Source organism: Helianthus annuus, chromosome 11 (assembly GCF_002127325.2).
Source record: "Helianthus annuus cultivar XRQ/B chromosome 11, HanXRQr2.0-SUNRISE, whole genome shotgun sequence".
In the NCBI taxonomy this organism is placed as follows: domain Eukaryota; kingdom Viridiplantae; phylum Streptophyta; class Magnoliopsida; order Asterales; family Asteraceae; genus Helianthus; species Helianthus annuus.
The window spans coordinates 74,276,245-74,348,333 of record NC_035443.2 but is presented as its reverse complement, the minus strand read 5'-3'; the positions used below and the strand labels follow the sequence as shown (position 1 = coordinate 74,348,333).

The following is a 72,089-nucleotide window of genomic DNA, read 5'->3' as shown; positions in this document are numbered from 1 at the left end:
TACTAGTAAACCAAGTACACTCTCAAACCCTAGAGTTGCTAAGCTAAAATTTGCAGCAGTATCCAGTAGCGCAAATGCATAGCGTTGAGTAATATGGGACGTACCGATATCCATGCTTGGATTCCTGGCGTGCTTCCCTAGCTCCGGTGTTAGACATTTTTTCCATGATTTTGTTTAATCTCCCTTGGGCAATCTTTCCTAAAGTGCCTCATATCCCCGCAGTTATAACATCCCTTATCTTTCCCCTTTCCTTTCTTTCCATGCTTCGTCTCACGCCAACACGTTTCCCTGTTGTGTCCCACTTTGCCACAGTTGTCACACTTCCCATTTTTACAATGCCCGGTATGATGACATCGGCACCTGTCACATTTAGGTAGTTTACCCATGTACTCTTTTCTCTTTTTGGCCTTATTGTTGCTACTCGTCTGGGTACCCTGTTTGAAATTTGCTAACTTTCTCTTGTTGTCCCCAGATGACTCTACATGAGTCTCCTTCTCCTCCTCAGAGGTTGAAAATTTGTTCATCCTGATTGCCTCTTCAGTCAAGGCCACGCTTAGATTGATGGCTTTAGTGATCGTTGCAGGCTTTGATGTCGTCACCATGCTCATGATTTGGGGTGCCAATCCCCAAATGAAACGCTCAATCTTCTTAAACTCTGGATCTACCATGTATGGAACAATACGCGACAGAACTTGGAACTTCTCCACGTACTCAGCTATTTTTGGACCTTCCATCTTCAAGTTCCAGAACTCAGTTTCTACCTTCTGGCTTTCTGTTCTCGAACAGTACTTTTTATGCATTAGCTCTTTCAGCTCGTCCCATGACAAAGCATACGCAGCAGCCTCGCCCATCGTCTGAACCTGGAGTTTCCACCATGACAGAGCCCCATCTCGGAACAGTCCAGAAATGTACGTGACCTGATGCTCTGGGGCGCAGTTGCTCGCACGCAAAATAGTGTCCGTCTTCTCAACCCAACGCACGAAGGCTACGGTACCCCCTGTGCCGTCGAAATGTAGGGGCTGGCAGCCCAAGAACTGCTTGTAGGTGCAGCCTGCGATATAGGCAACATTACTCGCGTAAGGTATTAGCAAAGCACTCGTGGAAATGTTCAAACGTTTTGTAATGTGTCTTAATGGACTAAACATTACCGTTGGGTGGGTTATTTCCTGAGGTACCTCCGATGCGCTCGGAGCGAAGGGCCTCGTACTGTGCGATGACCTGTAAGAGGCGTTCTTGAAATTCCGCCTCTGTCGTTGGCAGAGGGTTGTTGGTATCGGTGTTCCCTTGAGTCGACATCTTCCTAGAAGAAAGTTGGTTAGGTCAGGTCTTGTTAAGGACACGAGCACACAAGTCTCTATCTAACGAATAAGTCCTTAGAGGTATATTACATATATGTATATACGCAGTCGTTATAACATTTAATCACGTATCATCACAATTATTGGACAACTTGTAAATAGGAACGTAGCAAGTAAGCATGTAGCATTATAGTTATAGCACAAATATGCAGATCAACAACGTGCTTAGTGGGAACATAGCGACTGAGTTTTTCATTAGTTATCAGTCATAAGTATTGTCGCACTTTTAAAGATGATTGGGCTTTCGTTATCCTCCAGCCACAATCACTGTGTCTTACAAAATGTATCACATCAGAAGGGACACAGGGTCACCCTACCCTTACCCAACAAGTATATTAGTGCATCAAAATTACGTAGTCAGAAGTGGTCTTCAAAAGTCTCTGCAATCCCGGCTTATCATTAGTGTCTTTACCCAAGTGTAATACGATCCGCATAAATCCATAAACCAACTACACTGGTGACTGAGGTGGAGGAGGAAAGAAAAGTAACTGCTAGCACGCGTAAACTCCTCCTTGAGCTTGTATATACATCGAAGTAGTTAACTGATCTGCCACTTGGTAGTAAAAGAAACAAGCATCAAAAACCAGGGAAAGGCATTATAGCAGCAGATGAGAACGCAAAAGAAGTCTTTGATAATTGTGGAGGATCAAAGTATACTGGCAATAAACAGTGTGGAGAACGTAGTGTCAGCTCAAGCTTCAACATTCTGCAACTTATATCCTCAAACTGTAGCTGATGTTACAGGAGCACTCATTCCGTGTGTAGCCTCCATAAGATGACAAGGGTCTAAAATCAGCATAGTGTAGCATAGGAACCATCGTAATGGCTTGGCCAGCGTTGTAGAGGTGATTATAGCAAACGGTGCGACCTGTAAAGTCGGGGAAAATGCTGCTGTAGCAAAAAGATCGTTATGCGGGTGCTGACCTGGAGTTCATTCCCGGGGTGCGGGTATGTCTTGAAAGAAAGCAATAGGCAAACTGATGTGATGGACATCGGACTCCACAGGAGGAAAGGAGTAACATCAGCGGGTGCGGGTGTAGTGGCAATTGTCCCGAAAGGAAGTTCAACAGGTGCAGGTACGGGTTCAGGTACAAAGGGCGCAATGTCTGTTAAACCAGAAGGAATAGGGTCATGATTGAGCAAAGGCGTAAGATCAGTGAGTGCAACATCAAGCTGGCCCACAAGGAACTGGAGCTGCCTCAGGGGCAGGTCCTGGGTCGTGTGAGGGTATGTGATCTTGAGCAGGTGTTAGTGCAGTAGTCAAAGCGGCGTCGTCGTCCGTGTTTGTAGCAAAAAGCGGTAACCTGCCTGTTTGTAAAGTCGTAGATGTCGCAGATTCAAAGGAGTCCGGAATCGAATGTATACTAGAATCAGAGGATAGTTTGATAATAGGGATCTCAAAACGTAAAATCAGTAACAACATCCTCATCTAACTTTCCATCATCCTGGGTGTCAACGGGAGGATCATCAATAAGCAAATTAACGTCGTCATCAAACAGTTCGTCAAAGAGGCAGATCCTCGGGGAAAATAACCACGAGAGTTACGGCGTCAAGAGTCGGAGCCACGTGGTGCTCATCATCGAAGCGTCCAAATGATAAGGTGGTCATGGACCGAAACAAGAATGACAGGAAGTTTCTTGTCAAGCAAGCCGTCAGCAAGGGTAATTCATCACCAAAGTCTGGCAGCGTGGACGGTTGGAAGTCGTCATCGTTCGTGGTCAACAAGGCAGGGTCACTCTCAGTGTCTGACGTAAATATCTCCGGCGCAGGTACAGTCTCATCGTCTGTGGCGGTGGCCATAGGGTCGTCATCATCTGACAATTCGTTCCCTGAGGAAAGTGACGTGTGTGCCGGTACATAATAGTCATAGCATGCATTTTCACAGTGATCTTTACCACTTTGTGTATTGCAAATAGAGACAATTCATAATGTAATCATGTATCCACATATTCGTCCTAGTCTTCCCAGACTATCCCACCCAGTCTCTCAGACTAAAACTCCCTAGTCTCTCAGACTAATTCCCTGGTCTCGCAGACTAACTCCCTGGTCTTTAAGACCAAATCCCTGGTCTCTAAGACCAACTCCCTAGTCTTTAAGACCAAATCCCTGGTCTCTAAGACTAACTCCCTGGTCTTTAAGACTAACTTCCCAGTCTCTAAGACTAAATTTCCCCCCAGTCTATATGACTAATCCTCCCTCAGCCTCTAAGACTGATCCTCCCTCAGCCTCTAAGACTGAACTATAAATATAAGTTTGAAATGTGTATTTGTGCCTTTTTTGTTTGTAAAAATTTTTGTTCCCTGGATCCGGACGTTTTGTGTATGCAATGAAAACATGTCGTAAAACATTTACGTGAGAGCCCTAATGATGGTAGTCTAGACTCGAGAAAGAATCCTAGTTCGCTACGATCGAAGCTCTAATACCAAGCTGTCACACCCTGACTTTTGCGGAAGCGTGATTATGGTGTGACTTACTTGTTATCATTGCATTCAACCATATCAAACAACTATATGATAAAATAGAGATTTGCCATCCATAAAATGAGTTTAAAACATAACAACATTGTCTAAAACGTTGACTTCAAATTTAAGTTTTACAAACCATATGAATTGTGTAAAAGTTCGCTAAGGACTCGTCAAAAGATATTAGTTGTAACCAAAGTTTGGAAGACGTGTCTCGTCTAGGATTAAGACACGCTGGCCAAACCCAAAGACCATGGATGACATCTTTATACTTAACATGACATTAAACTCCAACGCCCGCCAGATCCATACTTAATTTCCTGAAATACATGTAGTTTAAAAAAAACATCAACAAAAGTTAAGCGAGTTCATGTGTATGTGAGTCTGTATAAATCGTTAAAATGTGTCTGTATAAATGTATTTTCTTGGTATGTAGAAATAAGGAAAAAGAGATCAATTAATGTGTAGCTAATACATTAATAAGTGATATGGCCTAGGAAGCACTCAAACCTGTAACGCGTATTTCATACCGGTCCTTCCGGCGGAACGACATAGTCACCACATGCAGCCACACGCTGGCCCATGTGTGGGGCTCGCAACACCCAATAGATCTATCACTCATGCCTCTTGGTCCTTAAACAAGGATTAATGGTCTTACGATAATAGCCTATACATTCACGTGATCTAGCAGTAAATTCCTTAGCTAATCATACCATGTATAAAAGTGTCTGTAATAATTGTAACATGTATTTCACCCCCGAAGTTATAAAACTGAAAACAATTAAGAGAAAAGGGGGACATGAACTCACTATTTTGCGTCTTCGTATCCAATGTAACTTGAAGCTTCCACTAGAACGCACGACTACCTACAGTGGACTAACGTCTATTAGACGAACGGGCCGTGCCTTTGCTTAGTATGAAGGTTCTTGAGTTATCTTTTAAAGTGTTTTCAATATGTTTGTAATAATACTTCTCGAGTGTTGTTATTTGCATTTCCCTCCCAAGGATGGGAGTCTTACATACTTGTGTATTCGTGTTCTTGTGTTCGTATATGTTGGACCCAGTATGGCCTTAACAACTTCTTTTTACGTAATATGGCAAGTGATTTCAGTATATGTGAAAAAGATGTGCGGAAATGGAAATCAGACTTTTAAGAAACAAGACCTACAGAATTATCAAGTTTATATCACTTTCAAACAAATTAGTTTAACAAGGTGATTGTAAGATTATTATCTAATACAAATGAATCTTGATTTCCGTGGGTGAGAAGAGCAGTTGGAGTTTGGGTGTTTGTATGTGAATGCTAAGCTTCAAACTCAATTATCTTCTGCCTCTCGAGCCTTCTATTTATAGACGGCTATGGACATGAATAAACAATTGTTTATTCATGCAATAAGTCCTGCATAAAGTAGCAATTTGACATATTCATTGAATCCATCGTTCAAGTTGCATTTGTAATCATGAAAACCAATAATGTCATGCTTCGGTCATGGGTGGCGGGATAGAGTTGTGATTTTAGACAAGTGGGTCTGTCATCAGAATTTCTGATAAGCCACTTCATCAGAAATTCTGGTGAACAAATCATCAGAAAGTTTGATGATCAGAATTTGTCAGAAACTGATGATATTTCATCAGATCCATCAGAAACGACCTTCTCTGATAATCCAAATCAACTCTTTATCAACTTGAGATTCTTTGTAGTAGATACTTTGCTTTTCAGTTGTCCCAACTCTTTTTCTTCATCTTGATGTGTTCTTCAGGACTGTTATCTTCTTCAGAGATCAAGTTGATTGAGATTTTCTTCAATACTTACAAATAAAGTTTCCTAACAGTTTCCCCCTAAGTATTGTAAGAAAATGAACTATCTCTATGTCCAAAAACAACTTTTAACTAATTCTTGAAAAAGAAAGATCAAGTGACTAAGTCCCTCAGACATAAAGCATAAAACATAAAAGTTAAAGCATAGACCATCCAACCATTGTAAAAGAAACAGAAAAACAAATTCTAAATATTGTTCAAAAAAAAAATTACTATCACATCAATTCATTCAATTGATCTTCACTCCACCTCTGTGTTTGTCTCCTGGTTTCAGCTTCTTCTTGTGATCAATTATCTTTTGAGTTGCCTTGTACATTGATTTGTACCATTCTCTTGCTTCCATCCAATCTTCAATGCAATCTTCAATTCTCTTTCTCAGCTGTTCATTGTTCTTTCCTTTCATCTTGAGTTGCTCTTGTTTCTCATTTATGCAGTTTCTTATATACTTTAAAGTTTGGTTTGAATACCTGCAAATTTCACTGATTCTGAATAGCGCTTTCTCATTATGAGCATCTTTGAAGACTGCACAGATTTCTGGTGTGTCAAAGATTGCACCAGTTCTTGCTAATTTTGAAGGGATTTCAGCTGGAATAATTGTGTTGGGTGGAGGTATTAACACTTTAGTGTTATACTCGAAATTGATACACAGATCAAAGTCTGCTAATGCTGCTCTTTTGTATAATTTCGCTCCTGCATTTTTAACACTGTCAAGGGCTCTCCTGATCACTACTGAACCACCTTTCCATTCATCAATGATGTTCTTCATCTTGACTATGTCCATTGGATGAATTTTATCAGCCAGGTCTGCATCAGTAACTTTTTGAACATCTTTGTCTTTTCTGACTAGGGTGTACTTGTTTTGACTTTCATTCCCTAGTAAGCCTCCTCCAGTAGTCAAAGTATCAACTCTTTCAATTGATACTATTGGATTGGTCAATTTGTTGTGCAATATCACCCAGCTGCCATTTTTTCTTTCTTCATAAATACCTTTACTCATTGGTGAGAGTGGCCTTGTTGGGTTGTCTTCTGGACCTTTTCAATAGTAGTGCTTCAGATGTTCTTCTGGATACATGATTGTGTGTAGATCACCTTTTAGCACTTCTGGTTCTTTGATGTTGCCTTCTGAGTCTTCTCTCATTATTTTTCTTGGCCTTTTTGAAGAGGTCACTTCATGTTCCATTCTTCGCTTCTCTTTTGTTTCCATCCTTAGGCTAAATTCTGTTTCTCCAGTGATGGTTGTAGTTGATGGTTGAGGTGAAGTGTATTCTTTATGTTGGAAACTTGAAGTGTCTGGCTTTGATATGCTTGGTGGAGGACCCATGGGTAACTTTTGTGTATCTGGTGGTGGACCCATGGTCTGCTTTTCATTTTGAACTGTTACAACTTATGTTTGCTTCATTTGTTCTTGTTGGATGGTTTCTGGTTAATGTTGGGGACTTTCTGACTCTTTAGCTTGTCTTTCTTGTAGAATTGGAGTCCTTAGTTTATGAAGATCAATTTTTGCCAGTGTGGCAACATTGTATTGCAATCTTTTTACTAGCAAGTGAATGTTAGTAAGAGCTTGACTGTTTGTTTCTTCTTGCTTCTTTATCTTCTGAAACTCCTAATTTTCTTTATTTCTTTGTTCTCTTAATTCCAGTACCAACTTTTCAAAAGCCTCAGTTAGACAGCAGCTGTTGGCTCTGAGAAGTTGTATTTCTTCAAGAAGCCTTCCTGAACTTGAAATTTCTCCTGCAGTTGCAATCTCTGTCATCTTTTTCTTGATATCATGCAGTTCTTTAAGAGCCTTCTCTATTTCTGAAGAACTTCCTTTGTTTTCTGATGACTTTTGTATTTCTTTGAGAGCTGCATTATTTTCTTCAGTTTGTTTCTGCACAGCTTTGACAGTCTCTGATAGAGCTTTGACTTCTGACTTTTGATTTCTGATTTCTTCCAGTATCAGATCAAGTTTTTCATTCATGACTGTTTTCTCAGTAGCAACTTCATCTTCAAGTTCTTTATGAAGTTGTTTTGGAGACATAGATGGTTGTTCATGGAAAATAGGAGAAACAACAGATGTTTCCCTTCTAACACCACAAGAAAACACATTTTCTGATGTTCTGAGGTTAAGAGGATTGGAAGTATCCAAATTCTCTGTTTCCTCACCAGAAATTTGAAACAAATTCAAGTCCTGGTTTTCCTCACATCCTTGAACCTTTTCAGGTTCTACATGAGTTGTTGAGAAACTTTTATTTTTCTCATCCAGGTTTCCTTGTTCAATGAACTGATCTCCACCTGTTGTTACCACATTTTCCTCCTCAGATTCTGACTCAAAAAATGGGTCTTTTGTTTCACTCACATTTTGTTTTGTAAAAACAGTGCTTCTTTGTAATATTTCATATCTTGGTTGAATTGATTCATCAGAATCACTTTCAGAAGTATAAAATATATTGAGTTTAGATTTTGTTGCACCTGTTTCTCCAACATGTGAGCCTTCAGCATGATGTTCTTCTGTTGCATGAGTCATATGCACATCTTTATCAGCTGGATGTGGATCAGATTCATCCTGCTGCTCTATTCTTGGTGTGCTTGATTCTTCTGCATCATGCTCCATGGGCGACACCTTTTCAAATCCTTCTTTTGTTTCTGCTTGCCTACTTAACATTCTCATATATTCTGCTCTGTATGATGAATTTTCTGGAAAAAGATCCATCATATTTTCTGGTAGAACAGGTACATCAAAGTCTGACTTCCATGACCCTGCAACACTCCAAGGTCTCATAATTTCTATAATTTCTGATCTCCACATATATTTTGATTTTGGAGTTTGCAGATTTCTTTCAGAAAAAGCATCAGAAATTATGATGGATAAAAATCTGGGAAATGGTAGATGTGAATCTATCTTTCCAGTTTTGGTCAGAATTGATCTTTTGATCAGATTAAATATTTCTGTTCCAAAATCAATATTCAACCCAGTTATAAGGCTGAACATGATTGTTAGAATATTCATATTTATCTGATCCGTACCTCCGATCTTGGATGATAAACATTTATTCAATATTTCCATCAATACATGCCAGAAGGCAGGTAGCTTGTTCCTCTTGAACTCGTTGATTTTTGAAATCTTCGCCTTGCATCCCATTACAGCATCAAGTTGTTCAAACATGTCTTCTTTTGGTGGTGCTTCTTCATACTCTTGAATTAAGGGTAGTTCCAAACATTCCCTTATTTTCTCTGGTGTGATTACGATGAAGATATCTTCCCATACATGTGTTGTTAGCTCCATATTTGTACTATGAGTTTCGAGAGTTTTTACAACTTGTTGTAGCAGTCTTTCTGGTACCTCCCTGGTCTTTGTAAGAGCATGAGCTATTGGGCTTCTGATCAGAAACTCAATGAGAATTTGACACTTCACATCATATTGTTTGATATTGGTGTTTATAGCTTCATTGTTGTTCTTCAAAGGAAGATATTCAGCTTCAGTGATTAAGGGAACAGAGTGTTCAGCTGGAGGTGGACTGTTGTTGGAGGCAGCCATTTAGGATTTGGGTTTTTGCTTTTCAAAAAGGGTTTTAGGGTTTTGAGAATGGAGATTGAAGATGGACGTCTCTGTTGTTGGAGGGGATATTTATAGTGAGCTGAGACAGAGATTTTTGAGTGTTTTTCGTGGGTTGTTTGTATTCAAGGTGTTCTATGACACCTTAATGATGTTTTAATCTTTTAAAGACGCAACCGTTTATGAAAAACCCTTGGTTTATCTCTAATTTAATGTATATCTCATTCAAGACAATTAGAGATTCCAACGATTTTTAAAAGATAAACACTAGTATCCAACTTGCACCTTTTTATGTGGGACCCTTTTTGATTTCAGAATTGGTCCAATCAAAAGCCTTTTCTTCAATTGAGTGCTTTCCCATGTTGTCCTTTTAATGATATATATATATTGAAAGATCTCTAAATGTTTCATAAAGAGTTGAATTTTCCCATATATATATCATCAGAAGATATTTAATTCATTTATAGGAGTCTGAATCAAAAATTTTTTTTTTAAGATGAGAGGGAATGTGTGGAATTTGATAAAATTTCTTACCTTGATCTTGTGAACACCACACTTTTGTTCTGATGTATCAGGAAGTCTCTTTCATATAGCTTGTTCCAGTCCTCAGAAAAAAAATTGAAAGAAACATATCTAAAAATAATCTAGATTTTTTTGTTTCTTTGTATCTGATTTCTGATGTTTTAATGAAATTTCTAATAAATTTTATCAGATTCTGATGATTTATCACATCCTATCAGATTTTATTTGATTCTTACCAGATTTTCCTTGTTATCATCAGACACGATTTCTTAGTTCCCCCTGGACCTATTGACATATATAACTAACATTTAATTAAGAAAAACTGAATATATTACTGAACAAAAGTGGGTTAGAACACACAAAAAAAAATTAACAAGCTAAAACAAACACAGATAGACCTAACTACTCATCATCTTCATCCAACACGTTATACATGCACTTCACATATAACCAGAGACTGGTTATTCTTCCTGTATGAAAGGTTGATGGAACCAGGGAAGCAACTCTTAAGTTTTCTTTAAGTGCCAGTTCAGCTCTTGTATAACAACTTCTCACACCACCAAAGTCAAGCTGACTTGTGATTACTTTGGTTACGAAACGAGGGTAGATCAGAAAAGGATTACGGTCATGGACGTTTCCTTCTAAGTCTCTCATGAGAAACTTAGCATAATTGTAAGGTTTTTCCTGTACAATAGCATGCGCCACTTCCATCATCCTGTAAGACAGCTCATTAAAGTGTCCAGTCTTTTTCGAAAAGTAGACACTCAGCTGTGTTACCAAATATTGAAAAGGTGGTATGAACCCAGATTTGCAAATTTGCCTTGACACATTGCTTGAATTGTAGCCCATTTCAGTCAAGGTCCTTTGCACTTCTGCCTTTTCCAATATGCTGATCCTTCGATAATCACCCAATTTGAGGACACCTCTGAGTGTTTCCTCTTTTAGGGTGATCTCTACCCCCATAACCTCACTTCTTATCCACATAGAAGTGCCACTCATAACAACTTGAGCATTCCACCAGAACTCCTGAAGAAGTTCTGGATATATGGTGACATGTGTAGACATGGCAAAGCCCAAGGGACTTCTCATAATCATATTGTATACAAACCTGCAGTCCTCCCATGCAGGTCCTTCTAAGTTGGATCTTAATCTGAGATTATGATGTTCGTAAAGTTTGAGAGGGAATTGGTTGGATTCCATTGATTTTGGGTGGTTCATTTTGAAATAAGAAGTTTTTCTGATGGTAGGCTTTTGAAGAGAAGATTTTGTTGTGAAGAATGTCTTTTTTCAGATTGTTAATATTTATAGGTGAAAGTGATAGTTTCATATTAACAAAAAAGATTTCTTCTCTTCATTTAAGACAATATTTATTGAAGTGAATATGACAGTCTTCTGAGCCTTTTATGTGAGTAAGCATTCAATAGGTGGGCGGCTACTTTCATAGCTCCTAATGATATTGGTGCTTACGTGTTTCTGTTAAACTCCTTATAACCGAATGACGTTGCATGTTTAAAAAAATCCCTTTTTTTTTTTGAAAAATCATTTGTGACGATTAAATTCTTTGGATTTAATTTTATCTTCATGCATGTCATCAATGTTTCCCCCTTTTTTTGTTTTTTTTTTAAATTAAAAAAAATTACACAAATGGAGTATGTATAAAGATATGGACTTTTGATGATTACTGATTATTATGTACAATTAAACAAAAGTTCCTGATGTAAATCAGAATTTCTGGTAAATCATCATATTTTATTGATGATTTATTAAATCTTCTGATTTTTCATCAGATAGATGAATTTCTGTATCAAAATTTTGTTTAATTGTCCTTTCATTTTCAGTATCTTGGTGATTATCAATTTGGTTTTCATTTTGTTTTGCTTTTATTTCTGAAACATTTTCATCTCTTATGTTGACCATGCCAAGTTTGTTGATCAAAAAATTATGTCTCTTTTCATCAAGAGGTTTTGTAAATATATCAGCAATTTGGTTTTCAGTTGGAACAAAATACATTTCAATGTTACCTTTCTCCACATGATCTTTTATGAAGTGATATCTGACATCTATGTGTTTGGTTCTTGAGTGATGAACTGGATTTTCTGTTATTGCAATTGCACTCTTTGAATCACAAAAAATTGGTATTTTTGTCAGATTTACTCCATAGTCCTTCAGTTGAGTTTGCATCCACAGCACTTATGAACAACAGCTTGATGCTGCAACATATTCTGACTCTGCTGTTGATGTGGCAACACAGTTTTGCTTCTTGCTTGCCCAACATACCAATTTTCCCCCAAGATTTGACAAGCACCAGATGTGCTTTTTCTGTCAATCTTACACCCTGCATAATCTGTATCTGTGTATGCAATTAATTCAATGCTTGTATCCTTTGGATACCAGAGACCAAGTTCTGAAATACCTTTTAGATATTTGAAAACCCTTTTTACAGCTTTTAAATGGGATTCCCTAGGGTCACATTGATATCTGGCGAGAAAGCATGTAGCAAACATGATGTCTGGTCTACTTGTAGTTAAGTATAACAATGACCCTATCATCTCCCTATAGGTTTTAATATCTACACTTATTCCATCTTTATCAGAATCCAATTTGTTCCCTGTTGCCATGGGAGTTTTTGAAACAGAGCAGTTTTCAAGTGAATATTTTTGTAGAATTGTTTTGACATATTTTGATTGACTCAAAAATATTCCATCAATTCTTTGTTTGAATTGTAACCCTAAGAAAAAGGTTAATTCACCCATCATGCTCATTTCAAAATGGCTGGTCATTAATTTTTGAAACTTTTTGCAAAATTTTTCATTTGTTGATCCAAATATAATGTCATCAACATATATCTGAACCAACAAAGTATGATTTTTGTGTGTTTTGAGAAAAAGTGTGGTGTCAATAGTACCTTTGGTAAAACCAGAATTGAGTAAGAAGTTTGATAATGTTTCATACCAGGCTCTAGGAGCTTGCTTCAATCCGTACAAGGCTTTGTTTAATCTATAAACATAATTTTGAAATTTTGGATCAACAAAGCCTTCAGGTTGTTGCACATAAACTTCTTTTTCAATTTTACCATTTAGGAAAGCTGATTTCACATCCATTTGAGAAACTTTGAAATCCTTGGATGCAGCATAAGCAAGAAAAATTCTTACAGCTTCTAATCCAGCTACTGGTGCAAAGGTTTCATCATAATCAATACCTTCTTGTTGACAGTAACCTTTGACTACTAACCTTGCTTTGTTCCTTGTGATTATGCCATTTTCATCAGATTTATTCCTGTATACCCATTTTGAGCCTATGACAGATTTGTCTTTGGGCTTGGGTACCAGATCCCATACCTTGCTCTTTTCGAATTGATCCAACTCTTCTTGCATAGGTTGTATCCAATCTGGATCATTCAGAGCTTCTGTGGCAGATTTGGGTTCTATTGTGCTTAAGAACCCAGCATATGCACATTCATGTGCAGTTGCAGATCTTGTTCTCACACCATCAGCTGGATTGCCAATGATATCAGAACGAACATGCCCTTTGATCCATCTTAACCTGTTTTGAACAATTGTTGGTTCTGATGGATTTGAAGTTTCCCCCTGTTCAGTTACCTCTGTTTCATGTAAAGCACCAGAATTTTGATTTTCTGTTGTGCTATTTACTTGTTCTTCAGGGTTAGTACATGATATTTCTGATGATTTAAATGTACAAGCTTTATCATGTTCTAAAAAATCTTCTGATATCATTTCAAAGAGATGCTCATAATTTTCTTGTTTTTCAGAAAAGTTTATTTCTTTCATGTATTCATCAGAAACTTCAGTCTCTGATGAGTCATCAAATGAGACATATAAACTTTCTCTGATTGTCCTTGTATTAAGAATAAAAATTCTATAAGCTTTTGAGGAAAAAGAATATCCAAGAAAAATACCTTTTTCTGCTTTTCTGTCAAATTTTTCAAGGCTTTCAAAATCATTGAAAACGAAACATCTACAACCAAATGTGTGTAAAAATTTTACACTTGGAATTCTATTATTTATAATGTTGTAGGGTGTTTTGTTTAGCCTTTTGTTGATGAGAGTCCTGTTTTGAGTAAAACATGCATTTGCAATTGCTTCTGCCCAAAAGTGAGAGGGCATTTTGGCATATGCAAGCATTGTTCTGGCAGCTTCTACTAAGGTTCTATTTTTTTCTTTCAACAACCCCATTTTGTTGAGGGGTTCTGGGAGCAGAAAAGTCATGAGAGATTCCTTTGTTTACAAGAAAGTTTTCAATTTTTGAATTTTTGAATTGTGTCCCATTGTCTGATTTGATCCTTCTTACTGTTAGTTTTAACAGATTTTCAATTTTCTTTATAAAATTAATGATCAAATCAGGTGTTTCACATTTCTTTCTCAAAAATTCAACCCATGTATATCTGGAAAAATCATCAACTATTACTAGTATATATTTCTTTCCAGAAAAACTTTCTGTGCCTATGGGTCCACACAAATCCATGTGTAAAAGTTCCAAATTTTGTGTAATTGAAGATTCAGAAATTGACTTGTGAGAGCTTCTTTTTGACTTTCCCATCTCACAAGCATCATAAATTCTATCCTTTTTAGAGGATATGAAAGGTAACCCTTTTACCAGACCCTTACTTGCTAATTTGTTCAGGTTTTTGAAATTTCAGTGAGCCAATCTTTTATGCCACAACCAACTACTTCCTTTGTTAATTTTTGAAAATAAACATAGTTTAGGATGTTCATTTTCTTCTTTGAAGTCAAAGTAATAGATTGATTGTCTTATCCTTTTCCCACTCAAATATATTTTATTATCATCCATTTCTATTAGCAAGCATTTTTCTGGTAAAAATGTTACATGAAAACCTTTGTCACAGAATTGACCACAGCTCAGCAAATTATACTTTAAGCCTTCAACATAAGCTACTCTTTCAATGGTCAAACATCCATACCTGATACATCCGTATCCCATTATCCTTCCTTTCACTCCGTTTCAAAAGTTCACCATTTTACCCAGCTTTGAGACAAAGTTGCTGAGTAAGCTCCTATCTCCAGTCATGTGCTTGGAGCTTCCTCAGTCGCAGTACCAGATCTGCTGCACATGATGGTTCTGAAATAAAATGATTAGAGGGTTTTAGGTACCCAGGCATGCTTGGGTACACTTTCTGATGATATTCTGGTTCTATTATTTCTTCTAGATGACCTTTCATCAGAATTTCTGTTGAATGCTGAGCCATTAACAGAATTTTTGTTTTTCTTTTGGAGATGGTGTTGAACAAGCTTCAGTATTTCAACACACATACATGAATCATCAGAAATTTTTGATTTTCCTTCTTGTGATGGAATGAAGGGATAGTTTTGAAAAGATGAGTGAACTGCTTCTGGAGTTTTTACAAACTCTTGACTGCATTCACTTCTTTTTGGTTCAAAATTTGGCTTGTCAAAGGAGTATTCAGAACATGTTGATTTGCAAGTTTCAGAATCAGATTCTGATAAGTATTTATCAGAAGTCTGTTGAGTAGCTTTTACAAAGACAGTAGGTTTGTTATTGTTTGTTCTTACATAATCCAACCCTTCTCCTTTGTTCTTTGGAGTGGACTCTATGAAATTTATGAATTCTTTTGCTTCTTGAAAACCTCTTACATTAATTTCTTTATCATTGATTTTTTTTGTAAAGATCTCTTCTTTCATTTTCATAGAACTCAATTTTAGCTCTTTGATCTAAACTTTGTTCTATCAGTAATTGGTTTTCAAGAATGATTTTATTCAAGGTCCTCTGCAACTCATCAGATTTTTTACCATCTGATTGGTGTTCAACTTGCAAGTTTAAAAAATCTGACATGAGCTCATTTAGCTTGTGTTCAAGATCAAGATTGTCTAAACTTACCTGTTGTCCTGAAGTCTCTGGTATGTCATCAGAAAGTGCCATGAGACAGTAGTTGGCCATTTCTTCTTCTTCTTCATCAGAAGAGTCATCAGATAGCCATGTATCCGTTCCAGCAATTAAGCTGACTTGTTGTTGTTGCTTCTTAGCTTCCTCAAGCTTCTTTTCATAGTAAGCAACATCTTTCAGCTTCTTGGTCTTGCACTCAGATGCATAATGACCTTTTTGCTTGCACTTGTAACACACCACCTCAGCCTTTCCTATATCCTTAGATCTAACATCTTCTTTAGATCTATCATCCATCCTCCTTCTATCACTCCTCTGGTACCTCTGGCTTCCTCCCCTCAACCTTTGCTCAAATGTTTTGGTGAGCAGTGCTATTGCATCAGCAAAGGCTGAAAAATCTGATGATGAATCAGAAGTTTCAAAGGCCTGGTTGTTTGAAGGTTGTGGATCATTGGAAGTTGTTTGTCTTTGTGAGTTAGAGATAAGAGCTAAAGATCCCCCTCTTTGAATGGTTTCTTCAAATATTTCTTCCTCTCTGGGATCAAGATGCTATATAAGTCATGAAGACTCATGTTTCCTAGTTCTACGGTTGAGGACAAAGTCATTGTTAGACTTCTCCATTCTCTAGGCAAAACATCAAGAAATTTTATGTTTCTTTCATCATTTGATTTAGTTATTCCAAATTTCTTTAGCTCGTTTAAAAGTTTTGTGAACCTTTGATATGTGTCATTTAACTTTTCATTAGGTAAACTTTTAAACCTTTCATAGGATGAGATGTTGTTAGTTCTCTTGTTTCTTTTCATCCTTTCTCCTCCTTCACAAAGATTTTCCAACTGATCCCATATTTCCTTGGCTGATGCACAAGCATCAATTTGTGAGAATATGTCATTAGGGATGGCCATTATTAAGAGTGATTTTGCTCTTTCATCCCCAACCACCAGATCCTTGTCTTCCGCGCTCCAGTTTATTTCACTTTTGGGAGCACGGGAGGCAGGGATTTCTGGTGTTTGGTCAGTTGCTGGAATTGCTGGTATTTCAGTCATTGGTATATGTGGACCCCTTTCAATGGATTGAAACAGAGCTCGGTCATGACCATTAAGGAAATTGACCATCCTGATTTTCCATTGGGGGTATTTCTCCCTGACCAGAGTCGGAGGTTTGGACATAGAACCAATGTTAAAAGCATTATTCCAGGTTTGAAAGCTGGCCATATTTAGAAAAAAGAAGAAGAGCGATTGATCGTTTGAAAATAATTTATTCAATCTGCTCTGATACCAATTTTTGGACCCAGTATGGCCTTAACAACTTCTTTTTACGTAATATGGCAAGTGATTTCAGTATATGTGAAAAAGATGTGCGGAAATGGAAATCAGACTTTCAAGAAACAAGACCTACAGAATTATCAAGTTTATATCACTTTGAAACAAATTAGTTTAACAAGGTGATTGTAAGATTATAAACAAGACCTTCTATTTATAGACGGCTGTGGACAAGAATACACAATTGTTTATTCATGCAATAAGTCCTGCATAAAGTAGCAATTTGACATATTCATTGAATCCATTGTTCAAGTTGCATTTGTAATCATGAAAACCAATAATGTCATGCTTCGGTCATGGGTGGCAGGATAGAGTTGTGATTTTAGACAAGTGGGTCTATCATCAGAATTTCTGATAAGCCACTTCATCAGAAATTCTGGTGAACAAATAATCAGAAAGTTGGATGATCAGAATTTGTCAGAAACTTGATGATATTTCATCAGAAATATCATCAGATCCATCAGAAACGACCTTCTCTGATAATCCAAATCAACTCTTTATCAACTTGAGATTCTTTGTAGTAGATACTTTGCTTTTCAGTTGTCCCAACTGTTTTTCTTCATCTTGCTGTGTTCTTCAGGACTGTTATCTTCTTCAGAGATCCAGTTGATTGAGATTTTCTTCAATACTTACAAATAAAGTTTCCTAACAGTATAACTTGCCATGTATTGGCGTCGTATCCTGGTGTAGTATTCCAACTAATAATGTGCCAATATATTCTCAATATGTTACTTCAAAACAATATATTTTCAAGTCTTACTTAGAAAATATATAACTTATTGGTCAAAAATAACGTATTCCAAAATATATATATTTTTCCCAAAAATAATATATTTTTACTTTCTTAGTTTCCAAAATAATATTTTACCCAAAATATATGTATAAGAGTATTTCCTGGAATATTTCATAAGTTGCGTTTTCTTGTTCGGTTTCACAATACCAAGTGTGTAACTTAAATATTTTATTCCTTGATGTTTTTGGTATTATTTTAGAGTTGTAAATGTCAAAGTATTTTGTTAGTTATATTATTTTACCCTAAAACAATATAATTAGTCCACGAAATATACAAATAATCACACAAGAGTTTTAGTGTAAAATATATATTCTAAATATATATTTATCAAATTTTATTTGTAAAAATCAACCTCCGATACTTTGTATTTTTGTGATAAAATTATGGTGAAGTTTATTTTGAAAACAAAGTAAAAAGTATATTCGTAAACACTTGTTAGAAGAATATTTACTAAGTGTTAGGATTTTCAGAAAATTTCGCCATAGTCTCCTTTGTAAAAGGAGGTGCCCATGCTAAATAGCATATCATTTTCTTTAACATATAACACGTTAGATCGTTCTCAAATAACCAACCCGACATTTAGATATGCGAAATACTACTTATATCATTTCAGTTTTAATATACAAAACCGGGCTGTTTTCAGGCATTTTAATGAAATAGTTATCTTATTCCAAAAATTCCCAAATTTTTACAGAGTGTCTCATACGATCAAAACATTATTGTGTAAAAATATCGTGGTCCAGTTCATTACCAATATTTTATCAAAATTTATTTACCAGACTGCAATCAGATTTGTCACTTTCTGATTACAGTCTATGAAATTATTCATCTAAAATTTATCGTAAGTCCGTTTGACGAAATTCCAGTGGGAGAATTACTACGACATCAGTGGTCACCTACAATACAATTTTTATGAGCTGATTTAACACAGATTTCAAGTTATGACTAAAAACATATCACCCATTTACTGCAGTGAAAACTCAGCTTTAGCTGCTGTTACAAAATGGGTCTTTAAAAATAGTAAACGACCTCGAAAAATTATGACTCCAGTGCCATTTGATCAGTTTTTCAAAAATACCCAATTTAGGCTTCAGAAAATCAGTTTTTCGTTTTATTATGATCCGTTTACAGCCAGTTGAAGTTGGCTGGAAACTTTACTCAGCATACTTTTTATAGTCTAAATACCACTAAAATGTACCCATACGATTACCTTTTGTTCTAACAACGATTTATATCATAACGTAAGTTATTTACAACAGATTTTTGTTTATTTAATTCAGATTTATCATGTATTATCCTCTTTCATCTTATAACCTTTATGTAAAGCTTTTATATTCATGCTTTAAGTTATGATCTTTAGAGTTCTTAAGTTTAACATCACGAATCATACCTTAACCACCTTCATAGGATGTAAAATGAATGGATCTAAGAGACTTACCACTAGCTCAAGGCTAGGGATGATCAAGAGGAGAAAACAAGTGGATAAAAGAAGATAAGAGAGGTCCTTGAGCTTCCTAACACACCGAGCTTCCTAACTTAGCTCCTTACATTATTGTATATATATGGAATGAATGAAATTTGAAAGATGAAGATGGGTCTGGGTGGGCTCTCCTTGGCCGTAGGTATGGAGGAAAGGGAAAAAAAGTGTTGGTGAAATGTTGATGGAAGAATAAAGGTTCTTGGATTATGGGTCTTACTTATAACCTCCACCAAAAATCTAGTGGATAATGTGTTTGAAAAAGTGAAGACAAGATCTAGAAATATGATCAAATAAAATCTCTAATGATGGCCCATATGTAATCGTGAATAGGTTGGGAGGAATGTTAGTTGGATCTCAATTGTTTAGTTACATTAGTTAGTTAGCATCTAAGTGTTAATTTTTAGTGCTTATATGTGTTATGATGATTTAAGGTGTGTTATGATGTTCGGGGATCATAACTAGCTTAGAAAAATAAAAATGTGTTTGTCAATATTTTTATGTTTCGGGTAATGTCCGGTTGTTCGGTTTGATATTGTTCCGTTAAGGTGCTTAATTAATCCGCAAAGTGACTTTTATATAGCTTTTTGTGTCACAATTAATTCCCGGTACTTAGGAAAGTATACAAGACCATTTTGCCATATTTTTGCAAGTAACTAGCATGATTAAATGCTGAATTTTGTTTAAAAGTGCAGAATTTTGCAGTTAAAGTGTGTTTAGGCACTTCCCGGCACTTTAACTATCACCTAGTGACGCAGTTTTATGGTCCTCACTTCCCTACACTTCCTACTAGTGTAGTATCCTGTCTCTGGCCTCAAAAACATTGTCTGTCTATGTGCTGGCATTGTCAGCATGTTTTCTGGGTTATCCGCTCACTGTGCTAACTGTGCTTTGTGCATCAAGTTTGTCACTAAAGTTTGCGTGTAATAAATGGAGTGACAATATAAATGTGATGCATATGTATGTATGTAACAGAAATCAGAAAGCAGTTTAATCAACAGTTGTAATCAAGCACAATCATTAAGCACAAATTAAATATTAATTAACTGTACGGATGATGTCTGTCGTTAAGGACATGCAAAAACCAACTAAACTATGTAGATAGGATAAGTCGGATATCGAACCAGAGGAGGATTGTGGAAAGTGTTATAAGGTTAAGTGTTGATTAACTAAGACGAAAAAAAATAAAGCTTTGTTGTGAGTTGATAGATTATCTAAAATTACAAACTAAAAAGCGAAGTTTAAATCAATAGAGAAACAATGGTTCCTCCAGATTTCAGGTTTTGCAGCTAGGTTCAGATATGTGTTTAATCGAAACACTTACATAGACATAAGTGTTGAATCTAATTAACCAGTTGTGATAACCAACGACTAAGTATTCCGATCAATACATAACGGGAGGTTATCGAATGATTATCAATTACAATTACAAACCCTAACCCGATGTCAAATATATCCCAGTTACTAGAACTCTCGGGAACTGAATGCTTAGAAATTAAGGTTTAAATAAATGTAATTGTTTACAACCAATACATCAAATCAAAGATGAAAAGCATCGAATGCTTAGATAACCGAGTTAAACTGATGCAGATGGTCCAGACCCGAATGGGGACCCGTAGCTGGATTTGACCCGAGCTGAAGGCCCACTGGTGGCAGCGCCAAGTCTGGGAATTTTATCTGTTTTCTGCTTTTAAATTTCAGAGTTTATCTCCAGTGACTTTTATTTATTTTCGTATTTTCTGTTTGGGTTTGTTAGCTATTTTTAAGGATCTTGAATTGCTTTATATTTTGGGAACTGGATGACCCAACGTGATTGCTAAGGTGATTTGCATCAGTTGGTATCAGAGCTCAAGGGGGATTCAATGGGAGACCGTGGAGAACGACGACATCACCGTAGAGACGCCGAACGAGGCAATGTTGATGGCCAGAGACATCCGCGAGACATAGAAGAAATTGCAAGGTTACAGAAAAGAGTCCGGGACTTAGAGCTGCAACACGATGGGTACGAAGAGGAGACCGATACTGACTTTATCATCCGGGATGACGAAGGGGTTGATAGTAATCCGTTTGGTAGACGAAACCGATGACAGGGAACATACGAATCTGATCCACTTCGAAATATGGGGATAAAAGTTGAGATTCCAGAGTTTGACGGGAGAGCACAACACGATGAGTTCATCGACTGGCTCAGCACCGTAGAGCGCATATTCGACCTTAAAGACATTCCTGACAAATACAAGGTAAAATTAGTTACAATTAAATTACGTAAGTATGTATCCTTGTGGTGGGATCACATAAAGAAACAAAGGGCTCAAAAAGGGAAATCAAAGGTCAGAACGTGGGATAAAATGAAAAAATTATTACGTGAAAAATTTTTGCCGATAAATTATCGTCAAGAAGCTTTTTTGGAATATCATAATCTATCCCAGCGGACCTCTTCCGTTGAGGAATTAATTTCTGAATTCGACCGACTTAGAATGCGGTGTGGGGCGGAGGAGGAGGAAGAACAAGTTATTGCTCGATTTTTGGGGGCATTACGTTCTGATGTTTCTGATATGGTCCAACTACAACCCTATTGGAGCTTCAATGATGTGTGTCGACTAGCCCTCCAAGTCGAAAAACAGCTCAAGGCGAAGACCAAGAACACACTTGTGAAACTCAGCCCAATCAAAGCCGACGTTTCTCGTATCCCTACAACAGTTTCACTCGGGAATCAACTTGGCCCAATCAAAGCTGAGCCCTCGGGGGAGCTCACCCAGGCGCACCAGCGTCATCTCGTATCACCCGTTGTTTCAAATGTCATGGATTAGGCCATTTTGCTTGAGAATGCCCAACAAACACCTAGTCACTTTTACTGAAGATACGCTTCCCATATATGACACCGATCCTAATGAGGAGGCTGGCATACATGATGTAATTGTATACCCCGACAAAGGGGAAGCGTTGATCACTCAACGAGTCCTTAATGCAGCCCCAGTTCCACCTCTTGACGACACATTATGGCTACGCAATAATATTTTTCGAACAAACTGCACTTCTAAAGGAAAGGTCTGCACGATTATTATTGATGGAGGAAGCTGTGAAAACATGGTAGCCATGAGTATGGTGGAAAAAGTAGGCCTACAGGTAGAACCTCACCCTGACCCGTATCAGCTAACTTGGTTAAAAAAAGGAAATGTTGTTAAGGTTAATCAAAGGTGTCTCGTGAAATTTTCAATTGGAGCCCATTATTCTGATGAAGTCTGGTGTGAAGTCATCCCCATGGATGCATGTCATGTGTTGTTAGGGCGACCTTGGCAATATGATAGGAAGACAAAACATGACGGGTTTAAAAATACATATTCATTTAAGAAAGATGGTATCAACATTGTGCTTACCCCTCTAGACACCCGTGAAACAGACACCGAAGCGGTTGTCCTCTCCAAGTCAGCCTTCATAGATTTTACACACCACACCACGCCACCATTTGTGTACTCGCTAGTTGTAGTCGAGCAAAATGCACCTACGGCTGAACCGCCACTCCAGGTACGGTCACTTCTGGAAGAATTCCAGGATGTTTTCCCGGAGGAGATACCCACTGTCTTACCTCTCATGAGGGAGGTGCAACACTGTATCGATTTTATTCCGGGTTCGGTTATACCTAACAAGTCTGCATACCGCATGAACCCGAAAGAATTCGAGGAGTTACATCGTCAAGTCACTGAACTCTTGGCCGAAGGACTTATTCGAGAGAGCATAAGTCCGTGTGTTGTCCCGGCCTTGTTAGTTCCAAAACCCGGTGGGGCTTACCGAATGTGTGTCGACAGTAGAACGGTAAACAAAATCACTATTAAATATCGGTTCCCTATACCCCGCTTTGAGGATTTGCTCGACCAATTGCACGGGTCTTTGGTCTTTTCAAAAATTGACTTGCGTAGCGGCTATCACCAAATCCGAATGCGACCCGGCGATGAGTGGAAAACAGCTTTTAAGACACGAGATGGGCTTTACGAATGGATGGTCATGCCATTTGGTCTCTCGAATGCCCCAAGTACTTTTATGAGATTAATGAACCATGTGTTTAAAGCCCTTATTGGCAAGTGTGTTGCCGTTTATTTCGACGACATACTAGTATTCAGCAGGGACGTCACACAACACCTACTTCACCTTAGGCAGGCTTTGCACATCCTCCGGGAACAAAAATTATATGCAAATGGGGGCAAATGTCACTTTCTATCACCAGAAGTACTCTTTTTGGGGTTTCTTATTTCCAAACAGGGAATTCGAATGGACGAGTCGAAGATTGAAGCGATTACCACTTGGCCAACCCCCACATCAGCCCATCAGGTACGCAGTTTTCATGGTTTGGCATCTTTTTACCGACGTTTTATTCGAAACTTCAGCAGCATTGTTGCTCCCTTGACTGATTGCCTTAAAGGCAATACTTTTTTGTAGACACCGGCTGCGTCCCATGCGTTTGAAGAATTAAAACAACGGGTTACACAAGCCCCCGTTTTGGCATTACCTAACTTTGAAGTTGCGTTCCAAGTTGAATTCCGGGTTTGGAATCGGCGGGGTTCTAAGCCAAGAAAACCGGCCCATCGCATTTTCAGTGAAAAATTGAATGATGGAAAGCAAAAATATAGCACATACGATAAGGAGTTCTATGCCATTATTCGCAGCCCTGAATATTGGCGACACTATTTGTTACCGGGCGAGTTTGTGTTGTATTCAGATCATCAAGCTTTGCGTTTCATTAATGGGCAACATAAGCTCAATGCTCGCCATGCAAAATAGGTTGAGTATTTGCAAGATTTTTCTTTTGTCATTAAGCATAGAGCGGGCGCTAATAACACTGTTGCTGATGCATTGAGCCGCCGACGTGCCCTGGTCACATCACTAAAGGTTCAGGTTGAAGGTTTTGATATTTTTCGGCATCTTTATCAGGATGACCCGGATTTTTCTGAAGCTTGGGTGGGCTGCCAGAATGCGACCAGTACTGAATACATCATTCATGATGGATTCCTATTCCAAGGGTGTCGCTTGTGTGTTCCCAGGTGTTCCTTACGGGACGCCATCATTCTCGAGAGTCATCAAGGTCGGTTAGCGGGGCATTTTGGACGTGATAAGACTCTCAAGTTGGTTCAAGAAAGGTTCGTATGGCCTCGGATGGGTAAGGATGTTGCACGCATTATTGACCGTTGTCGCACGTGCCATGTTGCTAAAACTCACCATTCCAATGCCGGTCTTTATACACCCCTTCCGATTCCGGAAGGCCCGTGGGAGGATGTTAGTCTTGATTTCGTGGTGGGTCTTCCTCGCACCCAAAGACAAAAAGATTCGATTATGGTAGTAGTTGACCGGTTCTCAAAAATGGCACACTTCATTCCGTGCGCGAAGACGTATGATGCTAGCCAAGTCGCTTGTTTGTACTTTGCTGAAATTGTGAGGCTTCATGGTATACCCAAGTCTTTAACCTCGGATCGGGACGTTAAATTTGTGGGACATATTTGGAGAACGTTGTGGAAAAGGATGGGTTCTCATCTCCACTTCAGCAGTGCGCACCACCCACAGAGCGATGGCCAAACAGAGGTAACTAATCGCACCCTGGGTAATCTTTTGCGTAGCCTTGTCGGATCTAATCCGCGCCAGTGTGATTTAGTTCTGCCCCAGGCTGAGTTTGCTTATAACAGGTCTGCTCATCAGTCGACTGGGTTGAGTCCTTTCCTCGTCGTTTATGGCCGAAATCCGTTCACGCCTTTGGACCTCACTCCGATACCAGCCGTCGAACACTACAGTGCTGAAGGGGAAGAACGGTCAACACAAATTAAACAAATGCATAACATGGTTCGGGAACAAATTGAGAATAATAACATTGTCTATCAGCGTCGTGCCAATGTACGTAGGAAGCGGGTCATTTTCCAAGAAGGTGACACGGTGTGGATCCATTTAAGTAAAGAACGTTTTCCGGGGGGACGTCTTGGTAAGTTGTAGCCACGTGCTGATGGTCCGTTTAAAGTTCTCAAACGCATCAATGATAATGCTTATAAAATCGACTTGCCGGGCCACTACAATGTTTCTGCCACCTTCAATGTAGCTGATCTCTCGCCTTTTCTGCCTGAAGATGAAGATACCTTTGACTCGAGGACGAGTCCGTTTGAAGAGGGGGAGAATGATGCAGATGGTCCAGACCCGAATGGGGACTCGTAGCTGGATTTGACCCGAGCTGAAGGCCCACTGGTGGCAGCGCCAAGTCTGGGAATTTTATCTGTTTTTTGCTTTTAAATTTCAGAGTTTATCTCCAGTGACTTTTATTTATTTTCGTATTTTCTGTTTTGGGTTTGTTAGCTATTTTTAAGGATCTTGAATTGCTTTATATTTTGGGAACTGGATGAAAACGTGGTTGGTTTTTTTTATTAATAAAGTTTGTTCTTTGAAGTTCTGCTTGAGATTCACTGACCCAACGTGATTGCTAAGGTGATTTGCATCATAAACGATTGGCACAAACACATAAAATTATCCAACTTACAAAAACACTCCATCCGGAGAAAACCATTAAAAAGACTAGCTGCTCATGTGGATTACCTGATCTTCAGTAGCTTCGGTCATCCTTCTCCGCCGTCAAGATGTGATGATTATTCTTTTTATGATGCCGTCCACGAATCCCAAGTCAAGCCGCCTCCAGTCGGCCCAAGTGTGTGTATGTTCCTCTATGCGATAATGCTCTCAGTTAATAATCCACATGTGCATCTCTTCTCACGTGCGTCCAAACAGTCCCCCATTTCTCAATGTTCATGTGATGTTGTCAGCCCATGTTTTGTGAATGTGGCCCAATAGACCTTTAGTCCATGTGGTGATGATTTTATTTGCCTCTTCTCAATTGTCAATTTATGTGATGCCTTTTAATGTTCACTCTCTCTCCTTGTCCAGCCAAAAATCACGAGCTCTCTATTGATGATGATGTGATTTATCAACAAAGCCTCCAAAAAATCTTCTCACCATGTGCCTTAAATATTTGTGTAGCCGCCAAAAATCCTTTCCCCAATAGTCTGCATATGAATGATCATTGTTGTGTGCCTTCTTTAATGTTGTTGACTCAAAGTCCACGTAATAAAGGTTGCCAAAGATTTGTGTATATATTGCCTCCTAAAATAAAAGTTCCAAAAGAGCACATGCGCTGCTATGATCTTCCAACCGTAGCCTACGGTTTAATGACCGTAGGTTACGGTTTAAACTTTCTGTCCACTTTTTTATTCTGTTGACCGTAGGCTTCGGGATTCAACTGTAAGCTACGCTGCATATCATAGCTGCCATTTTAGCATGAATATTAACTTTGAATAAATGACCCAAAGGTCCCTAGATTTCGTTCTTGCACATTTAAACTATCTCTTCGATCCGAACCAGTCCCGGTTAATGTTATTCACTTGATTATTATCCCCGACTGTTCCGCTTCATCACTAAACCCTCTAACTTCACCGGTTTAGCCGATTAACCTGTAACATCACACATATGCGTAGGTATCACATTCACGCCATATAATTATTTCAAATGCAATAAAACACTCGATATAACACACTTTAACACTCGGGTTTCACACACTCCATCAACGGATGCATGCAAATTTGACAGTTATCACATTTTTTAAGAAAAATAATTCCGGAAAGTATTAAATATAAAAAGAACTGATTTTGGGCAATTAATGTAAAATATATACATATTTAAACTTAAATACAAGTATACTTTCCTAAGTATACTTATACAAAAACAATATTAGCAATATTATTTGTCAAACTACTTATATCTATTTTGAAAAATAATATAAGTATCATATATATTAGGACGAGTTAAAAATATATTATTTTTAACATATATCGTTTTCAAATCAATATATTTTTTTTTGGAATAAAAATATATAATTACAAGTGACAAATACAAAACTATAAATTATGAAACATATATACATGAATGAATCAACAACATATACATATAAAACACAACAAACACATTAAACAAAATGGTAACTTGTACTTAAATAATTACAAGTTTAGGTGATTAAAATACATAGGATGTTTATAGGTTACATCACCTACGCAGTGGACACCGGTGAAGTTAGACGCTCAAGCCGCAAACTAGTGAGTTCATGTCCCCACTTTTAAATATTTTTATTGTTTCCTAGTGGATGCTCGCTGCATCTTTTGTTCAAGAAGTAGTTTTATGTTTCAAGATGTTATGTGTCCATGCTTCATTGGCACCTTTTGATGGATTTGTTTGTTATATCATGCCTCCTTGCGGTGATATAGGAAACAAAAGCTTGATCTTTCATTGAAATGTCGCAGCCCCTGACACCTATCTCGGGAATGGGCGCCGCGAGCATCCAGATGGGTGGTATCGTTGTTTATTAATTTGGCAGCAGAATACATCAGGAACGTAGTTAGGAAATATGTTTATCAGAGTATAACACCAAACTTTTTATAATAATAATTTATCGGGATAAAACCCAAGTTCATTTGACAATACATCTATAGGGGTAAACTCTAATTATTGAAAACAAAAACTCCTTTTTATTTAGGTAACTTTTATAGCCACTTTTCCAAGCCTTCATTGCCCTCCAGCTGGCTCCTATTGGCTTTCACATTTTGTTTCCTGAAACGCGTTTTAAAAACATTTATCAGCAAGAAATATTGGTGAGTGCATCCTAGTTTAATCAAAACAGTTTTATCACTTTTACAGTATTGAGGGCATCCGCAATTACATTTGTTTGTATCTACTCAATTACTCATTCAGTACTGTCAACACCTGACTTGTGGGTCATATTACCCGTTGGCTAACTCTTTGTCCAATGGTAACGTTTTTCCACATTTTGTATACAAAACCCCAACATACCGGGAGTAATTGTAGAATCACAAATACTCAATTACTGTTAAGTGTAATTTAAAACATTTGAGATTTTGGTAAAACATTTTGACTCATAAAAAATATATTTACAAAAGGGGGCAAAAAGTAGATGTACTCACATTGTTGACTTAGGTAAACTAATGCTTCCTGGTGACTCTCCTGGCTATTATCTATTAAAATTAAACAATGCACACGTGTTAGTACAATAACCCAAATCACATTAACCGTACAACTCGAGACAGAATTCCTAATGACTGAGTCAGACAGAGCCTTGACATGCATTATGGAATCCTAAATCAATCGGGTGTACACACGAGACAGAACTCCGATGACTGAGTCGGGCAGAGCCCTGACATGCGTTACGGAGCCCTAAATCGATCGTGTAGGGTAACAGCTGGGTTATAATACTTACAACGAGGCATAGCTTTGCTTTTATAGTGAGTATTATGTTCAGGTATAGTAATTGCTATTAGAATATTTGAGAGAAAAAACAGAAACTGCACGAATTCAAATGAAGCTCGTCCAGCCTATTTATAGGCTTTTCGTATGACGCCTCGCGGCCCGCGAGAGAAGATGCTAAGGCCTTCGCGGCCCGTGACAACAGTAGGTTAAGCCGTAGGCTTGGCCAGTCAGCGAGTGTAGGTTTGACACGTGTCGGCATGCGTGTCCGGCAAGCAACAGACGCTCACGCCCCTCGACTGTCACAGCCCACGACCCCATCCTGGGAGCGGGAGCCGCGAGCCAGTCAGATGGTATCGGTGTTTATTAATTTGGCAGCGGAAATTTTCATCAGGGCCGTAGTTAGGAAATATTTTTATTAGAGTTAAACACCAAAATGTTTAAAATAGATAAAACAGGATAAAACCCAAGTTTTCTTTACAATACATTTATAGGGATAAACCTTAATTATTAAAAACATGACTCCTTTTTATTTAGGTAACTTTTATAGCCACTCTTCTAAGCCTTTAGTGCTCTCCAGCTGGCTTCTATTAGCTTTAAGTTACCTGAAACGCGTTTAAAAAGTTTTATCAGCAAGAAATACTGGCGAGTGAATCCCAATTTACTCAAAACAAGTTTTATCATTTTACAGCATTGAGGGCAATCCAAAAATTACATTTGTTTATATCTACTTTAATTACCACCCACGGTACTGTCAATCCTGACTGGTGGTAATGTTACTACTCATAGTGTAGTAATAAATTTTGTGTACAAAACCACAACATACCGACGATAATTGTAGATTTACAAATACTCAATCACTGTGAATATAAACCATTTGATGTTTTGTAAAAACAGTTTACAAAAAGAAGGATTAACTCACATTGCTAAATAAGGTATTTCCTTGTGGCTTCCTGGTTATAATCTATTAAATTTAAACAACTAGTTTTTGAGGACCCGCACGTTGCTGCGGATCCATAATAGCGTACGTATTTTATGTAAATCACATGGACCATCCGAATATAACACGTAAAAAGTTAACTGCCTGTACTTATAAAATTAGTATGTATAAAATGTGAGAGTATATCAAACAACGAAGAAACACTTAGAACTATGTGTACTTGTAGATAAAGTTGCGTAAGTATTTTTTTTTTAAATTATTAAAAACGAAAACAAAGAAAAGTTATACTTTCAGAACGTGTCATATCTAAACAAAATACAAATAAACAAATAACATGCATGAAATATTTAGTATATAGCCCCTCTGAAACCAACAAATATATTCTATATATTTTTATTCTCAATCTTTTAGGGGTTTGTGTTTGATGGCCCAAATATGCTTCACCAACTTGTAAACTAACACTACTTGTGCATTATTAAGTTGTAAAAAATGAACAGTAAAACTAACTCACAAAGAAAATTTATAAATTAATATAGAGGAAATGCGCATGTGTTAGTATAATAACCCAATTTACATTAGCTATATCCCAGAGACAGAACTCCAACGACTGAGTCAGGCAGAGCCTTGACATGCGTTACGGAGCTCTAGATCAATCGGGCAGCATAACCAATACGTAACCGGGGGTTATGATACTTACATCGAGGCAGAGCTTCGCTTTTTAGTGGGTATAATACCGGAGTATTATTGTTAGGATATCGAGAGAGAAAAGAAATTTGTGAACGGTTGAAACTGAACTTGAATTCGCTATTTATAGGGCTGGTCGAAGGGCGGCTCGCGCCCCGCAACGCCCAGTGCTTACTCCTTCGCAGCCCGCAAGAATTATAGGGTAGGATCTAGGTAAGGTGAATCAATGGTATAGGTTGGCTACGACAGGGACACGTGGCAGCTCAAGGCTCGGCCTGGTATCACTGGGTCGCGACACACGACAGACACACTTAAGTGTGTCGCGCCCCACGAGCGGCCATGGAATTTTGTTTTATTTGATTTTTATTAATATAAAAGGTATACGGGCTCGTTTATCGCATACGGGGTATATTTTAGGATGTGTAGGGGTGTCAGGGGTGTTTTTGGAGGTTTGTTATACTATTTAATAAAATATATAATGCATTCGCGTTAAGCATAGTAACCCAATTCAACTTTATCAATATGTCACGAGACAGAACCCCAACGTACTTAGTCGGGCAGAGCCTTGACATGCGTTGGTGGGTCCTAAATCAATCGGACAGGGTATTGACTCAGTGATTAGGGGTTACAACACTTAAAACGGGGCAGGACTTTATTATTATTATTATAAAAATAAAAAGTAGAATTCTTAGAGAGAGGGAAAGTTGTCGAAAGACATAGCAGAAGGAAAGAATGAGCACTTTTGAATGATACTTCCTTTGCCTATTCATACAATTGCTGGACTTGGAGTTTACGCTACCCAAAGTCCACGTATATATGCTAGTTTAAATTTTCATATTTCAATTCTTAATTTTATTTATATTATTATTTTATTTAATATATATATTATAACTAATTTAACTGCTTCACTCATTTGGCGCGTATAACTTCTAAAATATAATGTTTTATAAAATGATGAATATATCATTATAACGAGAATATTTTTATATACATTTGGCCTAAGTTTCATTAAAAATGGAGTAAGGTTAATTATAACGTATTTTTATTCTTATAATTATTAAACATTTCCTACGTTCGCCAAAATACCTTATATTTCTATTGGTCAACTTACCCATGATCTATTCGTTTAATAACTTTATTTTAAATTTTTATAAATAAAATTTTGGAAATGTTACATTCTCCCCACCTTGTTTTAAATCTCGTCCTCGAGATTCACTGAAATGTGGAGGTATACCTTTAGTTTGTCACTGATCCTAGTTCTTAAGTATATTCTGGTCCTTGCTTTGAATTCCCCATTACTTTGACCAGAACTATTCTCTATGTTTTGATACTCTTATCTTCTCAAGAGTTCTTAATGAAGGTAAAAGTTACTCTTATTAGCGTAAATTTTTAGATGTTTTGTGTCTTAGTTACAGGTTTCCTAACGGGTCAATAATCTAAAGTAACGCAAGGGAAATTCTTATACTTTCGATGGCGTCCCAACTTAAAGTGTTCATGTCGTTCATCTTGTCGCACGAATTACGAGACGAATGATCAAACAAAATTATGTTTGATATCAGAATTATAGATATATACTTGAGATTCCTGATAAATAAATCTAAAATTTATTATTGACACATCGGTTCGTGATTTATCCCTAATTGTCAATCATTATGGTCTGTGGATTTCCTTATATAGAATCATATATTTCACATATTATAATATACACACCATTCATAAGGTCAATATATTTAAAAAATTCATATTTCCAAAAACAGGTCAGACATTAGGTCCTGCTACTATTTAGGGAATTTCATTAACATAACTTATACCCCATCATACCCAGTCTTGGCGGAGAGGTACTCCCATCCTACCCGGACAAGCTGGAGAGTTTACCACATCATACCCAGTCTTGCCGGAGAGGTAAGTATCATTGTATTTTCCATAAATAGAATTTCTCTCAAATCATGATTAAAAGTGCATCATTTATTATGGCATATAACAAGAAACAAGGAAATTGGTATTCTCATGATGGATCATATTTTAGAACCGAGTAGTACTAATAAACAATAAATAACAGTGGCCATGTGTTATTGCTTATTTATCATACTTGCACTGTTCTGGTTATCATCCTCACGGCATACCAATATCCATCACACTTTATCCATAAATAATTAGCTTATCTCGAAGCTTATACTAAGGCATTTTTCTTAGGTTCAAGTCTAAATACTATTCTGGGTGTTATTAGCAAATATCAATATCCTAACTCTTTTGTTTAAGCATAGGTATTAATATGGTTGTGGCTTTCTTTTGTTTAGAAAATTGAGTTTTGACAAAATATCATTGTCTCCATTGACACTTATGGCTGTGTTCAATGTGATGAATATGCTCACAGCTAACTCTATTCATGTTTATTAAATTATGTTGCAAGGAATGTTTTAGTGGGACAGATGGTATTTTCACAACATAATACGTTTCATGATTTATATATATCCGATGGTACCAATTATCAAGCTTATTCCCGTAGCTTTATTTACCCTTTTATAAAAGTAATATATTGAAATAAACTTCTGTTAAATTTATTGAATAGAATATTTTGGAATTAAAGGGTGGATAAATAAAAATTTAAAGAAATTAATCAAAATATAAACTTTTTGGATTTATGGGAACAATTTCATTTTTTTACTAGTCGGTTGAACCATATTGGTTTAAAATATTAAAACTTAACTCTAAATTTATTGTATATTATATTATTCATTCAAAGAAGTAGCAGGTAATACAAAGTTTGACGTTTCTAAAATTGATTCTAAATATATTAGATAAATAATATACATGTATTATATATATATATATATATATATATCTCAAATAATAACAATAATTTATTTGGAGATATTGTAATATTAACACTATAATTTGATCTTTAAATAAACTGTATAAAGGATAGGTGTATTAATTACACATTTGAGTCAATTATTTTTATGTGGGGTATTCATCTTAATTCTAGCTTGAAAATGAAATAATAACTAAAACGTTTAGGAAAATTTTACGGACCAGGTAAAATAAATAAATAAATAAATATAGTATTAAATTTTTAATTTTAAGTCGGGTAAGAAAATTGGTTTTCATTTTGCAATATCTTTTACTTCTAAAAATAAATTTTCTAATCTCTTTTATATGTACCGATTGTACAAACCATCAGGCCCCTCTTTTCTCTTATTTTTTATATAAACTTAAAAATTATTACTTTTATTAAGTATAATATCCTAAATGATGGAGAATAAAAATATGATTATTTATATATATAATAATCTTTTGAACGTATATTTTCTTTAAATTCGGTTATAGTTTTAAATGTATAAAATTTTCCATGTATTCTTCGTAAAATAAATTTTTAGTTTACATTATACACACGTGTATATATATATATATATATATATATATATATATATATATATATATATATATAGGGGATGGTTCAAATGAAAACCACTTTTATTGTAAAAACTCGGAAACTAATTAAAAAAGCCTAAAAAAACACAAAAAAAAATTTTTTCAATTTTTTTTATAAAAATCGTTGGTTTTTATATATATAAAAAAACTTTTTTTAAAAAAAAAAATTTGTGTAGTGCACATGTGTAATAATACACATGTGTAGTACACATACACATGTGTAGTATTACACATGTGCACTACACAAATTTTTTTTTGAAATTTTTTTTATATAAAAAAACCTGCGAAATTTGGTTTGCAAAAAAAAAAATTGTATGTTTTTTTGGCTTTTTTAATTAGTTTTCGAGTTTTCACAATAAAAAGTGGTTTTCATTTGAATCTTCCCCTATATATATATATATATATAATGCTTTTAGAATATTTATATACTATTATCCTATATTAAAAATGAAAGCCTATGAATAACAGTTATAATAGTATATATATAGTTTTCTTTAACACTTTTATGGTTTTAATATGATGACTATGATTATTATAACTATGTTTTCTTTTTCAATTTATTTATATTGGTTCTTATGGAGCAAATTGGTTATAAATTATAAGATGTTTTATTTCTATAGGGAAAGTTTAGTCAGTTTCGGTTATAACAAAATATAAATAGGTTAGATATATAACTTAAACTAGGATATATGTTTAAAACTTATATAAATTTTAATATTTACACCATATATTTGTGTATACCTATATATATGTTTACATGAAATTCAGATAGTTTTATGTGTATTATTATACTAATATATTAGTATTATATCAATTCAATTCAAAATATATATATATATTTTATTTTATTTTCTTATATTTTTTCATAAAACATAAAACATATTATTTGTACCAAATAATATCTTATATTATGATGTCTAAAGGTATCATTTCTGAATTGTGTAATCTTATATTTACATTAATATATGTTGGTCCCTCGGATGGGATCTTCTTGTTCGTAAACGTAGTTGAATCGTAAGTGATTAATGCGCGGAATTCATGTAATCACATAGCAGATATACAAAGACAACATTCTACTCTGAATCCCCGTCTGATATTCTATTGAATGATGTGAAAGTGTACAGGAACCAGAAAGAACTCAGACATACAAAAGGTAGCTAGCAAGTGAAAGTGTCAAAAAGGTCCTAAATAAACTGACTGACCAGCTATTTATAGGCAAGGACAGAATAAGAGAGTGCTGGCCGATCGGCTGGGCTAGCCGATCGGCTGACAATGCTAACCGATCGAATAGCCTGCTCGATCGGCCGGGCTGTCCGATCGGCTGGGCGAGCCGATCGGCTGGCAGCATAAGCACTTAACAAAAACTTCACCGTATTCTGTCCTGCTTTACATACAAACATACAAAACACATACACAACTATACAAAATATGACTACATGTTGACGGAAGCTACAGACGTTGTTGCACTAACAGACTCCCCCTCAGATGTAGCTGTAGTTCCTTCCAACATAGTCTTTATTTCTTCCTGTTGCGTCTCCTTTCTTTAGCCTTTTGTCTTCTCTGTTCAGCTCGTTCTTCTAACATTCTTCTTCTTTTATGCCTGCCTCATTTATCCACCATTTTCGGTATTCTGGGTCTCCATCACGCTTTCGATCCCACTTTGGAATTTTGTTCTCTTCAGATTCGATAGGCGTTTGATCAGTAGGCGGCACATAACCAAGATTTCTCCTTCCCCTTTCTGCAGCTTTTCTAGCTATCTCCTTCGATCTTTGACTTCGCTTGTACACCTTTAGGAACTCATCAGTTTCAAGATCTCTCCATTTCGTCTTCCAATTTCTTCCTGAATTGATTTCTTTTGCGAAGCAAACATCTACCACTCCTTGGTACTGCATAGCTATCTCTTTGTCTTTCTTATCATAGATTATCTTGTTGACAAATAGACAATCTATATCTTTCTTCGAACAGTTGACCAGCCACATAGGATCCAAAATACTTATTCTTCGACCTTCTCCAGTGGTCTTGTCATACAGAGAAATAACTGCTTCAGCTGTAGAAGGATTGTATAGCCAAGCTTGAATAGATCGTAGAAGTCTTGTTCAATGGCTCTGAGTGGCATATTTTTCAAACACCTTGGAGGCTTTACATCCAACGTAATGTCTTTCTCTCCGCTCTCCAAGTAATTAACGATCTGCTTCGGATATTGTGGTTTCCAATCTGGATAGTTGTTCTTTGCTTGCCATTTGATATAATTCCACAAATCCTGATCACGTTCTCGAACTTCTGGACCGTAGTAGTATTGTTTAATATTCTTTGTAACCACCAACTCATCTACGTCCCACCAGGGTAAAGTAGCTATATCAGCTAAGAATTCAAAATACTGTACACCCTGCTCTCTTCTGATTGCATAAACTTTCAAATCTTCCAAATATCCCCAAGATAGAATATCTCCCAAGAAAGATCTTTGTTATGAGTGAAGTATTGAAGAGCCCTGAGAGTCTTTGTTTCTTTTGGTATATTCTTGAACCATCTTTTTCTTTCTTCTGCTGTAATCTCTCTAGGAACCGATTCAGGAATATCTGCTGTAGAAATTCTTTCTTCAATCTTTCTTCTTAGCACATCTTCATTCTTATCTTGAAACATTTCAGTAAAAGTAGGGAATGCAACATCTTCCCCTTCATAATGAAAATCTACCCTATCTTCTTCTGAATCAGACGCGCTTTCAACAATCATTTCATCATAATGATCAGCTTCATGAGGGTATCTAGGCTCAAAATCTTTTGCAGGTGAATGAGGAATTTCATCTTCAATGTCGAATTTAAATTTTCCATCTTCCAACCCCAATTCCTCTAGCATTTCAGCCCATGTTCTTCTAACCTCTACCTCTCCTTGTTGTTTACTAGATAAGTAAATGACAGTAGGGTTAGAAAGAAGTACCTGATCAACAGGTTGCTTTCCAGATGATGATGCTTCATATTCATCTTCATCCTCTTGCTCATTTATTTCATTATTCATCAACTCATCCACTCTTTCTTGAACATTTTGATCTCTGATTAATAAACCCGAAGCACCTTGATCATTGTCGTCATCGTCTTTGTCATCTTTATCAGATTTGTCATTATCTTTGTCATCAGATTTATCTTCATCTTCCTTTTCCTCTTCTTCATCCTCCTCTTCATCATCTCCGAACAACTCTTTATCAGAATCTTCATCCACAATCTCACCACGAGCTATTCTTCCCTTTCTTTTTCGATCAAGAAACTTTAACAACTTTGCCACTTCTTTTGAATTGTATGGAACAGGGTAAGCCTTGCCAACTAACACAAATTTGTCAGTTGTATACTCCAGCAATAGTACTTCCCTTGTTGTTCTTCTTCTTTGAATAATTTCAACTCTTCGAAGAATATTTTCAACAATTACTGGCTCAGAAGACTCACCGACAATTACGAATTCAGGTTTATGAGGCTCTTCAGCATCAACCATCACTTGTTCATCTTCAACTGGTTCTATAACTTCAATCATTTCAACATCAGGCTGTGAAGAAGAACCACCAGCATCTGGTTGACTTGAAGATGCATCAACTATCTCAACCTCTTCAACTATTCCTTTGTTCTTTAGGTTTGCTTCTTCAGCCATTTGACGTTCACGTTCCAATCTCCTTTCATTTGCTCTTATCACATCAATTTCGTCAAAAGCAGCATGAATGTTCATCTTTAGATGGCTTTCAACTACAGCAACTAGCATCTGAAGTTGTTGATCTTTCATCACTTTTTCAGCTTTCATAGCTTCCATCTCTAACTTCATTGCCTTCATTTCATTAGAAGAAGCTTCACTCATCTCATTGAGAAGCTGATTTAATGTTTGGTTCACATTCTCCAGATCTTTTATCCTGGCATTCAAAGAAGATATCTCATGTGTTAATGAATCAAACACTTTAGAATTACCCTCGGCCTCATCCTTCATTTGATTCATTCTTTTCTCCTTTTCAACCAATGCTGCAACTATTTTATTGTGAGCTTCCATCAAATCATCAATTTGACTTCTCAACATATTACGTTCTTCCTCAGCTTTTGCTTTCTCTTTCTCCAGTTCTTTAACTTTCTTAATCAGTTCTTTAACCGCCTGATCATTGAACATATCACTTTCTCCTGGAAGATCTTCTGAGAAAATAACAGTAACCGGACCAATATTATCAAAATCAAAGTTAAAATCTTCTACTTTCTGATGTGATGATTGAGGAATATCTTGTTGAGCAGGTTTTGGACTAGCAGCTCTGAATCCAGTGATCTCTACATATTCATCATCACCTGTCTTCTCTTCTGTTCCTGCAACTGGAACTTCTTTTGCTTTCGCCTCCGGTTCTTTTGGAACATCAACACTTGGTGATTTTTCTTTCTGAACATGTTGAGCTGCCTTTCCTTCTTTATCTTTTTCTGACTCAGCTCCTGATTTCTTTGATCTGACATTTCTGGGAATTATACCAACTGGAGCTGCCTTTCGTTTCTTTCTTTGTTTCTTTGACTTTTCAGGATCATAAGGAGAATCTTCTTCATCTGATCCCTTTTGTTTCTTTGAAGGTCTTTTCTTCAACTGAGCTTTTCCTCTACCAAGAGTTTCAGAAATCAATTCAGATTCAGATTGAGTAGCTTCAGAATCTCCATCACTTGAACTCCTTAGATCTTCTGTTTCTGGTTCAACCCTTGTAGCCTTTTCAGCATGAGTACTTGTTCCTTGAGCTTGTTGTGCTGCAATTTCTTCATTCTTTTTCAAATAGCTTTCCAAAGATTGCTTTAATAAATCAGCACCTTGTTCAATCAGCACAGATGGCTCTACAACTGTCTCATCAACTAGTTTATACTATGGCTCTCCAGAAGACCCTACAAGACAAACATAGACAACAAGATTAGTACATATTTAAACTATATGTGATCTAATTGTCTTAATGCTCCCCCTATCACTATACCCTTTTCTCCTTCTTTAGGAATAACAACTGCAGGGGATGACTTAGGTGTTCTTTTCCTTTTTCCATCTCTAATATGCCACCACCTAGTCTTTTTCTCTACCATCTCATTCATCTTTGAATCTTCATTGTCTGAGTTACTGTCGTCATGCCTCCATTTATCGTTTTCAGGAGCAACATATGCTTTATCTTTTATTCTGCAAATCATCTGCTTGGTTTTCTCATCCTTATCTTTTGTAATTCTTCCAATTGTGACTTTATTTACAACACTCATCTCCATTACATCCTCACAATCCTTCGGAAGATCTTTGATTTTGTCATTTAGCATCATCATGATGAATCTAGGATACATGATGTACTTATCTGCTCCAGCTTCGCAATTCTCCTTCATGTACTCAAAAATCACTTGTGAAATATTGTACCTTCTGTTTAACACCAAGCTTGTTATCATATTCATGATGTAATCAGCAACCTCATCATATGCTCCCTTTCTATGACCCATTGAGTGTATCATACAATGCATTAAGTATCGATATGCTTTGGAGAAACTTCTTTTGTACATCTTTCCATTTATGTACCCAGTAAAACCCATTCTACACCACAAACCTTTTACAAGACGTTCAGACATGATTGTTGGATCATTGTCAGAATCTTGTAAGTCTAGAACTCTCCTCACATCTCCTACATCAAACTTAAATTCCACATCTAATCCTTTCCAGCTTGATCTTTCTTTCTCAATACTGCATGTATCATTTTGTCTGAATCTTCATATCTAGCAGTGTTCCAGAATGTTCTAACATGTGATTCATAAATCATAGTTTTATCAGACATAGCTTTAGCTATTCTGCTCTCTCTCAAAAACGTTGCCATTTTTTCTACCACAGTACCAGTAGTTGATTCAGCATCAATTTCACATGGTATGTTATGACTCTTGTCTTTCTCTTTTCCTCGTCCCTATAAAAATATTCAGTATAAATCATTCAAACAAGGATAGAGACATAAGAATGAAAATTTTTCTAACTCTTGAAATTCCTATGTGATAACTGTAACACCTCGAAAAATTTCGTCCAATAATGTCTTGACACGTGTCATAAGGTTCCGGTATGTGAAAACAAACTTTTAGAGGGACTAAAAGTGACAAACGGTGAAAACTATGGAACGTAAGGGTCCAAAGTGTCAACAATGGATAAATAGACTCTATGATAACCCTACATAATGTTCATAACCTTAAACGGGTGGTTCATGGATCATACGACGCGGAAATTGCACAAAAGTGAGGAATTGCAAACTATAGGGGCCAAAAGTGTCAACATGTTTAATTTATACCTCTGAGTGGACTTCTGGCAGACCCGAAGCTTTGAGAAGCTAAAATATACTCACTAGAATATGTGGTTAAAATTTCGTGAAGTTTCGTTAACGTATGAGAAAGTTATGGCCAAAACCGTACTTGAAGGACTAAAAGCGTCAACGTCGAATTTCATGGCTTTTCGGTTGAGCGCAAAATTATCCGAGGACATCACCATGTAGGTAAATGTCCCAAGGTCTTTAAAAACCAGATTCGAGGGTTTACGAGTCAAGATTCATGGCCAAATCATCGCAACCAAAGTACAGGGACCAAAAATGCAACAAATGGGCAAACTTTGGAACTGCTGACCCCAGGCGCCCGCCTGAGGTCCTACGCGGGCCGCGACCCAGCGCCCAGCTCCGGATTTCGCGAACAGCAGCGATTTGGGTCCGATTTTGAATGGTAACCAGCTGTTTTTCACCTCCTTAAGCTCCAATAAGATGCCATGCATGCCTAGTGCCACAGTAACCTCCTTACAAACATCAGAATTCAGCTTTAAATCAGATTGTTCATCCATTTCTTGGACATTTTCATAGTAACCAAGAAGCTCTCAACTTGCAAGAACTTCACAAGCATCTCTGGAGCATTTCTGGACATCAAGGCCGATTCCTAGTGTTAGCTAAACATCAATAGGACCTTGGTAAGCTTCTAATTCAGTCCTTAATCCGTTCTTGCTTTGATTATTGCTAAAAGTCAAACTGATTGTTCATACACTTTGACTTTCTGATTAAACGAGTTTCAATCAGTCATTTCTCAAATTGAAACCAGATATATGTTGGTATTTACGTGGGAAACAAACCCTCAAAAGGGTATTATCTGAATCCCACTATATGCATGCTAATTGTCGAGTCAAACGTGTTTCTAAAAAGTCAACAGAAGTGATTTTTGAGAAAAATAGCTTGAATGGTAATATAAATGACATGCAATCTGTTTGATCATCATAGATAGCTTTATAATGAATATAAGAATGTGTTTTACTATGATCAACTCGACAATCTTTAGTATAAATACGAATCGGAACCGAAAGTCTTGTAAAACGACTATTTCGTAGACTATCGATTCGGATTCGTACATGCATGTTTGAGATCTGTATTGGAGAGTATTTTTGACCATTTTTATTTTGGTAAAACTTTCTGGAAATTTTGTTGATTAAGTCTATGCTTAGCCGATTCATTTGCATGTTTCCGATTATGCTTAAAAGTTGACTATTTTGCCCTTTTTGATATAAAACGTGATTTTTGGAAAAGTGAAAGGATAGAAATCTTTATTTCTAATATATAAACTTGCACCGAAAATTTCGGATCAGTTGGCGGTCCAGATTGTGAGTTATGGCCATTAGCGTAAAACTATATTATAAAGTTACATAAACGGTCCTTTTCGCGTATAACCTATTTCTGGCCACGTTTTGATACAAAGCTTTTTACCAACTGATGATATATAATATTTTGGGATTTTAGATGATTTTTATTTAATTTTTGGCTGATCGTATCTTAGATCGCTTAGTTATTTCGGCTTATGTCGGTTTTGACCGTTTTAGCCATAAAATGAGTTTTATACATCCTTTTGACCCGAAACCTTTTTCTACTGATTTTATATGTTAAATAAATTATTTTGAGCCTTCTGGAAATATAAAAATCTCAGCTTTCATATATAAACCCGGAAACGGCTCTAAATCGCATTTTTAAGCGTTTTTAGCGCATAGTAAGCGTATTACTCATTTTTAACATATAAGACTTATACCTACTGATGTAATTAGTATATTTTCATATAATAACAGTAAGTATAAGTGTATGAACTCAGATTTCCAGTTTTGGCAGTTTTAGCCCTTGTGAAATTACTAAAATACCCCTACGGTGCATAGTTTGATTTTTAAATGTTAAGTTTGGTATATGGGTCATACCCTACTGATATAATATGTTAAATAGAGTATATTTACTGTATAAACCAGACCAGAAACTCAGATTTCTAATTTAACTCTTTTACAATCTTTTAAATGACCAAAATGCCCTTCTAAGGCATAAATTGAGTTTAAAATTATTCCGGGCAATATAGAACATAACTTACTGATGTTATATCATATTTAAAGCATATTACCTCAGGAAACTTGCATTTGACGCTTTTGACTACCCGTAACGCCCTTTTTGCGTTCGGTTCGGTTTACGTAACTAGTTTGCGTAAATTGACCGAAACGGGTCAAACGTTATCATTTTTACCTTAAAATCCAGAATGTATTTAGTATACCCACATTATACAAGTGTTCAAACTTGTCGGGTCTAAATCACATTCTATCCGGTCTTTCGCTTAATCGTGCGTAAACCGTATCATCCTTAAAACTAACCGGTCAAAGCTTAGGCTTAAATAAAAGACCCGTTAGGTATCTAATAGGTTAATTATAAACCTTTGTTCCAGACTAGGAGGCCCAGTAAAAGCTACCACACTTACCGTTTGTGTTACATACTTGCTCAGGTAAATACATTTTGACTTATTTTCCCTATACGGGCTTGGGGTACGGTATTTAAAATACCGCTTGATCGGGCGCACAAGTCCTGCGCCTTATGGGTGTACAGTCTTGAATAGCTTGTGCGACTCGTTTAAACAGTCTTGTCTTACTTTAGGCTTTGGGGGGTTATTGACCGTGTCCCGAATATCCTTGGCATTATCTTACGAGATGGCCACGACCAGAGCACGGGGTGTAGGCGTACACTCGGCGTGTATAACTCTTTAATGTGGTGTGTCATTTAATCTTTAGCCCGGACAGCAGATCCCGGGCCACCAAAGATACGAGTGCATGTAAATTGTTCACAAGTTTATATTGCATAATTATCCCAAGTTAATAAAAATATTTATGCCTTGTGCATTTAAATCAATTTTCAATCATTTTCAAAATGAGTCAGTCGATTTGTATTTACCAGTGTAAACTGACGTATTTTTCCCAAAAGGTTAAGTGCAGGTACTATACGAAATAGGCTGGCTGTTTCCTAAGAGCGTCCACTATAGTCTCGCAAGCTCGGATGACAAAATATCTGTTGAACAATTTTTATCTTATTTTATTGATCCGCCTGTGGATCCGTTTCAACTACTGTGATATTATTATTGCACTTTATTTAAAAGTTGAAATGTATCTATTCCGCTTCCGCTGTGCATTATTATATTGTGTTGATTGTCTATGACGATGCCAATTACGTCACTGTACCCCACACCGGGCCCACCGGTGACACGTGGAATTCGGGGTGTGACAGGTTGGTATCAGAGCCAACGCTGAGTGAATTAAACACTAGTCCTTTGTGTTTAATCTCAGTTACACAATTGCACATTCCTCTATTTTCGAGTCTAGACAAAGAACTTAGGAAATGTTCAACATTTCGTTTATTTTATCTTTATTTTTATTATTAGCTTTGTCTTATATATTTGTTGTGCAACTTGTCTAATTTTTGACAGGTTCATCATGCCGCCACGTATGCGAGGACGAGGAGGATTCGGTCGAGGAGGATTCGCTACATCTCACGACCATGAGGCAGGACCCTCACACAGGCGAGCCCCGTCAGCTACGCACAACACTGCAGCCAATGATCTTTGGGGATCATTCGCCGAGCCGGCTAGACACTCGGTGTCTATGAGCACTTCGCCATCACTACCCCAATCATTTGGGCCCCACTCGGAGAATGGGCCCCATGGTTCTCATGGATCTTATATACCTCTTCATCAGTCGCCCCACCAATACCCAGCACCAGTTTACCAGGGTCTGTATAACCCTGATGCTTTAGTGGATGAGCCAGTGGGTCATAACCCACTAGGACCGGAGGACCACTTTACTGGTGATCACGAGATGGAAGTTGATGAAGACACGGACCCTTCACTGCCACCGTCAGGTACGCCCAACCATCCCATCGAGATATCGGATGGGTCACCATTTAGGGGATCACCCTACAATGGTGTTGATAGCTTTCAGGAGAGGTTTCGGCAGCACGATTGGTATTACACCCCCAGCCGCCACAACTCTCCGATGCTCCAGTCTCACCATGGATCGCCGGTGCACTCGCAGCACCACTCTCAGCAGCAGCCGCCTCTACAGCAGGACCTATCTGAGGCCCTCTGGCGCGATGTGATCACTCCGTCACCACCGCCGCCACCAGTTTTACCTCCTCCGCCTCAGAGGCCAAGGAGGAACGCGCGTATGTCTACGCGCGGAGGGATTCGCATAGGCACCCCTCCACATGTTGGTAGCAGCCGCTACACGCCTCTTCACGAGGAGTCCGAGACGGGGGAGTCTCAGCATCCCGTATCGGAGGTCACTTCAGTACCAATCCCGCCTCTGCCGCCGCAGAACTATGGAGAGCCGATTCCGGCTTATGCCAGCGCAGCTCAGTTTAACCCATTCGAGCAGATTTTCCCCCAGGGTTACGACTACACAGGAGACCCTTATTGGCAGGCTGCAAACTACAGCTCGCTTCCACCTAGTGGTCCATTTGGAGACACTTGGGCTGCTGGGCAGTCTACTTTTGGTTATCCTCCGGGTTACCAGCAGCCACAGCCACCGCAGCCGCAGCAGTACCAGCCACCGCCACCGGCGCCTATGATGTCGCCGCCGCAGGTTCAAGAAATCCTGCATGGGATTAACAGCATGCGACGTGAGTTGCAACACGAGATGCGAGCTGATCGCCGACGCAACAGTGGCATGTTCAAGAAGGTGTTTGACTTACTCAAGGGTAAGAGTAAGAAGGATCATTGAATCCTTTGATTGTTATCTCATTACTCATGTCCCTGCGTGGACATCTTTTCCCTTATTCTACCCCTGCGTGGGTATGTTGTTCTGTTAACCCCTGCGTGGGTTTATTTTATTTTATTTGTTGTTGTTGTTAGTTGTTTAGCCCCTGCGCGGGCATGTTATTCATGTTATTTGAATTAAAGTCCCGTTTAGGGCAAAGATGTACTAGTACTTTATTTGAAATGGTTAAATTGAATTTCTCATTTTATGTATATGCATGAATATAATATTAAAATAATGGAAAAATATCAATTTTATTTGATTTGCCATCTTATAAGAATCTTAGTAAGGTATAACCTAGCTTGAATGCCTTATTAACAGGCCTGGCCATGATGGTAAAACCTGGTTGAAAAGATTCAACTCCCTGTTAACATCTGAAAACATGTTAACATTCCTGGCTAAGCGCGATCTATAGAATCACACAAGCCACCCTTTTTAATAAATTATCTACAGATTATATCTGTACATAAGTCTATTAATGACTTGATACCTACGGGTTATGACTATGTCATATAGTGACAGTTGTGGTTTATGACTCTCTGTCTAGTAAAGGATTATTTGTTTAATTATACAATTTATAATCCTATAAAAATCTAAATTTATAATTTAGTAATTGTCCGTAGCGACTAGGCCTATGGTGCCAATATATGTATTTTCATTCCTTGATTGCTAATAAGAGCCTGAATGAAATTTATCAAATTAACTGCTAAGGTTCTTGATACCATGGTTAATAAATCGTCTAGAACGATGATACTGTTAGGTTTCTAAATAGACCTTGTCCTTTATTGTAGCTTAAAGCTACAATGGCCAAATCGGAGGAGACCAACAGTCATTCTGGGGAACACTCAGATAATGCAAAGATTCACGTCACCGGTGCAGAGTTGCAAGCACTGATAGATAACGCTGTTGCCAAAGATATGGATAGGTAATTCAGGGAATCTAGCGGTACTCGGAGCAGGACCCGAACAGTAACGCACGTAAAGGCCAAGACTCATTCTGAGGCTCATAGTAAGCCACCTTCTAAAAAGAGTGAGCCGAAGAAGGATGAGGATGATAATCACTCCTCCAACCACAGCAGCATCCCAAAGCAAGAAGTTAAGATGAAGCATGATACGCACAGCAGGTCCTGTACGTACAAGTATTTCGTATCTTGCAAGCCCAGAGATTTCACTGGGGAAAAGGGAGCCGTCGATTGTATGACGTGGATTGATGAGATGGATACTGTGGTTGATATCAGCGGGTGTGCTGATAGGGATGTTGTGAAGTACGCGTCCCAGTCATTCAAGGGTGACGCGTTAGCATGGTGGAAGTCGCTTCTACAAGCTACTGGAAAGACCGCTTTGTATAGCATGACATGGGATCAGTTTGTAGCACTGATCAAGGAGAATTTCTGTCCGCAGCACGAGGTCGAAAGAATTGAATCGGATTTTGTGTCTCTAGTTATGAAGAATCTCGATTGTCAAGCGTATCTTACGACGTTCAACACCTTATCCCGGTTAGTGCCTTATCTGGTGACCCCGGAGCCGCGTAGGATCGCTCGATTTATTGGGGGTCTGGCACCGGAGATAAAGGCAAGCGTCAAGGCTTCAAGGCCTACTACATTTAGATCAGTAGCTGATCTATCCCTCTCCCTCACTCAAGATGTCGTCAGACTTAGAGCTATGAAGAGCTCGGAGGAAAACAAAAGGAAACGTGAGGATGACACCTCACGAAGATCTGAGAAACGACACAAGGGAAACAACGACCATAGGAAAGGGTCGGGGTTCAAGAAAGGAGATCAGTCGGGTGAAAAACCCAAATGCAAGGTTTATAGGAGGCATCACTTTGGGAGATGCAGGCAGGAGTCTAAGTCCCAGTCTTTCGAGAAACGTTGTGGGATCTGCAAGTCCACAGATCATAAAGCTGTGGATTGCAAGAAAATGAAGGATGCAACTTGTTTCGGTTGCAACGAGAAAGGGCATATCCGGCCAAACTGCCCAAAGAATGCGAAGAAAGCTGATGATGGGAAGAAGACTAATGCGAGAGTCTTCAGAATGGACGCCAAGGAGGCAGTTCTTGACGACAACGTCATTATAGGTATGTTTCTTGTAAATGATGTTTTTGCTAGAGTCTTGTTTTATTCAGGAGCCGATAAGTCGTTTGTAGATGATAAGTTTTGTAAACTGTTGAACCTTCCTGTTAAAACCTTAAGTGTGAAATATGAGGTGGAATTAGCCGATGGAACCATAGAAACCTCCTCGATTGTTCTAGATGGATGTGTTATATCCATTAGGAATCATTCTTTCCCGCTATCCTTGCTTCCCTTTAAGCTAGCTGGATTCGACATAGTGATAGGCATGGATTGGTTGTCGAGTAACCAAGCCCAGATTCTGTGCAATAGAAAGCAGGTAGTAGTGAAGACCCCGTCTGGTGAGTCACTTACTATTCAAGGAGATACCCAGCATGGATTGCCTGAGCAAGTGTCCATGCTCAAGGCATCCAGGTGCATGCAGAAGGGATGTGTCATTTACATGGCACAAGTTACCATTGATGAGCCGAAGCCGAAGATTGAGGATATCCCTGTTATCTCGGAATATCCTGAAGTATTCCCTGAAGAACTACCCGGGTTGCCACCGGATAGGCAAGTGGAGTTTCGGATAGACATCATTCCAGGCGCTGCGCCTGTAGCAAGAGCACCATACAGATTGGCACCAACGGAAATGAAGGAGTTGAGGACGCAGTTGGATGATTTGTTAGCTAAAGGTTTTATTAGACCTAGCTCGTCTCCTTGGGGAGCGCCAATCTTGTTCGTTAAAAAGAAGGATGGATCGATGCGTCTGTGCATCGATTACCGTGAGCTTAATAAGGTCACTATCAAGAATCGGTATCCGCTACCCAGGATCGATGATCTGTTCGATCAGTTGCAAGGATCAAGTTACTTCTCCAAGATTGACCTGAGGTCAGGTTATCATCAGTTGAAGGTCAAGGATGAAGACGTACACAAGACCGCGTTTAGGACTCGTTATGGACATTACGAGTTCCTAGTGATGCCGTTTGGGCTCACCAACGCACCAGCAGCATTCATGGATCTCATGAATCGTGTCTGCAAACCCTATTTAGATAAGTTCGTTATCGTCTTTATTGACGACATCCTTATCTACTCGAAGAGCCAAGCTGACCCTGAGAAACACCTTCGTTGTATTCTCAAACTTCTGCATCAAGAGAAGCTTTATGCCAAATTTTCAAAGTGTGAATTTTAGCTTCGAGAAGTCCAATTCCTTAGACATGTAGTAAGCGAGCGTGGTATCCAAGTAGATCCCGCTAAAGTAGAAGCAGTCATGAACTGGCAGGAGCCGAAGACTCCCACCGAGATTCGCAGTTTCCTAGGATTCGCAGGATACTATAGGCGATTCATTGAAAACTTTTCTAGGATTGCTGCGCCCCTAACTTCGTTGACTCGTAAGAAGATTAAGTTTGTTTGGGGCCCTAAGCAGCAGGAATCCTTCGACATTTTGAAGAAAAAGTTGAGCAATGCTCCAGTGTTGACATTGCCCGATGGTATTGAAGAATTTGTGGTGTATTGTGATGCATCACATACTGGCATGGGCTGTGTACTCATGCAGAAAGGCAAAGTCATTGCCTACGCTTCTCGCCAGCTCAAGGTGCATGAGAAGAACTACACCACCCACGATTTGGAATTGGGTGCAGTTGTGTTTGCTTTGAAGTTATGGAGACATTACTTGTATGGAACCAAGTGCATAATATATTCGGATCACAAGAGTCTTCAACACTTGTTCAATCAGAAGGAATTGAACATGCGTCAAAGGCGATGGATGGAAACTCTCAATGATTTTGACTGCGAGATAAGATACCATCCAGGTAAGGCAAATGTAGTTGCCGACGCCTTAAGCAGAAAGGAAAGGGTGAAACCAATCAGAATCAATGCCAAGCGCATTGAAATAAGAAATAATTTGAATGAAAGGGTGTTAGCTGCACAGAAGGAAGTTGTGCAGGAAGCTAACTATCCTGCGGAAAAGTTAGGAGTAACTGAGGAGCAGTTATCCTACGACAAAGATGGAATGCTACAACTAAACGGACGAATATGGGTTCCATTTTATGGAGGACTTCGGGATGTTATCCTCCAGGAAGCCCACAGCTCTAAATATTCCGTTCATCCTGGAGCTGATAAGATGTACCAGGATTTGAAAGCAAACTACTGGTGGATTGGTTTGAAAAAGTCAGTAGCTGAGCATGTAGCTAAATGTTTGACTTGTGCGCAAGTCAAGGCTGAGCATCAAAAGCCGTTAGGTTTGCTTCAACAACCTGAAATTCCCAAGTGGAAATGGGAAATGGTGACAATGGATTTCATCACCAAGTTGCCGAAGACGAAAAAGGGAAATGATACCATATGGGTCATAGTAGACAGACTGACTAAGTCAGCCCATTTTCTACCCATCAAGGAGACGTATAGCTCAGATATGTTAGCACAATTATACGTCGATAAGATAGTAGCGCTACATGGTATACCTATATCTATTATCTCTGATAGAGATACTAGATATACGTCACATTTTTGGAAGAGTTTCCAACAGTCGTTGGGCACTCGTTTGAATTTTAGTACGACTTATCATCCACAGACCGATGGTCAGAGTGAGCGTACTATTCAGACTTTGGAAGACATGCTTCGTGCATGTGCGATCGACTTGGGTGGTGGTTGGGATAAGAACCTACCACTGATAGAATTCTCCTACAACAATAGCTACCATTCTAGCATAAAGGCTGCGCCTTTTGAGGCCCTATACGGTAGAAAGTGTAGATCGCCCATTTGTTGGGCAGAAGTTGGAGATGTCCAGCTGTCAGGACCAGATATCGTCTTTGAGACGACAGACAAGATCGTTCAGATTCGCGACCGTTTGAAGGCTGCCAGGGATAGGCAGAAAAGTTATGCGGACCCTAAGCGCAAAGATTTTCACTTCGAGGTAGGTGAAAAAGTATTGCTTAAAGTATCGCCCTGGAAGGGTGTGATGCGATTTGGAAAGAAAGGCAAGCTGAGCCCGAGATATATAGGACCTTTCGAGATTATCGAACGTGTCGGGTCAGTCGCTTACAAGTTAAACTTGCCTGAAGAGCTTAGCGCTATTCATAATGTGTTCCACATCTGTAATTTGAAGAAGTGTTTCGCTGACGATTCACTGGTTATACCGCATACAGATATACACATAGACGAGAGTCTGAAATTTGTGGAAAAACCTTTGTCGATTGAGGATCGACAGGTGAAAAAGCTTCGAAGGAAGCACGTGCCTATTGTTAAGGTCAGATGGGATGCCCGTAGAGGTCCCGAATATACGTGGGAAGTGGAATCCACGATGCAAGAAAAATAACCCCATTTGTTTCAGTAAATCTCGAGGTCGAGATTTCTTTTAAGGGGGTGAGGATGTAACACCTCGAAAAATTTCGTCCAATAATGTCTTGACACGTGTCATAAGGTTCCGGTATGTGAAAACAAACTTTTAGAGGGACTAAAAGTGACAAACGGTGAAAACTATGGAACGTAAGGGTCCAAAGTGTCAACAATGGATAAATAGACTCTATGATAACCCTACATAATGTTCATAACCTTAAACGGGTGGTTCATGGATCATACGACGCGGAAATTGCACAAAAGTGAGGAATTGCAAACTATAGGGGCCAAAAGTGTCAACATGTTTAATTTATACCTCTGAGTGAACTTCTGGCAGACCCGAAGCTTTGAGAAGCTAAAATATACTCACTAGAATATGTGGTTAAAATTTCGTGAAGTTTCGTTAACGTATGAGAAAGTTATGGCCAAAACCGTACTTGAAGGACTAAAAGCGTCAACGTCGAATTTCATGGCTTTTCGGTTGAGCGCAAAATTATCCGAGGACATCACCATGTAGGTAAATGTCCCAAGGTCTTTAAAAACCAGATTCGAGGGTTTACGAGTCAAGATTCATGGCCAAATCATCGCAACCAAAGTACAGGGACCAAAAATGCAACAAATGGGCAAACTTTGGAACTGCTGACCCCAGGCGCCCGCCTGAGGTCCTACGCGGGCCGCGACCCAGCGCCCAGCTCCGGATTTCGCGAACAGCAGCGATTTGGGTCCGATTTTGAATGGTAACCAGCTGTTTTTCACCTCCTTAAGCTCCAATAAGATGCCATGCATGCCTAGTGCCACAGTAACCTCCTTACAAACATCAGAATTCAGCTTTAAATCAGATCATCCATTTCTTGGACATTTTCATAGTAACCAAGAAGCTCTCAACTTGCAAGAACTTCACAAGCATCTCTGGAGCATTTCTGGACATCAAGGCCGATTCCTAGTGTTAGCTAAACATCAATAGGACCTTGGTAAGCTTCTAATTCAGTCCTTAATCCGTTCTTGCTTTGATTATTGCTAAAAGTCAAACTGATTGTTCATACACTTTGACTTTCTGATTAAACGAGTTTCAATCAGTCATTTCTCAAATTGAAACCAGATATATGTTGGTATTTACGTGGGAAACAAACCCTCAAAAGGGTATTATCTGAATCCCACTATATGCATGCTAATTGTCGAGTCAAACGTGTTTCTAAAAAGTCAACAGAAGTGATTTTTGAGAAAAATAGCTTGAATGGTAATATAAATGACATGCAATCTGTTTGATCATCATAGATAGCTTTATAATGAATATAAGAATGTGTTTTACTATGATCAACTCGACAATCTTTAGTATAAATACGAATCGGAACCGAAAGTCTTGTAAAACGACTATTTCGTAGACTATCGATTCGGATTCGTACATGCATGTTTGAGATCTGTATTGGAGAGTATTTTTGACCATTTTTATTTTGGTAAAACTTTCTGGAAATTTTGTTGATTAAGTCTATGCTTAGCCGATTCATTTGCATGTTTCCGATTATGCTTAAAAGTTGACTATTTTGCCCTTTTTGATATAAAACGTGATTTTTGGAAAAGTGAAAGGATAGAAATCTTTATTTCTAATATATAAACTTGCACCGAAAATTTCGGATCAGTTGGCGGTCCAGATTGTGAGTTATGGCCATTAGCGTAAAACTATATTATAAAGTTACATAAACGGTCCTTTTCGCGTATAACCTATTTCTGGCCACGTTTTGATACAAAGCTTTTTACCAACTGATGATATATAATATTTTGGGATTTTAGATGATTTTTATTTAATTTTTGGCTGATCGTATCTTAGATCGCTTAGTTATTTCGGCTTATGTCGGTTTTGACCGTTTTAGCCATAAAATGAGTTTTATACATCCTTTTGACCCGAAACCTTTTTCTACTGATTTTATATGTTAAATAAATTATTTTGAGCCTTCTGGAAATATAAAAATCTCAGCTTTCATATATAAACCCGGAAACGGCTCTAAATCGCATTTTTAAGCGTTTTTAGCGCATAGTAAGCGTATTACTCATTTTTAACATATAAGACTTATACCTACTGATGTAATTAGTATATTTTCATATAATAACAGTAAGTATAAGTGTATGAACTCAGATTTCCAGTTTTGGCAGTTTTAGCCCTTGTGAAATTACTAAAATACCCCTACGGTGCATAGTTTGATTTTTAAATGTTAAGTTTGGTATATGGGTCATACCCTACTGATATAATATGTTAAATGGAGTATATTTACTGTATAAACCAGACCAGAAACTCAGATTTCTAATTTAACTCTTTTACAATCTTTTAAATGACCAAAATGCCCTTCTAAGGCATAAATTGAGTTTAAAATTATTCCGGGCAATATAGAACATAACTTACTGATGTTATATCATATTTAAAGCATATTACCTCAGGAAACTTGCATTTGACTCTTTTGACTACCCGTAACGCCCTTTTTGCGTTCGGTTCGGTTTACGTAACTAGTTTGCGTAAATTGACCGAAACGGGTCAAACGTTATCATTTTTACCTTAAAATCCAGAATGTATTTAGTATACCCACATTATACAAGTGTTCAAACTTGTCGGGTCTAAATCACATTCTATCCGGTCTTTCGCCTAATCGTGCGTAAACCGTATCATCCTTAAAACTAACCGGTCAAAGCTTAGGCTTAAATAAAAGACCCGTTAGGTATCTAATAGGTTAATTATAAACCTTTGTTCCAGATTAGGAGGCCCAGTAAAAGCTACCACACTTACCGTTTGTGTTACATACTTGCTCAGGTAAATACATTTTGACTTATTTTCCCTATACGGGCTTGGGGTACGGTATTTAAAATACCGCTTGATCGGGCGCACAAGTCCTGCGCCTTATGGGTGTACAGTCTTGAATAGCTTGTGCGACTCGTTTAAACAGTCTTGTCTTACTTTAGGCTTTGGGGGGTTATTGACCGTGTCCCGGATATCCTTGGCATTATCTTACGAGATGGCCACGACCAGAGCACGGGGTGTAGGCGTACACTCGGCGTGTATAACTCTTTAATGTGGTGTGTCATTTAATCTTTAGCCCGGACAGCAGATCCCGGGCCACCAAAGATACGAGTGCATGTAAATCGTTCACAAGTTTATATTGCATAATTATCCCAAGTTAATAAAAATATTTATGCCTTGTGCATTTAAATCAATTTTCAATCATTTTCAAAATGAGTCAGTCGATTTGTATTTACCAGTGTAAACTGACGTATTTTTCCCAAAAGGTTAAGTGCAGGTACTATACGAAATAGGCTGGCTGTTTCCTAAGAGCGTCCACTATAGTCTCGCAAGCTCGGACGACAAAATATCTGTTGAACAATTTTTATCTTATTTTACTGATCCGCCTGTGGATCCGTTTCAACTACTGTGATATTATTATTGCACTTTATTTAAAAGTTGAAATGTATCTATTCTGCTTCCGCTGTGCATTATTATATTGTGTTGATTGTCTATGACGATGCCAATTACGTCACTGTACCCCACACCGGGCCCACCGGTGACACGTGGAATTCGGGGTGTGACAATAACACTACAGAATCAACTGGTCTGGTCGATAGAAGATCATTGCTGTTCGATCGGCTGGAAATGAATAGAAAGATAGTGCCTGATCGATCGGCTGGTCCAGCCGATCGGCTGACAAAATGTGACAAAGAAGTTCTTACATATGGTGTCCGATCGGCTAGCAAATGCTCTTCGATCGGCTGGCAAACTTATGCACAGAAATCTAAGTGTGTAAAGAATACTATCCTTTCAACAAGTAATGTTACCCTATTGACTAACATATGCTTTTCAATAGGTTAGAAATACCTGTTCGATCGGCTGGTCCAGCCGATCGGCTGGCACATTGCTGTTCGATCGGTTGGTCTAGTCGATCGGCTGACAATGCTGTCATGCTGTTCGATCGGCTAGCAATTGCTGTTCGATCGGCTGGTCTAGCCGATCGGCTGACAATGCTTTGATCAAACAGTATTCAACAAAGGATTCTAACACACAGATTTCATAGCAAACATTTGGCACAAATTTCAAGGCATCAACATTGAACTACCAAATATCTCAACACAAACACATGATCTTCAATGCTACTCGATCGGCTAGAGCCGATCGGCTAGCACATTGCTATTCGATCGGCTGGTCTAGCCGATCGGCTAGCACATTAAAAAAAATCCAAGCACTTAGCACAATCAAGGCACATTTTTCAAGACATGAACTACCTTATGCAACAACAACTAAAGCACAGTATGATTGCTGTCCGATCGGCTGGGCTAGCCGATCGGCTGGCATATTCAATGAAGAACAGTTTGAAGAACATAAACTGATGATTCAAAAATTTTATGCTAATTATTACAAATTTAGCACAGATCCATGTTCCTGATGTTGTCGCGATCAAAACTCTATGTTCATTCTTGTCTAATTCGTCCTAAACAGAGTCTAATTTCTCAAAGAACATGCCGACTGCCGTAACCATGTAATCCTAGATCTATCACATTTAAACAAGATTTTTCAAAAATTGAACCGGTAAACATGTAGATCTTTGCATTGCGAACAAAACCCTATAACCAGATTTCATCAAAAAATTCTAAATCTTCCTGAATCTAAGTTCAAAGAACCGACTGATATGAACATGAAGAACAAGAAGGATTTGAGATGATGAGTAAGCCAACAAATCAAAGATATTGACGCAAAGAGAGATCAATGAGAACAGTGTAAACAGTGAGTCGGCTAAGAGAGTTTTTAGTTCGATCGAAGTGCGAAAAGGTACAAATGAAGCATGAACTCCTATTTATAGGGTGTCAATGAATCGGCTAGGCAGTTCGATCGGCTGGTCTAGCCGATCGGCTGACCTGTTCGATCCAAGACACTTTAACTTTCATACCGATTTGACTTTTTGACCTTTTTCACATTATCAGTGTTCGAGAAATCCACTTAAGTATCTAGGTCCAAGTTAATGACCCTAGGTACTTAATTTGTCGACCAAGTTCAACTTAATGACCTTGGCTGGCCCGAAGCAAAAACACAACTGATATTTTAAACATTTTTCTGAAAATATTACAAGTTTCAACTTAATGAACTTGCATTTTGACTTTTTATTTTCTTTGTTTGTATCAAGATTAGCTCCCAACTTATTTTTCAGCTCAGAACAACTTCCTGCAACTTGCCTCAGACTGTGAATCTGAAGATCAACCCTCCGCTTTGGTTTGTCAAAAATAAAGCAGAAGTGCAAAATCTTTTTGAGTTTTTAACGCAAAATCTAGTATAACTGAAACTGTAAAGCAAAAGATCTATATACAAACATATTTTTGATGAGCGTGTTAGGGAATCATATCAGCTTTTTAGACAAGTTACAAGTACCGTTAAGCTTTATTTCATATTCAGGATTAAACAATTCACCTCGATTGTCGATATACTGATCCATTTTAAGTTTTCTCACAGATTTCAATTTATTCAGGATACGATTTAAATGTCTTATAAACTTAACTCATTCATGTGTCCCACCTTTTGAATATACTCCCGTATCAAGGTCCCAGTATTCAGTCTTACAGGTGAGTATACCACAGATGATATCTGTAAGGGGTTAAATGCGAGGGCCGTGAGAGCTCAGGTCGATACTTCCGTATACGCAGAGAGATGACGGCTTCGACTTTTCGGTGTGTCCCCTTTAGAGGATCTTTTGATTTCAACAGCAGCGACTATCAATTTTATTGTTTCATCAGCTTGCTGAGGGTGATGCTATGTTTCAAGCATTTTGTAGAAAGTATTATTCGGGGACTAGGTCAGAACTTCCATTCAGCAGAAGTCCCGGAATAATACCCCAGATATCACTGAGTATAAAGACCTAGTATCTCAGAATAAGGGACCTATCAAATGAGATTTCAGGGGTTACCTATATATCCAAATAGTGTTCCCCACAAAATAAGTCTCGTTATGATTTTTTAAGTTTATATCCCGAACAAATCTATTGACTGTGTAAAAACCTATCGACACATCATTAGTGAGACTGTTTAAACCTTTTAAACTTTACAAATCTTTAGCATACCGTAACAGTCTAGCTGATGTACTATCATTTTCCCTTTTTACATAAGCTCTTTTCCATTTTTTATTGTTTTTGGATTTTGAAATTTTATCATGTTTTTTGACTTTTTGATTTTTTAATGTTTTTGGATTTTCTAAAAGTATATACAAATATACCAATTCTTCCATTGTTAAGTATCTGAGATGTTTATTAAACACTTAGTAAAATTTTGAATTTTAAAGATGTAAACACAAGAACACTTGGATCGAATGGCTCGTTCGATCGATCAGCACACACACAATCGGCTGGCTCGTCCGATCGACTGGCTAGCCGATCGGCTGGCAGCATAAGCACTTAACAAAAACTTCACCGTATTCTGTCCTGCTTTACATCAAACATACAAAACACATACACAACTATACAAAATATGACTACATGTTGACGGAAGCTACAGACGTTATTGCACTAACAATATATCTTAACATTAATATATTAATATTAATATCATAACATTAGTATAAAGTTATGAAATTGATATATATCTAATAATTCATCACATCTTGATGAATTTTTTTATACAAAATGTTATAATATTAACTATAATCGTTTATAAAAACCCCTATCCAACTCTTCTTTAAAGGTAAGTTACCTAAATATGTGCTACTGGCAGTATTAGGAGTTTAGATATACGTGGCTAATTACTTCACACTTCTCCTTTGATTACTGATATTAGAGGTCATAAATAAATATTAATTTTAATATACTTATAATATCAAAATGTGCTATATCAATGTAGATACTTTAATTGATATCTTTGAATTTGGGACCTGTATAAATTTCTAAACCCCTGTATGTAAAAGTATTATATAATTGATATATTAAATATATATATATATCAATTCCATCATGATGTATTGATAGGGCATATTTTTATTGTAAGTAATCAATTATATTTTAATTTAATAAAAATTTTAAAATACTTAAATTGATATATTTAAAATAGTCTCTGTTTTTTTAAACTCCTGTGTTTTTAATATTTAAACATATTTTAAAATATATATATATATATATATATATATATATATATATATATATATATATATATATATATATATATATATATATATATATATATATATATATTTTTTAAATTTGCATCCCGGGTGGGGTCGTGAATGCATATATGTGTTATTAAACTAAATTATTAAATATTAAACTTTTATTTTATTGTGTATATAGAAATCAAATATTGTTGTATATTATATAATTATATATGTAATATTATAAAATGATATTAAACATTTTTATTAAATGTTCATGCTCATCCTACAATGTTTTCGTATATGTACCAGTCAATTGTTAACATATATGTGTAGCTTTATATTGTATTCTAGTTTATAATTAATTCTCTTTTTTTTTCATTGACTAGGAAGTGGTATATTTATTTATATAATATTAAAGCAAAAGGTCGGTGACCTACCTTTCTCTTTCAATCTTTTAACACACGTGTGCCCACCTACCATTTTCCTCTTATACTTTTGTATCCTTTTTTGCCACTCATTTTCTTCCAGATCTTTCTCCTTCTCACTCTCTGCGACCATTGTTGCTGCCATAGGTTTGTATCAATTTCTTCTCTTTTGTGTTTTCTTTTTTCTAAAAACCCTAGGTTTCGTCTTTGATTTGATATATTTTTTCCCATTTTCCTTGACATATGTTCAGATTTGCATTCGCAGCTGACAATCGACTCAACATCGCATTCGAAGTTTGGTTTCTGTTGTCTTTATCTGTTGCGATTCTTCACATGTATGATACTTTCAGTAGTAGAACAGCAACTGAACATAATTCTATTAATAATTAGAGCTTAATCGTATAAATACTTCATCTTCATAGAGATTAATCAGATTACGAACTTGTAACAGTGATTTTGCTTTCATAATTTGCGTGAAAAACTATAAGATCTATATGAATTTGAAGTTTATAGATCAATATTTACCTTCGAACTTATAACAGTGATTTTGAACTTTATAGATCAATATTTACCTTTTGGTGGTGTAAAACAGAATCTTCAAATGAGGTTTGAGCTTACTTTTCACGCGTTTGTGATCGATTGTCTTTTTCAGTTGTGTTCGCTTTTTATACTCAAACCTCATTTAAAAGGGTAATGATATTACTTTCTAATGTAATGCTTTTATGCCTGAGAATAAATAATTTGGAAGATCTGGGAAAACATTCATTCTTTCTTTGTGGAATCAAAGATTTGAGGGAAAATTGCTAAGACTATGGGGTAAGGGGCGGGGGTTGGGGCGTGGGTTGGGTAAAAACGCCCAAGTCACCACTGTCACACCCCTAAAATCCACACGCGGAGTATCACCGCATGGAGACGTGACATGACCAGGATCAAGCCACCAATCATATTGAACAAGCATGTAAGTAATTTATAAAATCCAACACAATACAATTGGTGTCCAAACAAAACATAATTTAAGTTGCAAGCGGAAGCATAATAACCAAAACCTATGTTTAAACGTTTCAAATGTTTATCATGGCACACAGCTGTCCATGTCCCACAACGACTCTTCCCCATGCAAGCTCCAGCTAAGTACCTAATGACCTGCAAATCATGTAGTAACGAGTCAACAACAAAGTTGAGCGAGTTCACAGTTGGGTGTTTGTTTTAAGTTGTTCCAAAAACAGTTTCCTTTAACTGGCATCCTTGCCGTGGAAACGTGATTTGTTTATCGCATTTACTTTGGCAAACCAGCTGTGGGGGCTACCCCGTGTTTACACTACTAGACTCGTTACCATATCGACCACTGACGTTAGTCATGTTTATGTGCCCTGTTGCGTTAATGTCTATCATCATTGACATGCCCAGATCCATTAGTTCACGCCCGTCCTCTGCGGCACGGTGTGAGGCTTGTCAGACCTAAATAGCGCTATCTAACTAATGACCCGCTCGCCATTGGCCCGGCGATTAAGTCAATATAAAAAGGAAGGACTTCGTGATAGAGTTTTGGTCTAGTGAACTTTAAACTGTCCAAGAGGACGAGGAATTACATTCCTTAACCCGTACTGTCCTACCCAAGGAGGACGACGAATCCATATTCCTTAACCCATTCCCAACCCACCGGGAATTACCATGCTTTGTAGAAAGTGTGAACTCGCCTTAGGTTAGCTCGGCAGATAAACGAAAGGTCAATCGAGCTGCTAGGGGTCAACCACGTCCTAACATTGTTACCATACAAGTCAGGTCTAGTGTGACATCTATGCTTGTGTTATCATTTTACAAACTCTGAACAATACAATATCAATAAAACAGTGTGTTTTGATCCCAATGTTTGTCATTTATGTTTGGTTTTGTGCCCGTGTTGATTTTTGATCAATTTTGAACTCTATATCGCTTTCTGGAGAGTTATACGCAAACTGATGCGTAATCACGATCAGTACAACGCGACAAACACTCCGGAACATCATCATAAAACTTAACATACCTTAAATAACCTTGACATAACTTAGAAATAAGTTTTGAAGGCTTTGGTATGGCAAAAACAAGTTTATTCGCTCTCAGGGACTATTTGCATCAATTTGTCAAAGTCTGCCGTTTCGTAAGGCAACGTACAGTCCAGAACTTGATCATAAGTTAAACATACCATAAATAACCTAAACATGGCTTAGAAATAAGCTTTGATAGGTTCGGTGTGCGAAAACATGCTTATATGATCTTACAGGGGCTAAAAGTGTCAAAAACGGCGTAAGTTTGCATTTTCGCGCATATCTTACGTTCTGGCCACATCTGGACATCCAGAATTTTTGTACACACTAAAGTATTTTTATTTTAGTGATCGGCATGCAAAAATACTATTCGTCACTTAATTTGGTTCATTTTCGCGTTCGTTTGAGTTTCGTCGTAAATTAACGAACAACGCGACCGTACGACCAAACAAGCCGACATCCGAGACTTCTCTGAGCATATTTTGAGTCCTCTAAACCTTATTGACCTTGTAGAGCCTTGAAAATGGCTTAACAGGTGTCAAAAGTGCCAAAAATGGACTCGATTTCATGCAGGGACCAAAGCTGTCATTTTTCAAACTTCTGCTGAACTAGGGAGCCCAGGCGGGCCGCGTAAGCCCCCTCCCTTATCTTACGCGGGCCGTGTCAGCATGCCCAGTTCCAGAAACTTAAATTCAGCAATCTGTTGCAACTTCAGGGGCTGTTTGTGCAATTTCTTGGAATGTTGAGCAAGTTTGTGTGATCACCAAGGCTTCTAATCAGTTCATAACAAATGTATGGCTAGGATTTCATGCTTCTTGGCCACACAAACACATGGATTGATCTTGTTCATCACCAACAAGTATAAATAGCCATCCAAGTTCACTTCATTCCTTGCTCATTCCTTTTTTTCTCTCCTTCACATCTGCTGTGGGAGCATTCTCAAGCTGATTGGGACTTTGTCTTCTTTGTTGAAAAGATAGCAAGGACCCTAAGTGAGCTTCTTTCATTCTTTTTATTTCTTTTTCCTTATGTAGTGCAGAAAGTCAAACAGTTTGGCCAACAGTTTGACTTTCGGTTTTGACCATCAATTGGTCAAGTCAAAGTTCAATTGAACTTTGAAACGTGATTGTAATCACGATAGTTATAATCCTTCGTGATTATAGCTGCTGATTACCACGTTAGCTAGTTGTAGTGTCGAGTCAAAGTTTCGGTCAAAATGCGTTTTAGCACGCATTTTGCCTCGGAACTACTTTAGGGTATCAAAACATTTTGTTTTGATACCAAATCAGTAGGTTAAACATGTTTTGACATGTTTAACTCGACACTATTAGTTTAGTGCTTGTTTAGGGTCGTAAGTTAAGCGGTCTAAACAACCGCTTATACTGCTGAACCCGACCCGTTTGGTTGATCTTTAGGATCCGACCAAGCTTAGTTAGTGATCATAGTTACATAGGTAATAACCTCAGAGGTTATACCTTATGATCACATAGGATTTGGTTAGTCATATGCTTGTTAGCTTGTATGCCCATAGGAAATGACCAAAATGCCCTTTTCAAGCATAAATCCGTAAATTGACTATGTGAACATAATTTTGACATGTAATCTGATTTAGTAACATGTTTAGGGATAATTGGGCATGTAAGACTTGACATAGCACATAGATTACCATCCGAACATAGTTTTACGCTAACGACGCATTATAGTGGCTTATGTTACCATAATGGGTCAAAATGGGTCAAAAGCACATAGGTAAACTTTCCAATCAGAATGTAGGGCCTATTAAATCATACCATATGAGTTCAATTACTCATTTGATTTATAGAACCTCATTCTATCCTATCTCCCGATTTAGGAGCCGACTTATTAACATAGTTACCTATACTAGGTGCCGGTTGATTCTGTGATACTTGGAGCTTAAATTGATCTTATTCTCAAGACTAATTAGCAATCCCAAGTGAGTACATAGTTCCCCTCTTTTACCGTTTTCAAATATTTTGGGGTGATACACATGTACATACGTGTTACTTTCGTGCATTTCATTCTTTTATGACATAAAAATGCTAGTTTCACCTAGTACACTTATAGTACATGTTTTCCATTGTGTTTTGCTATGTATGTCAAGCATGCTAGCGCATTGATTTGTTACACAATTGTTGCATATGTTTATTTAGCATATGTACACATTGTTTTACATGACATTTCTGCTATGTATGTTAAGCATACTAGTACATTGTTTTATATGAACATTTCTACTAGGCATGTTTTTAGCATTCCTAGTACATGGTTTTCACATGCTACACTGGTTATGACATTTGGTATGTTAAATCGGGACAATAATACATTCATTAACATTGATCACGCCGCTCGGACTTATGTAATGGTACCATAGGAATTGACAACTCTCGTTTTCGACTTCCGAGGTTTGTTTGGAAGTTGGGAATGACAGAATCTGACTACATAACTTTAGATGAACATTTAATTCATTTAAGGGTTTGTCGCCACAGTCGCAAGGCTTGAATGTATGCGATTAACATTACTGCATAAATGTTTGTAATCATAAAGCATTGTTTTCCTACAAAACATAACATTTGATTTAAACTTAGGTTTATTCAGAAACGTTGTTTTGTACATTTTCTATGGGGTTGAGTAGCTTCTAGTTATTCACCATACATGGTATTTGTTACACATTGACAGCATCACATAGTTAAGTAGATGATTTCCTACTTGCTATGCATTTCACTAGCTATACATGATACAGTTATACACATGACATTTTACATGGTTTATACATAAACATTTTGACATTTAACATGACATTTTGGTTGGTTATTGATAAGTGACTTATGTAACGGGGCTATGTGTCATATGATAAAAGCATGGTGGATACGCCGCTGGTACTTCCTATATATAAGTGCTTTTATCGTATCATACATTGTTGCGTTATCTAAATCACTTGGACAAGACATGAAACATTTTTACAAGAACATGACATTGTTTTACAAAGTATACATTTTTATACAAATTCACTTCTACATGGTTATTCATTTAACCATGCATTTTCCTTTCATTATCATTTGATTTTCATATCGATTTTCACATGGTTTTACAAAGGAAAACATTTTACAAGGTTCATGACTACATTTTATTAAACACTTCTTTAAAATACAAGTCATGAATCTGCATAAACAAAACCTATGTATCTCACAGGCATTTTTATGTTGACGTACCTATTTTTACATGTGTTTCAGGTGCTAATGCATGATGTGTGTGCTTCACTTAAGCGGACTCGGGCCTTAGTGACTTAAAAGACAGTTATTATGTTATTTTAGTTCGAACTTAAAGACAATGTAACATTAATCTTAATAATACAAAACTTTTATTGCCATGGTTGTTGAAACAATAATTCTGTCGCCTCACTCCCTGGCGTTTCCGCCGCGGTTTCGTTGTTAGACGCGGCCGGGGTGTGACAGAAGAGTTGGTATCAGAGACAATGGTTATAGGGAATTAGGTTATTAGCAATGCTTTGACCTAGACTATAACTTTCTAGGACCCTAACACAAGTTTACTTGTGTTAGATCTTAAAACAATACCCGTCACCTATCCTTAGGTGATAACCACAACAAGAACACAATAACAAAACCACTTTGAAAATTAATCATCTATCCTTGGATGATTGATTATATGGTTTTGAACCCTTCCAATTTGATTCATTTTTCGGCCTTGTGCCTTCCAATTTTTCAAAATCTCGTCAAAGTTTTGGGTCTAAATAATGGGAACACGTGCAAACTGGAAGAGTGAATGCCTGTACCCTGAGTTTTCTGTCTAAGGCTAGAGTGTTCGTACAAATCCGCAGTATCGGACCAGTCACTCTTACCTGGGAACTCTTGGGGTGAGTGTTCACTTATAGGCGAGCATGTCTTCGGTAATACATTATTATGACTCATTTACTTTGATTTGTCACTGTGTATTGTTTGTTTGCTTTGTGGTAACAAACAAACGACCACCATCCTTGCTTTTTGTCGCTTTTATTGTTATCTAATTTTCATCACATCATCTCACTCGTTTTCTCTCATGTTTCCTCTTTTAGAATGCCTCCTCGACGTAACGTTCCTCAACCTGATGCCGAACTGGCAACTATTATAGCACAGCAAATGGCTGCTATGCTACCTGGTCTCATAACTCAAATAAACCAAGCCACCAATAACAATGTTAATGCACCTGCTCCATGCAACTTTAAACAGTTTAACTCGGCTAAACCGCTCAAGTTTAGTGGTACTGAAGGAGCAACAGGGCTTCTCCAATGGTTTGAGAGTCTTGAGAGCTCATTTCGCCATGTTCAGTGTCCGAACAATCGTAAGGTCGAGTTTGCTTCTAGTGTATTTCAAAAGAGGGCCCTTACCTGGTGGAATGGGGTAATGAGAGATAGAGGTGCTGATGTTGCTTTGGGTCAGACATGGGAGGAACTCAGGGCTCTCATGATGAGAGAGTTTTGTCCTCGACATGAGCAGAGGGCACTCGAAGATGAGTTCAATGATCTGAAGCATGTCAGTGGTGAAAACCGGGCTTACACTGACAGATATGAGGAGTTAAGCACCCTACTACCGTCCGACAGGCCATTGAACTAGCTGCTACCTTTACTGAATCCCAAATCAAGAAGGGTAAACTCCACAGGAAAGGTGATAAGAAGCAGAAACAGTCTGATAGTACCAAGGATAACAAGGGCAAGAAGGCTGCTGAGTCTTTGAAGAAATCGAGGAAGCGTAAGGCTTCCAAGAATTTTGCTGTCACTACTCAGACTAATCAGGCTGCACAGAACCAGGCTGCACAACCTGCTGCCATGAGGCAGTATGCTGGTAATGCACCTCTGTGCAACAGATGTAATAGCCACCACCAGCCACAGATGCAATGCCGCATCTGCACGAATTGTGGCAAATCTGGTCATCTTGCGAACACTTGCCATTTTGCTCCTAATCAGAATCGGGCAGCTCAAAACCCAGCAGTACAGAACCATGCCCAAAATCCTGCACGACCTCACTTTCCGCCTGGTTCATGTTTCAATTGTGGGGATCTGACCCACTACAGGAACAACTGCCCGAGGTTGGCAAATGCAAATCAGGCACCGGCTCGTGGTAGAGCTTTTAATTTGAATGCCAATGAGGCGTGTGCGGATAACGAAGTGGTGAATGGTACGTTCCTTGTTAACAACCATCCTACTTCTGTTCTATTTGATTCGGGTGCCGATAAGAGTTTTGTGTCCTTAGCATTTGAGCCTTTGCTTGCGATAACTAGAACAAAACTAGGAAAGCCATTGACAGTAGAAGTAGCTAGTGGCGATCCTGTTGTACTCGACTCTGTTCTTCGAAATTGCCAGTTGAATCTCGATAACCATCTTTTCCCTATTGATCTCACACCGATGCAACTCGGGAGCTTCGATGTTATAGTAGGAATGGATTGGTTATCGAAGTACCATGCTGAGGTGGTATGTTTTGAGAAGTTGGTCCGTATACTGCTTTCGACTGGTGAGATCTTAGAAATTCATAGGGAGAAACCTGCTAGTAGCCTTAAACTCATGTCTTGTACCCAAGCCCGCAAGTATCTACACAAGAAATATGTTGCTTTCTTAGCATATGTTGTAGAGGATAAAGGCAAGGGTAAGACTATCCAATATATCCCTGTTGTTCGGGATTATCCAGAGGTATTTCCTGAAGAATTACCTGGTTTACCCCCTGTACGCCAAGTAGAGTTCCGCATTGATCTTGTGCCTGGTGCAAATCCTATTGCTAAGTCACCTTATCGTCTTGCACCGTCTGAGATGCAAGAGTTATTTAAGCAGCTTCAGGAGCTATCTGACAAAGGATTCATCCGTCCAAGCTTTTCCCCTTGGGGCGCACCTGTCCTATTTGTGAAAAAGAAAGATGGATCATTCAGGATGTGTATCAATTACCGTGAGCTTAACAAGCTTACCATCAAGAATCGATATCCCCTACCTCGCATTGATGATCTATTTGATCTGCTACAGGGTGCTACTTGCTTTTCAAAGATTGATCTGCGTTCTGGGTATCATCAACTTCGAGTTCTTGAAGAAGATATTCCCAAGACAGCATTTCTTACGCGTTATGGTCATTATGAGTTCACTGTTATGCCCTTCGGTCTAACAAATGCTCCTGCTGTTTGCATGGACTTGATGAATAGGGTTTGTAAGCCTTATTTTGACAAGTTCATCATCGTCTTTATTAATGATATTTTGATCTATTCTAAGACTCGAGCTGATCATGAGCAACATCTTCGTCTTACAATGGAGCTCCTAAAGAAAGAACAGCTTTTCGCCAAATTCTCCAAGTGTGAATTCTGGCTTAAGGAAGTTCAGTTTTTGGGGCACATCGTCAACGAACAAGGTATTCATGTAGATCCCGCCAAAATCAGTGTGATTAAGGATTGGGATACACCTACTAATCCTACCGAGGTTCGTTCATTTCTTGGTCTAGCGGGTTACTACCGCCGTTTCATAGAAAACTTCTCTAAGATTGCGGTTCCTCTCACTGCTCTAACTCAGAAGAGTAAACCTTTTGAGTGGGGACCTAAACAGGAAGAAGCTTTCCAGACCTTGAAAAAGAAGCTCTGCGATGCGCCTATTCTATCTTTGCCCGAGGGTAATGACGATTTTGTTGTGTACTGTGCTGCATCCAACTTAGGCCTTGGCTGCGTTCTTATGCAAAGAAACAAATTTATAGCCTATGCATCAAGACAGCTGAAGGTACACGAGAAGAACTACACCACTCATGATCTTGAGTTAGGTGCAGTAGTCTTTGCTCTCAAAATCTGGAGACACTACCTTTACGGTACAAAGTGTATAGTGTTTACTGACCACAAGAGTTTCCAGCATATCTTCAATCAAAAAGAACTAAACATGAGGCAACGACGTTGGGTTGAACTCCTAAACAACTACGATTGCGAAATTCGCTACCATCCTGGTAAGGCGAATGTCGTGGCTGACGCTTTGAGTCGTAAGGAACATGTCAAGCTTCACTGAATTCAGGTTCGATCTGACATTCAATCCCGCATAATTCAGGCTCAACATACTTGTGTTACACAAGACTTGATGGGTAAAGAAGTACCGTGTCATACTAATCCTGAGCTTGAACTGAGAGACTTTGGGATATTCTATTACATAGGCCGTTTGTGGGTCCCAAGTATTGACAATCTTTGCACCTTGCTTATGGATGAAGCTCACAAGTCTCGTTATTCTATCCATCCTGGTGCAGAAAAATGTATAAGGATCTTCGAACCCAGTATTGGTGGCCGGGTATAAAGAAAGACATAGCGTTATATGTTTCCAAATGCCTTACTTATCTCAAGGTTAAGGTGTCACACCCTGTCTTTTGCGGAAGCGTATGATGTATGACTAGCTTGTTATCATTGCATTCAATCATAATAAACAACTACATGATTTAAAATGATGTTCATCCATTTAGAAAATTTGAATATTACAAACACTTCTTACTTAAGTTTTAAAACACAACCTTCATCTAGGTTACAATTCAACAAAAGTGGATGAAATCTAAACTTGTAGTCTACTTCTAGTTATGACACTTGCGCCCAAGATCCATCCTGTCACCTGAAATACATGTAATTTTGGAAAACATCAACATAAAGTTGAGCGAGTTCATGCGTTTTGCATACCGTGTATGAAAACATGGTATGTATCTTGTATAAATAAAGTATTCTTGCAAAAATCAAGTTTTCTTGTGTACACCACGTACTAATTGAATGTTTGTTCAAAGACATTACGGCATGTGAGGATATATGGAGCATTAGTGTTGGCTCCTTTAAGGCATGTGAGGACTTATGGAGCATTAGTATTTTCTCCTTTAACTGTGTCGATTACCCTCGACTGTGTCGATTAACCTCGACTGTGTCAATTTCCCTTGACTGTGTCGATTACCCTCGACTGTGTCGATTTACCTCGACTTTGTCGATTAACCTCGACTGTGTCGATCTCCCTCGACTGGGACACCGAAGCACTCAAGAGGTCACATAAGGACCATGAGTGGGGCTCGGCCGTACCCGTTAGATCTAACCCTCGTCCCTAATTAATGAATGTTTTAATGGCTTGGTACTAGTTTTCACAAAGACTTTATGGCATTTTTATTATTAAATCTATGCTCATATGATCTAGTATTTTCTAGGCATTTCTTAAAGCACATCATACTCGGTACTCGTTCTCACCAAGAGTGCTTCTTGTATTTTTTACCACTTGTAAAAATTGTAATATTTGTAACATGTATTTGACCCCCGAGAGTTATAAAACCAAAAACAGTTAAAGAAAAGGGGGAGCATGAACTCACAACTTTGCGTTCCTGCGTCGTAAACTTCACCGGATTTGCTTAGCTAGCGTCGTGACCTAAACGTATTTTATTAACGTTAGTCACTAGACTTGTGTCGCACAAGTACAAGTCACTGTCTTTTGTGTACGTATTCTTGTGTTAAAATAAGTTATATTTTAAACTAAGTGTCTTACTTATATTATTTTCCCGAAGATAAATATAAGTATTTTATATTTTGCACTTTGCACCCGAATTATGTATTTTGTCTAAATATGTTGTATGTGTATTTGCAAGTCTTAATATACTAGCACGCATTATACATACCTCATACGTCTAGCACAAAGTTTAGTAATCAACAAATATATATACTTTTCCTCAGACAACATACTCGACATTTAGACACGCAAATTACAACTTATGTCATTTCAACTAAAATATCCAAAACTGGACTGTTTTCGAGCATTTTAATAAAATAGTTAACTTATTCCAAAAATTTCCAAATTTTTACAGAATATCTCCAACGATCCACATTTTACTGTGTAAAATATCAGGGTCCATTTCATTGCCAGTATTTTATAAAAAATCATTTTCCGGACTGCAATCAGATTCATTATTTTCTGACTGCAGCCCACCGAATAATTCACTAAAAATTCATAGTAAGTCGGATTGACGAAATTCCAGTGGGACAATTACTATGACATTCGTATCCATCTACAGTACTAGTTTCATGATCTAACTCTATACAGAACTCAAGTTATGACAGAAAATAAATCGTCTATTTTCAGCAGCAAAAATGCAGCTCTAGCTGCTGTTACGAAAAGGCACTTTAAAAATAGTAAACAGAGTCTAAAAATTATGATTCCGGTGCCATTAGAACCGTATTTCATAATACATAAATCTAGGCTTCAGAAATTACATTTTTCGTTGAGTTATGGTCCTGTTACAGCCAGTTAAAGTCGGCTGAAAATACAACTCAGCATGCTGTTTTTAGTTTAAAGGTTACTAAAACGCACGCATACGATCACCATTTGTCCTAATAACGATTTATATCGTAACATATATATTATTTATAGCAGATTAGTGTTTGTATTACTTAGATTTATCATGTTTTACACATATATCTTTTCTTTATCCACCTTTTAACACATCATGTTCAACATTTGTTCATGATCTTTAAAGTTTCTTAACTTTTATCATTCTTATCATCTATTAACCACCAAAAACAAGATGAAGATGCAAAGATCTAAGTTCTTACCATTAGCTCAAGGCTAGGGAAGTTCAAGTGTAGAAAAATGGTGGATAAAAGCTCCTAGACGAGGTCCTTCCACTTCCAACGCTTCCAAGCTTCGTTGTATGCCTTCCAACACCTCCTAGTATCCTTAGAATGGAAGGAAGTTGAATGAAAAAGGGTGGTGGTATGGTGGTGGATGGAGCCGTGAGCAAGGGAGAGGGAGGAGGAGTGAAGGTGTTGGTGAGATAGTGTAATGAGAAGTATGTTGCATCTAATGGTTCTTCAAGTATTATCCTCCAACATTAGATAGCATATGGCATCTATGTAGGCATATTCCTAGACAAGATCACATAAAATATAATAAAGAAATCCCATGTGGGATTCTTGTTTCCCTATTGTCCAACAATGGGGGGGGGGTACTAGTTGAGTTTTAACTTCAAGTTACAAGTCCTAGTTACATTTCAAGGGTTACATTTAGTGGTAAGTGTGTTTAGGTGTTTTAGGATATAATATGATGTTTGGTGATCATAACTCGCTTAGAAATGATAAAACAATGCTTCTAATAATACTTTTGTGTTCCGGGTAATATCCGGTTGTTCGGTTAGATACCGGTTCGTTAAAGTGCTAAATTGCACCTTTTAGTGTCTTTTAAGTACCCTTTTGTAATCTATTTAATTCCCGACACCTAGGGAAATATTCTGAATGATAAATCATCATTTCTGCATAATATTTCATTGTCATAATGCTGATTATAGCTGAATTTAAATAAATTATACGCTTAAAGTGCGTTTCGGGTGCTTTTTAGTGCATATTTTAGCTTCCAGACGGTATATATGTAAACCCTCGTATGTATTCTTGGGTTTTAATGTATTTTTGACGTTGGACCTACACCTAGGCCCTAATTCTAATGTATGACTTCTTTCTGCAGTTTTGTTGACACAGTGTGTTTAACCGGTGAGTTTACTAATTTATGACGCAACGCTCTCGCTTATGCAATAAGCAATATTTTGTAGTATAAATCGTGCATGAATTCACTTGTATGGAATTCAAAAACTTATTTGTCTTGTACACTAGATTATGTATGTTCATTAAAGCACATATCACTTTTATTTAGTGTACGGAATGTACGGAAAAATGACGGTTGTCACAGTCTCCCCCCGTTAAAAGAATTTCGTCCCGAAATTCAAGCGATGCCATCGGTCGCCGGGGAGTTGTGAAACCAATATGGTCACTTATATTCGAAACACATCTTCGTGTACTCATGTCATATATTTTATCGTGCTCAAGTAAATCAATCATGTCTTTTCTGCATCTTGTGGACTCTTGGTCCAAAACCTCAACAGGTTCTATAGTTTGCCATTGACGTGAATCTTGTTTGTGGGAACAATGACTGTTCCTTGAGTCAGACTCCTCTAAAGACTAGACACTTGAATGTGTCGCGATTACCACTGATCTTATCTGGGAGCTTCATCTTGTGAACAATGGTTCTGATCCCTACACCGGGGGTTCAACCTTTTCGTTTTCCAAATCACACTACGCCTTCTCTAGGCGAGGCTCATTTTAGTCATACTTCTTGTCTCAAACTCTTACGATCTCTGCCGCTCATCGGCGAAATCTTTCTGTGTTCTGCGGGCTGTCTCGATATGATCGCATATCTGAACGACCTTGCCTCTAGATTTTCCTGGACCATCTCGGCCAGTTGATTGTTTATTTCCGGTCTCCGTTCAACACAACGAGAATTGACTCATTATGTTCCATCTAAAGCTTCACACGAAGTGGTTTAGACGGCGGCGTGATAAATACTGTTGTAGGAAGACTCTACTAAGGGTAAGTGAGTGTTGCAACTTTTTATCAAAGTTTATCACACAAGCACGCATCTTGTTCATACATTCTGCATCGTTCAACAGCTCAGTTCATATTCGAGTTCTTACGATCATCGGTGTGCTGCATTCCTTGTGATCAGTAAAGATCGTGCAGCGTTTTCTTTCAGGAAATAACGTCTAGTTTGCAGCGCGCAATTACTGTATCCATCTCAAGGTCTCTTCTCATGATCCCTTAATCAATGTGCCGCGTATGCAATGTTGTGGTCTCGTTGCATCGGCGTACAATCGAGACTTTGTCGAGAGGCGTCACGTAATTGCAACTCCTTAGCTCTTGGTTACAGGGTTGGCATCAATCTCGTTCTTTATCCATCATGTATCATAAAGTTCTAACTTTGCGAATTCGAAATCTGCTTTTCGTTATCATAGCGCATACTGTTCTTTCTCTAAGAGTTACAAGGTAAATTGCAACTGTTACTCACGACCTTCCTTGGTCGTTAGCTATATGAGAATGTAGTCAATAAGTATATGGCTTATCTAGGTATGGCTTACACGTTCGATTCATGATGTCCATGAATGTTGTCGATGCATGTGTTAAGCCTAATGGTACGACAAGGAACTCGTAATGCTCGGAGCGAGTTCTGAGTGTCGTTTTAGGGATATTTCCTTCTGGTATTCACCGTTGTGGACATCCTGTCCTCAAGTTGATCCTTGGGTGGCAACTAGGATCTTACGGTTTTGTCTGTTTATGTTATCAGTCCTTGGCAAAGGATTCTGATTCTCAATTCTCTGGAATTTACGCAAAATGGAACTGTCAACTTTCTCCTCATATCCTTAACTAAGGGCGTCATATCCTTAATTTCCTCTGTCTGGCAACTCTTGTAGTTATGTCTGAAGCTCATGCTCTATGGAAGAAGCTAGTCGGTAAGATGTCATTCGGCACTGGTGCTGCTCTTGGCACGAGGTTTATCCTAACCTCCTCTTGTTGTTGCGGAGGGGCGTTCCTGGCAAGTTTTCAGAAAAGGCTACTGGAACTTCTTCCATCACGGGGATGTTCTCAGGCTCTGTAGTCTACTCGGAGGCGTTTCTATGCCTCTTCGACCAATGAAGGATGTCGTAGATCTGCCGCCTTAGGGGGTCTAGCATCCTTGCGCCTATTGCAGGAAAGTTGGGTTTCATCATTCGCAAGAGGGATGCGTCTGATTTTCTCATACCGGACGACTTCAACT

General features: G+C 37.9%; 1 protein-coding gene across 1 annotated transcript; it reads right to left on the bottom strand.

Moving 5' to 3' along the window:
* Positions 1-35,902: 35,902 nt before the first annotated feature.
* LOC110888333 (glutamic acid-rich protein-like) lies at positions 35,903-38,949 on the bottom strand. Its single transcript, XM_022135864.1, has 2 exons — positions 38,451-38,949; positions 35,903-38,322 (listed from the first exon to the last, which is right to left on the bottom strand). The coding sequence occupies exons 1-2, from the start codon at positions 38,947-38,949 to the stop codon at positions 35,903-35,905; spliced, it is 2,919 nt and encodes a 972-aa protein (XP_021991556.1).
* Positions 38,950-72,089: the final 33,140 nt, after the last annotated feature.

Bases quoted from the DNA above. Each gene is read 5' to 3' on its own strand.
- LOC110888333 (XM_022135864.1), bottom strand. From the start codon at position 38,949: ATGGGTCATAGAAAGGGAGCATATGATGAGGTTGCTGATTACATCATG. The intron at 38,323-38,450 runs GTATAGTGATAG...TTGATGAGACAG, and splicing joins TCCTAAAGAAGGAGAAAAGG to TTGTAGAGCCATCTGTGCTG.